The sequence below is a fragment of the Coenobita brevimanus genome, chromosome 84, assembly GCF_032717465.1.
Source record: "Coenobita brevimanus isolate Jiangsu-jjx chromosome 84, ASM3271746v2, whole genome shotgun sequence".
Lineage (NCBI taxonomy): Eukaryota > Metazoa > Arthropoda > Malacostraca > Decapoda > Coenobitidae > Coenobita > Coenobita brevimanus.
In genome coordinates this window covers 26,783,601-26,855,689 of record NC_137037.1, presented here as the reverse complement: position 1 = coordinate 26,855,689, position 72,089 = coordinate 26,783,601, and the positions used below count along the sequence as shown (strand labels likewise).

The window sequence follows — 72,089 nt, the reverse complement described above, 5'->3', positions numbered from 1 at the left end:
AAGGAAATAAGGTGAGAAAGAACGAAAATCTGCACGTAGTCAAAATTAATAACCCATCCATCCATCATCCAGTCCTACTTTGCCCCATGAGGAGCGCAGGAGCCTGTGGCTAGGCAGTTGGTCCCGACATTTAAGATAAAAGTGACCAGCCTCATTTACCCCTGAGTGGCTTTACATGAGCAATCAACCCCAACCATCCCTTGGATATAAACCTTCAACGGCTCAATCAGATTGGAGCGCAATAATTACGCACTAAACCACCAGGCGCCTAAAATTAATAAACTAAAATTAATCCATCCATCCATCCATCATCCAATCCTACATTGCCCCATGAGGAGCGTAGGAGCCCGGGGCTAGGCAGTTGGTCCCGACATTTAAGATGAGAGTGACCAGCCTCACTCATCCCTGGGTGGCATTACATGAGCAATCAACCCCAACCATCCCTTGGATATAAACCATCACGGGCTGAATTCGATTGGAGCGCAATAATTACCCAGTAAACCACCAGGCGCCAAAATTTGGATGTATGGTTACCACCCAGCGTAGTAAATGGTTTCCTGGTGTACAGGAAACCATTTGGCTTGTCACTCAGTGTAAAGTCAGCCACGGGCAGAAGGAAGAGGAAAGAATGAAGGAAAGGAACAGAAGAGGATGGAAGGAAAGAAGGATGGAGGAGAGGAAAGGGCAGACACCCGACAGCAGCACTACATCGAGTGAGTGGAGGGTGAGCGCCTCCACCTACCACAAAAAAAAAATAAATAAAAATAAAATGTTTTGACCCTACCTGACACAGTTTGTCTAAATCTGGCATCTCTCCATCTTGGCTGCTGAGTAGTAACAAGAGATTAACATCAGAATATGGTGCTCGTCATGAAGAAGTGCTGTGGAAAGGAAATAAAGACATACCATTGCCATACTCGGAGAGTGAGCTTCGTAAAAATGCAGGAAGAGACAAAATTCTGGCCCAAATTCGGAAAAAAAAAGAAAAAAGTAGCGAATTCAGCTCTCCCGTCCGACTACAGTTGGCCATCAACAGAGCTACAAAGGGATTAGGAATCTTAGGAATCTTTCTTCTTCTTCTTCTTCTTTTTATTATTATTATTATTATTATTAGTAGTAGTAGTAGTAGTAGCAGTAGTAATAGTAACCCCAGGCTCATCTGAACGTGAATCGGGTGGACTGCATGCTGAAGCTTCCCTCCTCCTGCAGTTCACCATCCTTCTGTAAGAGAGGACACTGAGAGGCGTTTGTATCCAGGCAGTGGAGATGACCGGCTATATTGGTGCCACGACATGAAGAATACGAGTAAACGCGCTGTATCACAACGCAGTGGGGTCGGGTGGAAATGACTGGTTGAAACCGGTACTGAATCTCTTTGAGCATAGTCCGTTCTCTTTCCCACAACGCTAAGTTGTTGCACTGTGCAACAAGGGCAACCTGCACCTTCCCACCACCAGGGAACAAACAACTGATAACCGCAAAGATACTAGAATACTGCACTCTTCACTTTTACTTGGCCCAGATTTTCGTTCATTCGTACCGTGTTTAGGTAGTTAAGTGGTAGAAAGAGACAATGCTACGGCTTTACACACTTCCCATAGCACTTGTTCGTAACTAGCACCATATTCGAGTGATAATCTATTGTAGTAGTTTAGCAGTCAAGACGAGGAGATGTCAGGTATTATCCTTAAGTTCATTAATTTTATTTTGTCACAGATTTTCATCCCTTTGCAACTTATTTCCTATTGCTCAGTGTTAGAATTGGGTAATGCTACAGGCCTTCAGCCTTTCCAAAGCACTTCCTCATGACAAGCACCATATCTTGGTGCTGCTCCCTTGCTACACCCAAGTTACAGAGCATAGCTTGCATATTAGTTACAGTAATGTATGAATTTAGTTCCAACCTGATAAAGATCCCTAACCCCTTCCAGCTCAGTTAATGACCAAGTGCAGTCAGACTGGAAAGGTCGATTTCGCTAGTAACCAAGGTGACTAAGGCCTGTCCCACAACAAAGGTTAATTGATTTCACGCAACCACGACTTAGCATTCAAGTTGTGAGTGGCCCAGTTCTGTCACATGAGTACGAAGCGGGTACTGACTGACCCCTGCGTTGTATCACTGGGCAACAAGGCAGCCTCCAACATCCCATGGCCAAAGGTAATACTGTAGCTGATTAGCACAATAGTGGCGGAATATGGGAGTCAGCTTGTTTGCATCTCACTACCACAACTTGAATATTAGTTCGTGTTTACGTGTCATTCGATAAGCCTTAGTTATGAAGTAAGAATGTTCCCTGGTTACTGTAGTTCACTCAATTCAACTTGGCTTAGATTCTCATCCTTTTGCAGTATATTTAACGTAGCTCAGTGGCAGGAAAAAAAAAAAAACAATGCTACAGCTGTACATCCTTTCCACAACACTTTCTCGTGACTCTCACCATAGTCTAGTGATAATCTATTGTTGCAACTTATTATCCTTGGTGGAGAGATGGTAATTTTAGATCAGGTTGAAACGAACAGGGTATATCCATAACAACCTTACATTCTGACTGCACTTGCTCAACAACTAAGTTGAGAACGGGTTACAATCTTTGCCTGGAGAGAGAGAGAGAGAGAGAGAGAGAGAGCGTGTGTGTGTGTACCGAGCATGATCAGATTACCTGTTCAGAAAGTTATTATTTTTCCGATATGCTATCTCCAGACGAACTGATACAACAGGAAACTGTTCAGAAGTCTCTCTCTCTCTCTCTCTCTCTCTCTCTCTCTCTCTCTCTCTCTCTCTTACACACACACACACACACACACACACACACACACACACACACACACACACAGGCAAAGATCGTAACCTGTTCTCAACTTAGTTGAAGACCAAGTGCAGTTAGAATGGAAGCTCGTTACGGCTATACCCTGTTCACTTTAACTTGATCTAAAATTGCCATCTCTCCACCAAGAGTGCTGAGTCATCTCGCTTCACTCTGTATCTGACAGGGATTAATTAGCACATTACACTGACTGCACAATAACCACACTGATCGGCAAAGTAACTTGTAGTAGTGAGATCGCAAGATCAAACCTTCCCCCCACCAAGAACGCATATTACGGTTTACCCAAATCACCTCCTGTCATTAATATTGTCGGGGATTTGGTTTACATATCATACTTACTGGACAAGAACCACACCGGTCGAAAGAGTAACTGGATGTGGTGAGAACGCAAGATCTAAGTCTCCGCCCGATTGCCAAGGGTATGATGAGATACTACAACACATAAGAGCTTCAACACGGCGAACTGAGTATTATTTAAATGTTCTGGTTAGAGAGGGACGCCTTCATGTGGTGGCACTGGTATGACCAAGCGGCTCCTCTGTCTAGCTATTCAAGTATTCCTCATCTACTTCCCTATCCCTAGAAAGGAGGATGGTGGACCGCTGGATAAGGGTAACATTAGCCTGCAGTTTTCAAGGTTCACATTTCAGATGAACCTGAAGCTACTGCTGTTGCTGCTACTACTACTACTACTTATCATCATCATCATTATCATCTAATCCTGTGTTGCCCCATGAGGAGCGTAGGAGCCCGTGGCTAGGCAAGTTGGTCCTGACTAGATGAGAGTGATCAGCCTCACTCATTCCTGAGTGGCATTACGTGAGCAATAAACCACAACAATCCTTTTGATATAAACCTGCACCGGATCAATCAAATTCGAGCGCCTTAATTACCCACTAAACCACCAGGCGCCATAATTTGGTTATATGGTTACCATCCAGTGTAGTAAATGGTTTCCTGGTGTACAGGAAATAATAATAACAGTAATAATAATAATAATAATAATAATAATAATAATAATAATAATACCACCTCTTCTACATTATCAAATGGAACTGGAGAAGGACGCCTTCAGGTGGTGGCAGTGATTCACTTGAGAGGCTCCACTGCCTTGAAATACAAACATCACTCAAATACTTTCCACGAAAAGGGCGATGGTGTATTGCAAGAGATGGACATCTGTCTGCAGTCCACTGGATTGACATTCAGATGAGCCTGGGCCTACAGCAACAACAACAATAACAACAATCTGGCAACGTATCTTTCTTTCTTTTACGTTACTCTTGCAACCTCCAAACGATTTTATTCACCTTAGGAGAGACTTTCAAGTTGGAAGGTTAGACGCAATTGTTTCTCAAGTGAATGATATCGTCTAGAGAGAGAGAGAGAGAGAGAGAGAGTACAGCTACTTAGTTTAGCAGTCCCATTACTATTCATTTATGCTAAAAGAACAACGGTACACAATGTATATATGGAAAAGGACGAAGGGCTCAGGGTTGTCGAGTACACAAAATTATTTACTAATTACGAAATACTACTGCTATTAAGTGACTAGTAGTAGTAGTAGAAGAAGAAGTAGTAGTAATAGTAGTAGTAGTAGTAGTTTTGTTGTTGTTGTTGTTGTTGTTGTTGTTTAGTAGTTGTATCAGATGTAGGCAACACCAACTCATGTACAAAGAATGACAAAGGACGGACGGTTGTAGAAAACACGTGCTTAACACCTTCTCTCTGGTGGTTTATGTTTACCTGCGTCGTAGGACAGAGGATACGATGGCGAGATAAGATCCTAATATATGCTGGACTTTGGTGCAACAAGCAAATAGCCAAGGAGTCAAAATGGAGAAAGCTGAGAGAGACCTTTTTCATAAACTGGACTCACTCAGGTTGATGATTAAGATGATGATGATGATGATCATGATGATCATGATGATGGCGTAAGACCAGGTGAATCACAGCAACGTAATCATATCTTATACTTGTTGGAGGAAACTTTGAAAGAAAGCTTCATTACACTCAAACCACTAATCCTACAACACACATTTTTCACGGGTGTTGCTCTCATGGCAAGCGTATCTTGTTATTGTTGTTCTTGGAGAAAATTTTAAAATTAACCTTCATATTCCTCAAACCCCTCAACCTAAAGCATCCATATACACATTGTAAACCCTGGCGGACCCTCTCCAGCACCACCACAATTTCAGTTTATTCCACCCGTTTCCTTGTCCCCAACGCCCATTTCATTTGATTGTTGGAGGGGATTTTTAAATAAACCTTTACTACGGAGGATCTGTAGGGCAGGGGAGAGCCTTCTTGCTGTTCACTCATTTTCTATGACACGTAAATAATGAAGTGGTACTTACCCTATTTTGGTGCTCACATCTTTTTTATTCTCAGATTATCATCTCGCACACAATGTCAGAAACATATTTTAAACACTTAGCACATGATTATCTGTTTTGACATGAGCTTCACACTACAACCAATATGGCACAATGGCACGTAAAAAAAATACAGGAACCATGGAATCACACTCAATGGCTAGTGGTAGAAGCAGTTGCAACCCAGGCTCATCTAAATGTGTACCGATGGACAGCAGGCCAGACTTACTTCTCTTCCACGGCCCACCCTCCTCCTTTCGGAGAACATGAAGGAGAATGAAGAACGTTTGTATAACCAGGCAGCTCCACCGCCCGGTTACTCTGGTGCTACTACATTAAGGCGGTCCTCTCTAGCACACACTCAATGACAAGGAATTCTACTGAACAACTTTGTAATGACCTACAGTACCTAGCGTGTGTGGCACCCCCAGACACGACGTTTTGTACCTCATGTTAATAATTACTGGATTAGAGAATGAGAGATTGACTAGGAAAGTGTATATGGGTGAGTTGGAGGGGAAACGCAGGCGAAAGAATTCCAGTGTAACGCAGTGGTGTCTCGTGGGCTGGTCTGTTCTCGACCGGTATCAGCTACTTGACTACACGCCTTATGCATTTTAGTTCACATTATACAGTGTCAGGAAAAGATCCTGCTATGACTTTTCATCCTTTCCATAGCACTTCTTCCTGACTGGTAAAATATTCTAGGTTTAATCTCTTGCTACATCTCAGGATTCAAGATGGAGACGTGACAATTTTAGGCGAAGTAAAAGTGAAAAGAATACTGTATATAGTCGGTTTACTCGAATCTGACAACTCCCTAATCCCATTCAGCTCAGTTGATGGCCAGGTTTGACAGATTGGAGGATTGATTTAGCTGTTCTCTTTTTCTCTAACTTGGCCAAAAATTGTGATCTCTCTATCTTGAATACTGAGGTGCAGCAATACATTAACACTAGAAAATGATGCCTGTCAAGAAGTGCTATGAAAAGGATGTAGAGCCGTAGCACTGTCTTTTTCGGAGACCGAGCTACGTGAAATAAGCTGCAAAAGGACCAAAATCTGGGCCAAGTTAAGGTAAAATGGGAACAGTAAACAGAAACATTCATTCGTACATCATAGCTTAAGTTCATCAAATTTCATGTATTTCACGTCGTAAGAGTAGCCCTGTTCCGTCAGATGAAAACAAACCAACTGTTGTGCAACGCAGTCTTGCCTCTGGTGATCACGACTGGTTTATACCGGTACTGAATCTCCTTGAGCACAATGCCACCCTGTATCGCTGTGCAACACGGAACACCTGCATCACACGGCCCAGGGGGTGAATACGTGATAAAGCACAAAGATAACCGAAGTCTATACTCTGTTCACATAAAGTAGGTGTACAATTGCCATCTTTGATCGAACTCTATTCACATTAACTTAACGTAAAAATTGTTATCTATCCATCGTGAAAGCTGAGCTGAACTCTTTTCATCTTAACTACACCACGTTGTTCATCTAAGCTTGGCCCAGATTTTCGTCCTTTCGCAGCTTATTTCACGTAAATCACTGGTAGAAAAAGACATAGCTACAGCTCTAAATACTTTCCCTAATGCTTCTTCGTGGCCAGCACCAAACTCTAGTGTCAAAATATTGTTACAATCGGAGGATTTTACACGAAGAGATGGAAATTTCCGGCCAAGTTAGAATAAATGGGTATAACCATAAAACTTCTATCTCTCCATCTTTAATGTCGAATCTTGACAACAGATTAGAACTAAAATATGATGCTAGTCACGAGAAAATGCTGTAGAAAAAATGTAAGGCCGTAGTAATATCTTTTTTCTGCCACAGAACCATATGATATACGTTGGAAAAGGACGAAAAAATGAGCCAAATTAAGGTGAAAGGACTGTGATATAAAACACTCCACTCCTAACATATTAACACAGTAACACTGTGATATATAACACTCCATTCCTAACACATTAACACAATACCACTGTGATATACAGTATAACACTCCATTCCAAACACATTAATACAATAACACTGTGATATATAATACTCCATTCCTAACTCACCAGCACTCCAACTCTGTGACATATAACACCCTATTCCTAACACACTAACACTCTCATATACAACACCATATTCCTAACACACTAACACTCTCATATACAACACCATATTCCTAACACACTAACACTAAAACACTGTGATATATAACACCCTATTCCTAACACACTAACACTTACGTCTTATGGTCTAACACGACCCTGTATAAGCCTTCACGTGATGGCCTGACGAAACTGTTTGGCTTTGATGTCTGGTTATACAAAGGACCCTCAGCGCCCTCCCTAGCCTCGAAATGAAGGATGCTGGACTGCAGGAGGAAAGAACAAATCTAGCCTGCTGTCAGCCGAGTTCACGCCATTATCAGCCTGCAATTGCAGCTACTATCAATCCAGTCAGCTGCTCTTGACGCAATGGCCTTAAGAGCCGTGTACTGCGGTCTGATATGTAAAGAAATTTATGATATAACAGGTGTCTGCTGGTATTGTGGTTAGAACGCTCAAGTCGGAGGGGCGGCCGTGCACAGATGATCCCCAAGAAATGACTGAGGGATGGATACACAATAACAATGACTACAGAAACAACAATAATTGCAATAATAAGATCCCTAAAAGAGACTGGAGGACGGAAACGCTCTTTTCGTTTCGTTTATAAAAGATCCAACATCCTTGTATGCGTCACCTAATGGCGGCTCTCCACGCTGCTCGATCTCTGGAAGCCTCCCTGTTCAGTCCCTGAGATAACACTCCATGATCTCGTCCCGGGAATTTTTCGGTCTGCCTTTCGCAACCTTATCCCCAGACGTTAATACTTCTCACTCTCTGCACCCAACTGTCATTCCGCATCCTCTACACATGCCCAGACCATCTCAATCTACCTCTCCTCACCACAACACATATACAGTACATTCCAGTCCCAACCTTCCTCTTAACTCTTCCACCGTAACCCTGGCCCCACCCACCCCCGAGCCTCGCATTCAAGGACGCACTGCTTATCCACCCAATCATTGTCATGTCTGTACTTTCGAGCCTGCGAATATCCTTTTCCATTACTGCCCTGGTCTCACTACCATACAGCATTACCCTTCTAACATGCTGCACGCAAAGGTCCCTTAGTACGGAAGGAGAGCCCTTTCAATATCAGGAGAGGCAACAGTTCCCTGAACTACTTCCAACCACTGCTCACTAGCCAAAACTAGCCCCAGCTTCAGCACATAACATGTCTCCCAAGTAACAAAGCTCCTCCAAACTCTTAAGTGACCACCACTACATCTCTTATGCACCCACTGATCACAAACACTGCACAAGAAAAACTAATAATAGTAATAATAATAATAATAATAATAATAATAATAATAATAATAATATAGTGGTAATACGCATGAATGAGGTGGACGGTGCACAGAGAAGGAACGTCGTGACTAAGAATACTAAAAAGACAAGTGAAGAGACTAGGGATGAGACACTGACCAGGGGTGTGTATGCGAGTGAGAAGGACAAGGAGACCGATGATGAGCTAAAGGGGACAGAGTGGAGATGAGGATGGTGAGTTGGAGGAAGGGCAGACTGACGGCAGAGGACATGGTGACATGAAGGCAATGAGAACAATTTGACTGTGGCATTTACAAAAGGGATTAAGGAGTCTGGATATAGAACTGTAGATAAAAAGATATAGAGATAGACAGAGACAAACAGAGAAGACAGATAGCTAGACAGATAACAACAGACAAACGGACAGATAGATATACTGCAGATAGACAGACAAATAGACAGACGGACAGACAGGGACAAATCCATAGAGACAGACAGGCAGACAAAGATAAAACGATAAATAGACTGAAAGACAGATAAACAGAGACAGAACAAAACAAGACGATTATATATCAAGGTCGGGCCTCCTCGTCTCGACCTGTGTCTGTGTAACTATTACCACACTCCATCCCCTTCCTTCTTCTTATCTGTATTGCATAATCCTCTCTCTCTCTCTCTCTCTCTCTCTCTCTCTCTCACCACACCCACCCACCCACCCACACACACTCTCTCTCTCTCTCTCTCTCTCTCTCTCTCTCTCTCTCTCTCTCTCTCTCTTTCTCTCTGTCTCTCTCTCACCACACCCACCCACCCACCCACCCACACACACACACACACACACACACACACACACACACTCTCTCTCTCTCTCTCTCTCTCTCTCTCTCTCTCTCTCACCACACCCACCCACCCACCCACCCACACACACACACACATCTATCTATCTATCTATATCTATACCGTATATTTAATAAAATCTTTCCCTCACCCTTCCGCCCCTCTCTCTCGTCCCCCACCCCCCCTCCCTCCAAGGTATGAGAGAAGTAGAAAAGGAAGGCGACACAGAATTTCTTGTCAGTCCCAAGCCTCGTGTTATCCTCGCTACCACAGTTACTACCATCTACAACCACAACTACCGCTATGGCTGTAAGTACCGCTGGATATACCACGCACCTCTTCTTTTGTGACTTTATTGTGTGCGTTATACCCCGACATCCTCTATGTCATAACTACCACAACTACAATCATCTACAACCATTATGGCTGAATTATTAATAAACAGTCGTATTTAATGCTAAGTAGCTTTGTAGATTTCATAACATCCCTTCCTTAGTGATTTATTCTGTGCATCATACCTCAATTGCCTCTTTACCACAACTACCACAATCCACTGACACAGCTGCCACAATTTACTACCATCATTACTGTAAATGGCTTTGAAGATTTCGTAGCACTTCTTGACCGACTTCTTAAAAGTCATTGGTATGTTACTGGTATAAAAAATAACAATATCAAACCAGCTTATAGTAACATGCAATATTATGAAAGGTTGTACTACACTCTTTTGGTTTGGAATATTTCGTAACATTCCTTCCTTAGCGGTTCATTCTACATATTACATCTAAAAAATCACTTGTATGTTATTAATGCAAGCAATAATCAACATATACGAGAATGTTTGGGTGTAACATAAAAAATAATAAGAAGGAAGAGGTGTTATGAGCTTTCTTGGAGTTTAAAGCAGACCTATCGTTCACTAATTTAACCGGAACACGTACTGTATTGTTTTTATCTTCCTACCTATACTCGTTTCACTTAAACTTGGCGCAAACCTACCACCTCCCCAGAGTCAATGCTGAGGTGTAACATTAAATTAATTAGATTATGATGTCAGTCACGAAGATGTGCTATGAGAACTATGCAGGGACGCGGATTTTTTTTTTCTTTTTTTAATTACTGAGCTACGAAAATAAGCTACTAAAGAACAAAACAAAGAAGAATATCCAAGTTATCATGAAACAGAACATCCCTGCTGTATGCTGCCAGACCTACGGGGAAAAAAGCTATCCCAGATCTAACAAAAAAGACAACACATCCGATTAAAACAAACACTGATAAAACTCTATGCGACTACCACATTTCACGCGGCTTGGCTCTCCTCCAAATACATAGGGCATGAAAAGAAGTTTCTGGGGATCTTCTACGGTAACCTAAGACAACACCTGTAATTGTCCTGGAGGCTCTAAGGAGCTGCAAAAGACTAATTTCAAATCGGTCACACTGTATGTGAAATCAGTCAGTTACTCAGTGACTTTTTTTTTTTTTTTTAGATTTGCCCCTGGGATGGTCCGGCAAAAAACTTATACATACAATTTGATACAACTTAAGGGAGACCCCGTGTATTAAAGTATTGCTCTGTTCGCCACCACAACTGCCACTATTATCATTATCGCCACCACCATCACAACTACCTGCCACAGCCACCACAACTACCACCTTCACCAGCAGTTGTGATGGCTCAATTTGTTCAGCAGGTGTCTGGGGATATACTCGACACACCTGAGATCACACTGGACTTCATTAGGTCTACTGTACCTGCTGTATTTGCTCACTTCTTTCTGCCAAACACTTCAGTTTGGTGTCATTTCTACACTTTTCGAATTCGCTTCAAACATGGTACAGTTATTTTTCCTCAGGCAAATGTCCTCAAACACCCACAGAGTCACAAATGCTAGCAGTATCATGTATCTAATGTACTGGTTAACGGACTTCTATTTTTTTTTTTCTTTTAAGTAAGCAATTTATTTTGGTGATAGGCCTAAATATGTTGAATTATTCTATGATACAGTTAATTTGACAAACCAAAGAAAATATTGGACATATAAGTTTTCAAAGTTGCACAAAGAGGTTCATGGCAGCGATCTCAAGTGGCCGTGACGTCATACACCAGCTAAGCCGGGAGACAAAACTTTTGTGATTGTGGTTCTGCTGATTAGTCAAGCTTTGCTTCGTCATGACCAACTCAGCAAATAACCACCTTTGGTGCATAGTTCCACTGTGCAAGAAGACAAGTCGAATCACACCAGAAAAAGATTCATTTCTATTCCAAGCTACAGGTAAGGCGTCGGGAATACCCCATCACAGAGGGCAACTCCTACTGTTGTGAAGCTGTGCGAGGAAATACCGAATCAGCGGTCACTTACCGAATCGGCACTTTTATCTATCTATCTATCTATAGCCCGACGCCCTAATCCCGCAAAAGGGTGGCCGCAGACAAAACGCCTCCAAGTCACTCTGTCACCCACCATTTGACTACCCTCCCGCCAACTCACCCCCCCCTCCCTCATATACCTCTCAACTCCATCCCTCCACCTCATCCTCGGTCTACCTCTCCCTTTCCCTCCCTCCACCTCACCTACATACACCCTCTTAGTCAGTCTTTCATTCTCCATTCTCTCCACATGTCCAAACCACCTCACTGTATTTCTCCTAATCTTCTCAACCACATCCACATCTACCCCACAACGTTCCTTCACTTCTTCATTCGTCAACCTGTCCCTCCATGTCACTCCACATGCTCCTCTCAAGTAACTGATTTCCACTGCTCTCACTCTTGACTTGTTCCCCTCTTGCAAGGTCCACGCCTCGCTTCCATACGTCAGAGTAGGGATCACAATACTATCATGCAGTGACTTCTTAACTTCCATACTCACCTCCCTATTTCTCATCACTGCTTTCAGTGTACCAACAACCTTCCTTCCCTGCTGTACCCTTTCACGTACTTCATCCCCCAAAGTTCCATCCTTACTCATCACACTACCCAAGTACTTAAATGCACTCACATTCTCCATATCCTCACCATCCAACCTCACTGCACACTCTGTGATTTCATTCCTCTCAAACACCATAACTTTACTTTTGTTTACATTAACTTTCAGCTTCCTCCTCCTACACACTGTCCCAAATTCATTCACCAAACCTTGCAACTCCCATTCATCTTCACTCAACAATACAGTACTGTATCATCAGCAAACAGCAACACCGGAAGCTTCCAAATCTCACCCTCATTCATTAGGGCCAGCCCCACATCCACTGCCCTACCTTGCACCTCCTTTACAACCCCATCCATATATATATTAAACAGCCATGGAGACATCACACACCCCTGTTTCAGTCCCACATTGAGATCAAAGAACTCACTCAGCTCACCATCCACTCGCACCGTAGCCCTAGCTCCCTCGTACATACTCTTTACAGCACTCAACAATTTCCCCTCCACTCCATATATTCTTAATACCTTCCACATACCTTGCCTTTTAAATGGATAAATATTATCACTTGTAGGTTCATGCACACTGAAATCAGGTCAAAATTTTGTGCCTGATATGACTATTAATAAAAAATCAGGTTTCAGAACCTTAACTTCCTAAAGTTAGCATATATTCACCCTTCAGGTCGTCCGTACGTACTGACAAATTTCCATTTAACATAAATACTGATTTAAAGCACAAGGAAATGTATCTGCATCAATATTAAATCTATATTAAAACAGAAGTCTACCAAGCGAGTTGTCAAGCTAGAGATGAAACACTTCTGCTAACTTGAGCAAATTATTGCTCTGAATCCTGAATTTTTACTAGTAGTCAAATTAATCACAAATTTTTGAACGGATTTCAGATAATCAGATGCATATGAACTTATATGCTGATGAAAATTAAAACAACCTAACATATATACCTTAACCTAACCTGACAGTCACTTGCCAACCTAACCTGACAGTCACTTGTCAAACAAAACCAATCGTAACTTTGGCTTATGCCATTGGTAGTGATGTAAAAAAAATTATTCTCCCGATCAGACTAGCTGTTCCTAAAAGGATGTTCAAACATCACTAGTAGATAAGACCAAGAAATCAGATAACCAAATATTCCACAGAGGTCTAGCTGTCTACGGTCAGGCCTATCTGGGATGAAAAAAACAATGAAATATTTCGGTCTTTGTGACATCTTCCCAATGTATTACTGCCCGATTTCAGGGCTATATGCCCCTGGAGTCAGGACCTAGCAATACTTATACTGATTCAGTTCATAAATCACTTCATTACGACGACTTTATTAAAGCTGTCCTACAGGTACCCTGCTTGCAAGGTTCTCCGGCAATACTAGTCTTTCTCACACCAACAAATCTCTTCACTAAAGCAAACGCAGCATACTTCATCTTTATGAGAACTATCATGCTGTCTTACATAATTAGCAGGATAATAACAAGTGAATATCACAGAAATCTTACTTGTACTTGAGTGTGATTCCTAGACATCGTTGTGAGTGGCGATCAGTTGTGGTCCTGGTATGGGTTGCGGTGTCACAGCGAGGGTGCATGTTTCGCGCGAGGTACGATAATCTCCAACTTTGACTTTTTTTTCCATAAATGTTAAATCGGAGAGAAAAATTAATGACATTCCGATGATTACGAGTGACCATTTTATTACTTTATGTAACTTGTACACAACCATCAGCCAGTTCATTCTCAGCCGTTATAGACATCGAGTTGCCGATGGCCTTATGGGTGAAATGTGAAGATCATTCTTCACCCATAAGGTCACCAGTAATTGAGGCTCCATAACAACTAAGAACTGGATCCACGCTGATATTGCATTTCTTACTCAGAATTAGTCCAGGAATAATTCCCTTGAGTTTGACACACGTTTCACTGGGCACTCTGTACACATACACACACACACACACATACAATACATACTGTACAGTATATATATATATATATATATATATATATATATATATATATATATATATATATATATATATATATATATATATATATATATATATATATATATATATATATATATATATATATATATATATATATATATATATATATATATATCATCATCATCATCAACCGTTTGAGTATCCACTGCAGGACCGGCCTATCCCGACCGAAGTCAGGACGATACAGCCAATGTATCTCTACCAAGTGGCTTAGGCTGTCTGGTAGAGATTGTATGTAGGGTGAGAAGTGCTTGTACGTGTTATTGTAGTGTTGGAGTGGCTTTGGATATGTGTGTAGTCTGTGAACCAAGTGTAATCGGCCCGCACAAGCCGAGTGGGTGCAAGCATACATTACAGTATGCGACACTGGTTCAACCACAGCACCCCTTGTGTCCGCCAATGCAGTACGTGGTAGGGTGAACACTCCCAAAGAATGTTACCCTATATATATATATATATATATATATATATATATATATATATATATATATATATATATATATATATATATATATATATATATATATATATATATATATATATATATATATATATATATATATATATATATATATACCGATATATATATATTGAAATACCCACGTGGCGGGGTGAGCCCGACATCACCAGGTCCACCACCCCAGGAGGAGGACATAGGGAGGTAACCCCCACCCCACTAGGAGGGAATGGGGAGGTACACCTGCATTCCGCACAACAGGGACATATATCCCCTGTGACCTGACGCCCCTCTTCCATGCAGCCGGACCACCAGGCAGTACTCAGATCGAATCCGTTACTCTCCAACGGAGAGAGCACTCTCAAGAATTGGGGTGGGACTTGCCCTAGGAAAATCTCGAGTAGGCCCATGGACACAGAGTCCACCGGATCTGCCTTCAAAAGAGGACTAGTCGCAGCCAGCGCTTACAAGCCTACGCAGTGGCACAGTAGTATCCACCGGATCTACTGCAGGAGGAGCGTCCATTGGATCTCCTCCTTCTGCCACCCACCTCTGGGAGCCGGCATGTCAGACCGTCAGATCGATGACCTTCGCTTGTGCTCCCCAAGAGGGTGGTGGGCCCCGTGGTTGTATCCACCAGATCTGCCACAGGGGAAGAGACCACTGGTCATCCCCCAGCTGCACTATCCCCAGATGGCAGGAGGGCAACAGAGTCCACTTGACCTGCTGCAGAAGCCAGAAGGCCCAACGGGACTTCTTCTCCGGTCGTTCCCAGGACGAGTGGTCCCCTGGTAGTATCCCCCAGATCTGCCACCTGAGGGAGTATCGGCCAGATCTCCCTCGACTGTTAAAACTGTCAAAGCCCCCCTTTATGTCACTTGCAGGTGAAGGCAAAGTCTTGTAGTAGTTTTCTGACAATATATTAATCACCGTCTTGAATCAATATACAGCGATACCGGACAAACTCCGTGTCCATCCCCAGACCCGTACAGACAGCTACTGATTGCCGGCTCTCATCCAGCTAGGGCTGTAGTCCCGATCACAGAGGCATGCATCACTCAAGGTAGACACAATAATCCGCTCATCATAGACATAACACTGGGCGTTGAAGCCCTACTTGGATCCTACTTACAACTACTTACAACTACTTATATACTATATTTACATACTATATAATATTTACAAAAAGGTTACAAACAATTTTCCCCCTCATCAAAAAGTGTGTCTCCTGACACAGTGGTGAGACAGTAAATCATAATATGGTAAGAATATAAGTGGTCTGAGTATACAGTCAACCGGGACTACATAGGAGTACAATAATAAATGAGATATTACTACATAATTCACAAAGCTGGATGTAAGAAAGGATTAATATATTTACAGTACATGGCCATGTTGGAAAAATAGCATAAACATATAGGTTTGGTCAATTTACAAACATATATATGTAATCACAAAATGAGTTTTACTCAGAACTACCATTATCCAGATCTTTTGGTTGTCGCACTAACCTTGTTGCTACATGGATTTCATGCAACCTTTTGTCCATTCACTTGAGACAACAACACAGGATACAAACAATTGCATTAAAACCTAGAAAACATAAGACAACCAGAGGAAATACAAAGACTGGATGTGACCAGGATCGGTTAAAAGCTGAAGAGAACTGGTTCATAATAAAATCAGATTTGTTTAATAGGTCAACATACGTAGGTTCTCAGATGTGATAGAAAGATTGTCTGTTGGTAGATGAAAGGTAGTATTAATAGGTTTGAAGATGTCATACTTGTGGGAGCGAAGTGCGAAGTGATAATGTGTGGCATGGGCTATTATAGACTCAGACTTTACTGGATACTGTACAGTAATCAGGGGCCTTATATAAACCAATTGCGGATAGTGAACGGACAGGGGTCCCTGGACAAATAAGACTGACAGGAGTTGAAACACTAAAGAAGAAATAGCAGATGTGATTTAGACGAGCATGGTGTACCTGGCCTTTGGGAGCCGAAACAAAGGTACAGACAGGTTGTACTGAGAAGTTACGGACTAAGGCAGATTCGCAAGGAGCATTGCTGCCAGGAAAAATTGTTAGGAGGTACGCAGCACAAACACGAGAGTTGGGTGTGAGAAGGGCACATCTACCGAGGTCACTTGAGGAGAGGAAGGCAATATAGAGATGATCATGGGAGAGAAGAAAGTACTCTGAAGAGACAGAGGCTTGTACCAGAGAGTTATTGTACCAGAAGGGAAAAGGAATGATGTGAAAGAGATCGAGTATGATGGAAGAACGAAGAGGAATATGAACAATTATATCTTTAGTAAGAAATGTGGCTTCTAGTATTGGGTAGTAGTGTTCTAAAGAGGAACATGGAATCACAGGAGACAAGCCGAATGTTGAGTGAGCCCATTCCAAAGCAGAACGAAGGTCAGAGAGAGATATTAAATCTAGGGTCACACGACTATCAACAGCATTGACTATAATACGAATTACACTAGAAACTTGGGAGTTCAAAAGTCCCTTTTGAAACCAGAAAGTTCACAGTTAGTCGCTACACCAAATAATCCACTGAGGATTTCTCCTCCAAGGTCAAAAAGTCCACCTTTGCACTCGTGAGCGACCCACAGGCGTTTGGTGAGGGAAGGAATCTTGAAGATGGTTGAACTGATAACGAATATAATCTAATTTCCAGCAGATGGGTAGGTAGAGTGTGTACAAAAATGTGTCACTGGGATGTCGATTTTTAATTTCTGACAAGAGTCCCTGCAGGTCGTCTAGCTGACGTGCAAGGTCAGGCAGGGGGATGGCCACGGTGACCAGCTGCTCTAGGTCGTAGCGCAATGAGACGATGTCTTTGACCATCATTACCTCACCTCCTGCCTCAAGCAAGGCCCCGGGCCGTACGGCACCATTGTACTCACCCGATCCAGACCCAACCAGAGTCAGCACTGTCAGCACCTAGACCCACAGCATCTTTCCTATAAAATGAGGTGATCTTAGAGGTGATGTTGATACAGATGGTAACGACAGTGGGAGACAGAGACTTAGTGGCAGAACGCAACTTGGCACGATAGTCATTAACAGCAGGGGAAGGCTGAATAGTAGTGTCAGAAGGAAGGTTTAGAGAAGAGGAAGAAGGCTGAGTAGGAGTTTGTTGTGGAGATATGGTCTCTCTTAGTGGCTCCTCCAAGTCTATGCGTTTTGATGCATGTTTGAGATGATCTGCATGCACCCATGTCGTCTCTGCCTTGTGCAGATCTCTTAATTCGAATTTATTACCTTTATGAGATATGACACGGAAGGGACCCAAGAAATTACTGTTTAGTTTTGATTCTCTGTCATGATCTGGGGCAAAAACTAAGTCACCTATTTGAATGGCAACATCTGTGGCAGCGGCATGTTGGTTACGTACCATCTCCTCATTTATAAGGGTCAGATTATCCTGAACATATTTATGAATTTTCTGGAAGTTGGATAGGTTTACTCACACAAAGTTATCGTAGTCGTAGATCGGATCAGGTTTGGATTGCGACAGTGAATAAGGTAGTCTTTTGTCAAAGCCATATATGATGAAGAATGGTGTTTCTCCAATTGACTTACTGACGGATGAATTAAATGAAGCAGCTACCTACGGAATCCACTCATCCCAGGTGGAAGTCTGATCTCCCACTATGTGACGCAGACTCTCCAATATCTTTCTATTCTGGCGCTCTACTAGGCCATTGAGGCTGGATGATGGGCCACTATATTGCATTTCTTAATTCCGTATCAAAGACAAACTTCTTCCAGAACTGAATTATTGAACCCTGACCCGTTATCAGTTAAAATTACTTCTGGTGTTGTGACAGGGCAAATAACTGAATTAATAAAGGCATGTGCTACTGCGTTAGCAGACTTTTCACGCAATGGAACTAAGATAACAAATCTAGAGAAATGATCAACTACCACTAACAGATAAACGAAGCCAGATTCTGTACGAGGCAGCTTCAAAAGATCAAGAGAGACAGTTTGCCAAGGTTTTGATGGTACTGGATACTGCAATATAGGAGCAGGTTGACAGGTTGTCCCCTTGTGACGGACACATGATAAACATGCATCGCAGTGCGCTTCTATATCCTTTCGCATACTGGGCCAATAATATGACAGACGTGCTTGCCGTAAGCTTCTGTCTTTGCCAGGGTGTGATGCATGAGGGGTGTCGTGGATTAAATGGAGTGCAGCAGGAATTAACTCTGTTGGAATGACTAGTTGCTTAACTTCGCAACTGTTACCTTTCAGTACTGAGTTTTTATAGAGCAATTCATTGTTGAGGAAGAAATCGGATACAGGGACTGGTAACTTTGGGAGAGAAGAATCATCGCCTGACTCTAGGAAAAATATGCCCTGTGACCATACGGGGTCCTCACGCTGGAACCTATGTAGTGTGTCATAATTGAACGCTAAGTTTACGTCGCAACCGGTTGAGACTGTGGCAACATGCCGCGAGAGGGCATCGGTTACGACATTGGATTTTCCAGGAACGTATTCAAATGTCGGATTATAGTCAGTCACAGTGACTGCCCAACCTGCAAGTCGACCGGTAAGGTTACGTCCCCGAAACAAGTCACATAAGGGAAGATGGTCTGTTTGGATGTGAACAGGATATCCGTAGATGATTTTGCGGAAATGCTTTAGGGACCAGACCACGGCAAGGGCTTCCCAGTGAGTTACACTGTAATTCTTTTCCGTGGAGTTTAGCACATGGCTAGCATAGGCAATGACACGTTTCTTTCCTTCGGAGTTATATTGCATGAGAATGGCACCTAGGCCTACTCCTGAAGCATCAGTACAGAGAAGAAATGGTTTAGAATAATCAGGGAATGCCAAAACTGGTGACTGTGCTAGAGCAGTTTTCAGTGTTGTGAATGCGGTTGCCTGTTCATCAGCCCACACAAAAGACACATCCTTCTTTAGCAATTTTGTTAATGGCGCAGCTATCTGGGCATACCCTTTAATGAACCTTCTATAATACCCACTGAGATCGAGGAAACTGCGTACAGCGTCGGTGTTGGTTGGAGTTGGGAAATTCGTCACGGCTCTAACCTTGTCATCTGATGTGTAAATTCCGTGAGCGTCAACATGTCCTAGGAATTGGAGTTTCTTACATAAAAAGTCACACTTTGATAGTTTGATCTTAAGTCCAGCTTGTTTGCGTCTAGTGAATACTTCGGCCAATTTTTCTAAGTGTTCCTCCACCGAGTGACTAGCGATTATGACATCACCTAGATAAGCAAAAACTGAGTGACCTATCATGCCGGCGAAAACTGTATGAATTAGTCGCATGAAAGCTGAAGGTGCATTTCTCAAACCGAATGGAAGTCTACGGAATTGGTAATGACCGGATGGAGTACTGAAGGCAGTGATAGGACGAGATGATTCTTCCATCTCGACCTGCCAATATCCACTTAAAAGATCTAGGGAGGAAAAACACAATTGTTTTTGCCTGAGGATTCCAGCCAATTAGTGAGTACAGGAAATGGAAATCTGTCCGGGACAGTCAGTGCATTCACGCATCTGTAATCTCTGACTGGTCGTAACTCACCACCTTTCTTTGGAACCAGAAATAGTGGGCTGTTCCACGGGCTATTAGAGTGTTCAATGACCTCATTATCCAACATGTCCTGAATAAGACGATCGGCTTGTTGACGTTGGCTATGTGGTAAACGGTAGGCAGGTATATATACTGACTAAGCACTTGGCTGTAATGTAATATTATACTTTACCAAATTTGCCTTGCCCATATTCTCACCGGGTAGGGCTACTACTTCGCGATAGTCTCGTAAGAGATTAATTAATTGATGTCAGTGTTCCGGGAAATCACTTTGTTTCACATGAGATTCAAGATTAGATGGAATATTGGTGGACATAGCAACTGAGCACACATCGGCAACAGGGTATGGGAAATCCTGGCACACATGTACAGCCACTGGGTATACCAAGAAATCGCCAATCTGTGTTCCCATTCGTAAGGTGTAAGCGGCGTTTGTTGTGTTTGCAATATACAAGTAGCAAAAACCATCCTCCAGCACCATACACAATGCTGACTCATAAGCAAAGCCATTCATACAACATGTCTCAGGTAAGGTTAGTACATCCACTCCTGCTTTCGCACCCACAACACGAACAGAGACTTTGGTAAACTTGTGCGGCAACAAAATTGTGCACTGATTTGTTACTGCACGTCTTATCTCTGCGTGTTGTAAAACATCAATCACACTATCTGAGGTAGTTAAATGAGACGTGTCTGAGTCGGCGAGTGTACCACTGTCAGAGGGGTTGATACGATCTATAATTGAATGCTCAGAGGATGTCGTACTAAATGGTAGTGTACTTGGCTGTTCAGGTAACGGCGTGTGTATTTGGTTACTCTTGACTACTGTTGGAATCATGGGAGACTTAATAATTGAGTCAGTTTGGGAAAGTACCGGACGTGGATATTCCATACTAGATATTGGGAAACCATTGACATATACACAACAAGAAGCAGGGAGGAGAGCAATTGCTTCTTGGGCCATTGTCGAAAAGTTAATGAGAGTGTCCGCTGGATACTTAAGATCATTAGTGACATGAAACTCTAAGTCAAAAGGTCTTAAGGCTTTATCAAGTTATACTTCTAGTGTGATCTTTCCTTTGACCTGAAATTCTGAGCCATCCACACCGCATAGGCGAACGTCAGGTGGTTCAAGGAGCCCAACTCATTTAGTTATTTTCCTGATGTTGTTTAAAGAGGTATCTGAGATTAGATTTACCATAGATCCGCTGTCCATAAAGAAAGATCTTTGTACCCCTTCGCTCCATCCTAGAATGACTAAGCCTGAAGATGTTATAGGTCCTACCTGACGAATGGGGAGTTGATTTTCTGTTGCCTTATTTTCAGACACCGGCGGATCTTCCGCTGTTATGTTACATTTCTCCAATCCAAGTGCTCGTCTTCCCCCAATTGACGGCTCTTAAGGTAACGACACTCGTCCGTGGAGTGAGTTGTGCTATTCTTATGGTACTTGCAAGTTAGATGTCGGGACCGTGAAGGTGCGCGCGGGCGTTTCTGTGAGCGAAAACGTCTTTCTTTGCATGCACAGCTAGACTCTCAATGACCTACATTACCGCAGTGCCAGCACACAATTTAGGATTGTTTGCTTCATCGCAGAGTTGAATTGTCACAACCGCTAGAAGGTGAACGATAGTGTGAGTGAGACCGATTACTAGGTTTGGTTCTTGTAGTTGGCCGCAAACGAGAGGAATCAGATGAAGTGATGCTGGTGTGTAGTACTCTCACAGTACCACCTGCAGAGGGATAGGGTGAACTGTAAGAATCGACCTGGCGAGTGAAGTCTTTTCCTGACCTTTCAACGATTGTCTTACTAATATCCATTTTTGTCTCCTGGGTTAAAGCCAACTTGTAGTGCTATTTGTTTTTGGAAGTCCGAGAGCCAGTTGAGAAATCTAAAGTAATCGAACAAGTCTGCAAAATTATTTAATGTAATCATGATCTCCCCATTGTGTTGTGTTACCCATCAAGTACCACGGAATAATTGGTGCAACTCTGAACTCATCGCCCTCATAGTAGCGGCTGCCTCAATTACTTTTGCATGTTGGGGAGGTACCTTCATGTCCTCCTGCATTTGCTTGAGGAGATTAGTTAATCCTATAAGGGATGCATAATTGGAATGTTGGCAACAATATTGAATAAGCCGTTGGCGAAACGCTTCAAACGTTTGGCAATCTTCGAAGTGCCCTGCACGAATAGTGGCTCCTATTAATGATCTGCCCTGATGGAGCCGACTGAGAAGATATGAAACTTTCAAGGGTTCAGTTACGATCTGGCGATTATGAATGTCGTTTTCGACCTCTCTGAGGAAATCGTAAATCGAAACAGTACTATCCTCTCCTGTAAATTTGGGTCTATTCACATCATCCAAATATATGGATTGGGGAGGTGGAGGATTCTGATTCGCCATCGTAAGAAGAGGGTGAGACCGCGAAGGTGAGGAAGTAGGCACCGTAGTGAACTGAGACGGTGTGTGGGAAGGTAGTGTCGTGGCGGTAGTGGTGTGTGTATGTGTAGTAGTAGGGAGGGATAGAGACTGGAGAAGACTGAGTGGTTTCAGGGGAATCAGTTGGAGAAGATGATAGAGTATCTGGAGTTAATATATCTGGATTTAGGGTAGGAGTAACAGGTTTAGTAGAAACAGGTAGGGAACTTACGGTTGGTTTGGTATAAGATCTGCCACTACGAAGGTTTACATTATAACTACATACAGCATTATCTGTTACTGTCAGATTCAATAGGTGAGAGATCTACCCTTTTAAAAAGGGACATTAACAGAGTTGGAAGTAAGCAAATGAAACTAAATGAACAAATGGATGAATAACTGAGAGAATAAATAAATTAAAATATTTGTACTCTGTAAAGAAATGATTTATGTACAGTGAGTATGAGTGAAAATGAATGCGTTATTTACAGCTGAGTATGAGTGGGACAAAATGGAATGAAGTAGGAGTGAACGAAAAATTCTGACTGAATGAAAAATGAGGGACGAAAATGCAATGAATGCATGAGAGTAAATGGTAAAAATATCACGATCTATAGAGACAGCTTGGCTTCTCTGTAGAACGGGATTAATCAATGTGATGGAATGAGGAATTGCATGAAAATGCAGGTAGGAAATACTTGTAGTAAGATGTGGTCAGTCCCAAGGCTGTAGAAAAAGTGAGGCTCTCGTCTCCTCGTGATTGGGTGGAAGTGTCCGTGATGTCACTGGGTGGCGGCTTTCCACTGGGCGGAACGAGAAGCTGATAGGAGCAGGAGACTGACGTAGCTTGGTGTGACTGGCCACGCTCTCTGGGTGACATCGGTGTGCATGGTGGGTGGGGAAAACAATGACGTAAAGGCGTCGGGCATCGGTTGGGGGCTGCTTCCTGGAGTAGGGTCTGGGGTGGAGTTTGTGAGGGCTGAAACTAACCGTTACAGCAGGCCGGACAGGAACACAGGCAGTCAGGCAAAGGCAGGTTGTAGGTTGATAGGAGCAGAAGCCTTACGTGGCTCACTGGCTGTAGTGGCGTGGTGATAGGTGGGATGTTGATGTGGAGGAAATTCCCAAAATTACATCAAAACTGCCAGATCGATTCCACACCAAGACTGCAAACAGGGCTGGAGGCTAGGGTGGAGATAGACTGTGTCGTCGTGGGAAGAACAGTAGCGACAGTAGCGTGGGAAGACAGACACAGCTAAGCCGGCCCACAGAAGACGTAATTCACTATTATCCCACTCGCTTTCCACCAAATGTTAAAACTGTCAATGCCCCCCTTTACGTCACTTGCAGGTGAAGGCAAAGTCTTGTAGTAGTTTTCTGACAATATATTAATCACCGTCTTGAATCAATATACAACGATATCGGACAAACTCCGTGTCCATCCCCAGACCCGTACAGACAGCTACTGATTGCCGGCTCTCATCCGGCTAGGGCAGTGGTCCCGATCACAGAGGCATGAATCACTCAAGGTAGGCACAATAATCCGCTCATCATAGACATAACACTGGGGGCTGATGCCCTACTTGGATCCTGCTTGCAACCTCCCAGGGAGAGAACCTATGCAGTGTCCTCTGGACCTGTCAGGCAGAAGGAGTGTCCCCTGGACCTCCTTCCTACACCCCGGCATGGAGTTTCGGCGGGGACCGTCAGGCCCACCAGGCTGGGGAACAGGCCACTGGTCGTTCTTCCTTCGCGACCCAGGAGGTTCCCTACGAGGGCTACGTCTCTTGCTCAGCCCGCCCCTCCTGTAGCTGGGCGAGATGCCTCTCCTGCTTCCCCTCCTCCACCGAGAGTAGAGACTGTTCCCCCATAGGATCCCCACCAGATAGTACCTTGGACGAGAAGTCCCCGAGGCCAGGTGTTCTGTTGGTGCAATACTGCCCCCGATGCCCACAGCCGCTGACGGATTCCCCCAGAGCGAGTGGTTGCAGTCTACCCCTGACGGCATCCTCTTCCAGGCGAGGCTGCAGCCCCCAGGCAATGGCAGGCACCTCACAGAGCCACCCTCGACGCCCCCAGCAGCTGCTGAACTCCCCCAGTGCAGGCAGCCACAGCCAACTCCTGATTGCCTCCTCCTTCAGGTGAGACCACAGCCCCAGGGCAGCGACGAGTGCCCCATGGCCAACTCCAGGCCCAGACCAGCCCAGGCCCACCCCCAGGACTCCCACCTCTGCTAAGGGCAGGCACCATCCCACCTCCACTAAGGGCAGGCGCCATGCTGAGCACCTCTTAGTCCTGTTGAGCCCTAGCCCAGAGGGCCTCCACACTCCCATGGCCCCCACCAGGAAAGGACTGCCCATCACTATTCCCTTCAGCTCGACCCAGACTCCAGACCACGCCGCCCGAGACTCGCTCCGGGAGCACACCCCAGACGGCCCTCCTCCCACACCTGGCTGCCACCTCCAGCTGCCTGCGTAGTGGCCCTAGGCACGCCCCTCGCACCCACCGACGACCAGTTACACTGTGAGTTACAGTGGTACAGACCCTGTGTATACACCCCTCCCCCCTACCTAGAGTACCGCACTTGTGCCAAACACCTTCCCATTGTGATCGCCCCCTTAGTGTATGCCCTGGTGTGCCCCTCCCCCCTTCTGGTGAGAAGTTCCCCTGTTGCCCCATAAGTGACACCCTCCACGCCCCTGTACAATACCCCGATCCCCCTCGTGTGCCTTGCGCCCTCTAGGCCTTACGAGCGATATACAGTGCCTCAATACAGTGGAAATAATATACTGTTGTAGTATACCCCACTGTAGCAAACCACTGCTGGGTTGTCAAGCATGTTGTTCCCTCACTGTGCAATACATACCCGACCTGACTCTATGTTCCAATCTAGTATTTAGTGTTATATTGTGTTTGTACCACATAGGTGTGTTATATCGTGATATACAGTGCCTGGTGTTATATCGCGCTCATATCACGCGCGTGTATTGTAAGGTGACATACCGTGTCCCACGTTGTATTGCGTTCATATCACGTGTGTGTACTGTACTGTGATATACCGTGTTGTAGGTTGTATTGTGTTTATGCCCCTGTGTGTTTTATATTGTGATATAACTAGTGTCGTGTGTCATATTGTATTCAGGCCTCCCTGTGTGTATTGTATCGTGATATATAGTGTAAGTGTGCTTTATATTGTACTGTGTCATAACATTATAGTGTACTTGTATTTTATACAGGATTGTCCATGTACTTGTGTGTGAACTGTTGTACTATGTCTGGAAATATACGTGTAGATCTGGTTAGCCTGTTTTCGAGCCCTATACTCTTGTCTGTATACTCTAGCCCGGTCAAGAATAAAGAAACCAAGGTCCACGCCGTATGTAAACCCAAGAAGTTGGGCGCAGAATGCGCTGCATAACAGCTACCTATCTATCTATCTATCTATCAATCTCTCTCTCTCTCTCTCTCTCTCTCTCTCTCTCTCTCTCTCTCTCTACCTACCTACCTACCTACCTAATTATCTATCTATCTATCTATATATATATTATACATACAGATTGATTCCCTCCATTTTCAGGTTGCGATGGAAAAGGCATCAAGAGGAAATAAGGATGGAGGTAGGGTCCATAGAATACTAAAACACTAGAGTTTTCCCGATCATGAAATGGATAATTATTTTCCACCATCTACACATCTATCTTTCCTCCTTTCTCAGGATGCGATGGAAAGGAAGACAGGAGGAGGAGGAGGAGGTAAGAAAGGAGGAAAAGTTCTTCTGATCGACCCGTCGCTGGTGTTCAGGCCGGAGGAGGCAATCAAGAAATCCGGCTGGAACTTTCGTAACTTTGAGACCGATTTGACCAACAAGTGGATAGACACGGTAAAGCAGACCTACCTCAACATGCACACCCATCAATGCGTGGAATATGTGCAGAAGAAGGTAATTAAATGAATGCCTAGTGAAAACACAAGGACTATTTATTATTGTTTCAGTAGGACCATTCTTTTGTTAAGTCCAAAGCTCCCCCTAGAGTAACATGCACAACCACTAGTGTGTGTGTGTGTGTGTGTGTGTGTGTGTGTGTGTGTGTGTGTGTAATTCACCGAGTGGGTCAGGATCACTGACCGCTTTTACCCTCCCAGAACAGAGCTTGAACTCATATAGTCCAGTCTAAGGGAAAAGCTGTGACCTTCACACTCGCACACACCCATCCCTTTGCTCAAGGGGGACAGTAACCACCAACGTCGTCAGTGAAACTTTTTGCAGCCTGAGCGAGGCACGAACTCCCGTCTATTAAATGGCAGGCGAGAACGTTACCACTGAGCCACCGAACGGTGTATGCGTGTGTGTAGTACGTACAGAAATAAGTGGGCAGAGGAGTACGTTTAGAGTACGGATCTCTACCCTCTCCCTCTCTCCTCTCTCCCATCTCCTTTCCCACCCTTCCCCCTCTCTCCTGTCTTTCTTTCCCATCCGCTCACCTTCCTTTCACTCTGCTCTCTGTCTCTCTCTTCCCTTTCCCTCTTCCCTCCTGTCTTTTCCTCTCCTTTTCTCTCTCTCTCTTTTCTTCTCTTTCCCTCCTTCAGCAATCCCCACTCCCTGTTCCCCTTTCCCCCACAGCACAAGGAATGGGGCCATTTCAGCAAGTTCAAATCCACCATCATGGACGCATTGGTAATGCTGAACGACCTTGTGGATGAAAGTGATCCCGATGTTCAAGCACCAAATATCATCCACGCCTTCCAAACAGCCGAAAGACTACGAGAGGCACACCCGGAGAAGGACTGGCTGCATCTTACAGGCCTTATCCACGACTTAGGCAAGGTAGGATCATGTTCTGTGACGCCTGGTGGTCAAGTGGGTTAAGGTGCTCCAGTTGGATGAGGTCCACAAAAGTTTGCACCTGAGGCATGGTTGGGGGTGTACTGGTCACATAATTTCACTCTGAAGCGAATCACGTTTGGCATCCTTGCATTAAGTGTTAGGAATAAGTAGCCTACCCACATGCCCCTACACTCCTGATGGGTGTAAAAGTACTGGATGATGAATAGTGAATGAAAGAATGTAATCTAACGTTTAAGCTTGAAAAAAAATATCAAATACACAATCAGACTGTTCCTTGTTTCGGCCTGGGGTCCAACTCACATCTTTAAGACAGCAAACAACTTCTCTCTTCACATGATCACCATCTCTATCCCTGCCAGTTGAATGGCGTTCCACGGGACGCCGCACTGGTCTGCTGCTGGGGACATCATCATCATCATCACCATCATCATCATCATCACCATCATATCCGATCTTTTGCCCTCTCATGAGAACCCCCGAATGGGAAATGGCCACGGCAAACGACTTCAGTCTACTTTATCCTGACATACCCCTGTCTCAGTGTCAGACACCTCTCTCCCTCTTCCTTCTCTCTCATCCATACACACAGTTCAGTGAATTGAACTATTTCCTGCCACAGCCTGAAATCAATGTCCAGTCTTTTCTGACAGCAAACAACTTCTCTAACGGTTCCAAACAACTTCCTTAACCTTTTGACCATCGCTTCTATTCCAGGTGATGGCATTCTACGGGGAACCCCAGTGGTCTACAGTTGGGGACACCTTTGTGGTTGGGTGTGCATTCCCGTCATCCATTGTCTACCGTGACTCTACCTTCCACAACAATCCAGACCTTAAAAACCCTAAGTTCAAGTAAGGCAGGGAAAGGAAGAGATAAAAATGAATATGGAGAGACCTAGACTGACGTAGACAAATAGACGGACAAGTGGATGGATAAATAGACAGATTATTAGATATACAGCATTTCTAAACAACCCAGACCTCATTAATCCCTAGTTCAAATATGGCATGAAGACTGTTACTCTGGTATACTGTAATGTTATATAATATGTATATATAAATAGATACATTGAGAGAGAGAGAGAGAGAGAGAGAGAGAGAGAGAGAGAGAGAGAGAGAGAGAGAGAGAGAGAGAGAGATCAGTTGACAGTTGTTGAACAGATATATACCTCTAGACAAGTGCTCTGGGACTAAACTTGCATCCTCTCAAACAACATACCATTTCCCTAACATCCAGCTCTCCTAATTCCAGCACCAAGTATGGACACTTCCCTAACACTCACCTGTCATACTTCCAGCACCAAGTATGGAATGTATGAACCCAACTGCGGTCTGAGGAATGTGTTCATCTCCTGGGGTCACGACGAGTACATGTACCAAGTCTTGAAGCACAACAAATGTACACTGCCAGAGGAGGCTATGTACATTATTAGGTTAGTATGGTACAAGGTGGTGGTGGTGGGTGGTGACCAGATGCCTGGTGCTCTAGTGGGGGACACTTCAACAGATTTTGGCTCAAAAAGGGTTTAAGCTCATGAGTCGTAGATCATCACACATTATTCAGCCTACAGAATCCTAGCACCACCTCGGAGGCCTAACCGTCTGCAAATATTTGTTGGTGTTTATCTTTACAAATGCACTTCATAAGCTATCTACAGTATATATTTATCCATCATCCAGTCCTTCCACCAGGAGAGTATGGGCCAGGGATTAGATACTCAGTCCTACATTAAATGTGAAGGTGACCAACTTCATTTTCCCCCCGAGTTGCATTATGTGAGCAATAAACCCCAACCATCTCTTCAGAGAAAAACTTTACAGGCCACATCTGACAGGAGTGTCTTGACCCACTGGACTATCAGGCATTAACTGGTTACCACCCAACACAGTAAATGGTTTCCTGGGTTGCAAGAAATAATTTGGTTTGTCAGTGTGTACAGTTACTCAAGGGTAGCACAATATCAAGTGAGTGGATGATGACTGTCCCCATCCACCACAGCACTTCGCATACACTTGCAAGGAACAGTCAGTCCAACAACTTTCAAGATAAAAAAAGAGGGGTTTGCCAAACCCTTATCATGCTCTCCTTAGACAATTATTCCAGTTAGCTTGATCCCTCGTCAGTTCCACATCCTCACTACCTTCCATACATCTCCCCCCCACACACAGATTTACCATACCTGTCCACCTGCTTCTTGGCCTACCACACTTCCTCCAACTTTCAGCCTCAGTCACACATACTCTTTTCAATACACTATCTGGTGAAGGAAAATGACAGATATACACGCGTCCCTCAACTACTTCCCTATCTCCTGAGAAGAGGATGATGGACTTTAGGAGATAGGTAACTTAAGCTTACAGTACACTTGGTTCACATTTCTGATAAGTCTAGGACAGCAGGATTTACCACAGTATGCATCTACTTGTTTTATTTCACATAAGCACTCTCTCTCTCCAACCCTGTTATCAGCTAACTTGCTTGCTCCACATCTTTCACAAATCACATTATTCTTGACCTTTATTCACTCTCTACACGTCACCCACATTCTTCAATAATCCCATTTCCATTGCTCGTACTCCTGAGTTCTACCCTCCAGATTCACTTACACGCCTCAATTCCCATGTGTAATGGGGACATCTCAGTCTGCTTTTTCAGTGTCCAGCCTTCATTACTTTGTACTTCCAATATTTTCAAGCTTTTGTGTGAGCTTTTTTTATGCTTATTGACTGCAAGGTTGATTAGTAGTTCCAAGAAGCAGCTAAAGTATCTTGCTACTCACATCAGCAGACTGAGCAATCCCCACAACTCACAAGACTCGAGAGTGTAATATATGGATGTTTCATTTTTCTCTCACTCCTTCTCAGGTTCCACTCCTTCTACCCATGGCACACTTGTAAGGATTACATGCACCTCTGTGACAACCGTGACTTGGAGAAATTGCCGTGGATCAGAGAGTTCAAGTGAGTTGTCTTAATTCATAATTCAGCTCATCCATCTTATGTATACCCTTGTCAATTTACATTGGCCTAAAAGTGCCATCTCTCCATCTTAAATGATGAACTGTAGTAGTACTATTAGTTACAGCCAAAGTTTCATCTAAAATGTTAACATGGTGGACTGTAGGGCAAAGCTGCCCTCCCTCCGGTAGTCCATTATCCTCTTTTGGGGGATATGGAGGGAGTTGAGGGACATTTGCATAACTGGGCAGCCACCATATGAAGGCATCCCCCTCTACAGTATGACTGAATATCCTGCTGAGTTGTAACAACAGATTATTACCAGCATTTGGTGCTATAGTTCTTTCACCATAGCTTCGCCTAGATTTTTGTCCTTTTACTGACTATTTCAGTTACCTCAAAGACAGAATAAGGTAATATTATGGCTCTATATCCTTCCAAAAGCGCTCTTTCATGGTCAGCATTGTAAACTACTGTTAATCTCTTGTTGCAATTGAGTATTCAAGACTCACTATGCAAGATGGCAAGATGGCAGTTCTAGGCCAAGTTAGAGCATAATGGGTACAGTTCATCCACAACACTCATAGGATTTCAAACTTATTGTCAACTGAAATCATCTGGTATTCTCTGGGGTAGAATACTATCATTACCCAGTTATTAATGGTGACAGTATTAACACCCTCAGACATTTACAACTCATTCGTAGCTGAATAAAGTTGTCTGGCATTAGCTGGAACAGTATGCAAGACTTGCTCCAACCATGAAAGGATTAACGTGGCTAAAGATTTCCATCTCTCCACGTACAATGTCAAATATAAAAACAGATTAACTCTATCCCTCCAGCCATCTGTAAATGCATGGATCTTGAATTTGGCACTCTTGTGTAGTCCTATTGGAAAGGACAATTTCGCAGGTTTCCAGCCTTTAGTTCTTTCTTCTCTGCATTAAAAAAAAATACTCTATTTACCTTGGCTTCATTATGGAAATGACTGACAATGATAAGAGATGATGATGATGATGATGATGATGATGATGACTAAATGTTTTATTAAGTGATTGACTGACTGACTGTTTGATGATGAAAATACTGATTATTCATTATATAAACTAAATTGTCTAAATACTGCCAAATATATCTGTGTAGTCAACGGCTTCCCAATGCCTCTTCAGAACCCAGTGTATTTGACTCCATATCCACACAGCTGACTAACCTTAACCTCACTCTTAGCAATGATACTACCGTTTTGGGTGATTTTAATGTACATAATGTAGAATGGTTATTGCACGCTACAAGGACTGACAATACACTTCTAGAATGCAAGCTGCTTGCAGAACTGTTTAATCTCACGCAGTTGGTAAGGCATGCAACCAGAATACCAGATAATCCTGCCCATAATGCCTATCTCTTAAATCTATTTGTGGCAAATAATCCAGATCAATACAGAAGTACAGTGAACTCTCATGTAACGCATGAATATTGTCTTAGGAAGGTCCCGCTTTATGAGATTCTTGCATTATTGAGCCATATGTTTACATGTTAAAGGGTTTCATGGTACCCAAGCCAGCCTCAAGTTCACCTTTTGGGGCAATTTTCCGGGATTTTTCCCAGGACATTTACCTACATAATCATGACTTAATTATGTATAAACACTGGAGGATTCCTCACCTTGAACTGAAGAGGTTGTGGTCTTCCCTGGGGGAGGGGAGTGGGGTTCCAAGGCAGGTCAGGACTCCTACTGGTCCCCAGCATGGTCCTTTTGCAGTGCTGGCTCCATGGAGTCCTCATCTGAGGAAGTAGATAAATCCTGTACATCCAGAATCCTCTGCTGCAACTCTTCTGCCTTCTGCACAAACCCTTCAAACTCAAGAAAACCCATAGACACAGCATCTTTCTCTAGCTCAAGCTGCTCTGGCCTCTGTCAAGGATGATAGTATTGGGTTAGTAGAGTCTAGTGAAAGTGTTGTATTTTCTCTTGCCTTAGGTCTTCATACAGTCCCACTGCATGCAACACAGTTTCCTGGATATCAGCTTTCCGAACTTGACCCACTTCGTACACCATGATGTCTTTCTTGAGTGCCTCTGCACCAGCCAAGATGTTATTCATGTGACCCATGGTCATAACTGGTGCTGTGGTTCATGCTTCAGCCTGCTCCTCCACCTCACCAAGTTCCCTGTCAAGCTCTTCAATGCACTGATGGCGTCCTCTGGTGACATGTTGTCCTTCACAACCTCGACCAAATCCTCCTTTTGCACCACCTCATAGACTGGCATGGCTCTGCACGCTTGTACTGCTTCCTGCCGCACAGCTTGTAGTGACTGCATCTCACCACCTCTAGTGGTACATAACTCAGGTGCCAGCTTGCACCAAGCGTGATATATTGTTGCAAGAGACCCTCAGTCCCATGCCTTAAGAATGTTTCTGACAACATTCCTCATATTGTACTTTTTCCACAATTAACCCGCAGCATCCCGTCGACGTTCTTTAACGTCCACACGTTTTGTCACTGCCAATCCCATTGACGTACATAAACGCAAATCAATTGCAAGGTCCCTAATTTGCACAATTTTCAATTTTCACTAGTGATTTTTGGTACGTATACACGTGACACCTTCCTCTACAAGATGCCAGGCAGAGACAATGCCTTACCCAGCATGACCTCCTCCCCCCCCCCTGCATGCCATTGTCTCAGCAATTCACCTGTTATCAGTGATCTGGCCAGTAAAGCCATGTCATGCCACGGTACGAAATTCAGGGCCAGAGTGATTCCCCAATCAATGACAATGTGGAGGACAAACTTTACATAGCATTAGAGGAAGAAACAGTCAGAAATGATGATCAAGTAATGTGGCAAAAAAAGGTCAGGTATGGTGATGAGTTAGTGAGTGAAACAATGCTTATAATGCCTATATTACTGCTTGAAAACCAATATACTCTCGTACTACATATAAATTCGTACCAAGTAAATAAATAAATACCGTTTATGAGTGGTGTGAAATAGTTATCCTCCCATAGAACTCGTTTTCTTTGGTGCCAGCCTGTTAGAAAACTCAGTAAGGTAAGGAGGTACTCCTACCTGTATCGAGTATTTTAAACCTCAGGTGAGCGATTTCTCTATGAATTTTCGATGTTTCTCACCAAAAGCGGATGTTTGAGCCAAAAAAAAAAAAATTCCAAAAATGGTCGGGATTGGGGGGAGTCAGTGGTGGAAAAGTGGTCGGGATGGGGTGGGTTAAAAGGCGATGCTGTGAAGGGTAAGGCTGAGGCAAACGAGAACAGTTCAACGGTTCAACTGGGTCAGACTGAGGTGAAAGGGAAGGAGCTGGCTAGGGATCAGCTGGGTCATCCAAAACCTCCTCATCAGACGCCTTCAAATCCTCATCACCATCAAGCACTTCCTCTTGGAGCAGATATTCCTCCTCATAACTGTCTGTGGCCTCTCTCAGATATTCTAAAATGATTGTTTCATAATGGTACTTCAAAGAAGCTCTCACTTCCTGGTCTGGGGGTTGCAGAAGAGAAGTCATATTAGGTGGTAAAAACACTACCTAAACACTTTCATGCAAATCCTTCAGGTAGGCTGGGTGCCCTGGTGCGATTAGAGCACCAACAGGATTTTAAATGTTATGCCCAACTCCTCACACCTCCTCCTTGCACCAGGAATAAAATATTTCTTGTACCACCTATTCAGTATATCCCTAGTCATTCACCCTGTCTTTGAATTCTCCCAATAAACCCCAGACTCATTCCTGTGTTTTAACTGCTTAAAGCACCTAGGCTTTTTTACATTACTTACAATAAACGTCCTCATCTTACAGCCTGCAACATTGCAGGACAAGAGTAGAATGGTGCTAACCTTATCACCTTTCCTACCCCTGCCTTGCCTGTGTTCTTTCAAGATATGCATAGTCCTTGGCATCCTCTTGTATCGGAGACTTGTCTCATCTGTGCAATAAGTTTGTGTTATGCGGGATGTTTTTAGTCCGACTCCTTGTCCTAAAAACGCCCGTGACTGAGCGGGTTCCTCTTTCTGGACCGGAAATAATGCACTCACAAAGGAACAGGGCATAAAAACTAGGCAGTACACCTTAACACATCTATTGTCTTACCCAATACACTGTTACAATATAAGCACAAAGAGTTACAGGACATGATGGAGACAGGTTTACAGAGTTAGCTTCTCAATATATTGTATCACACACAGCACAGGCAGAGAGTGGAGATCTTCAGTTATACATCGATGGTGATTTACAATTTCTCGATACCCGTATTATGTCCATAGGCAGAACTAGCATTTAATAGTCTAAACCAGATGCACTAGGGGTAAAGAGGGCCAGGGATCGAGAGAGTAAATATTACTATAACTTGTCAGAGCGTGAGTCGTGACACTCGGGATAGTTACTTAGTCGCGGAGACACTGTTCACAGGTTTTTGGTTTTTCCTCGCACCCCACTGTGTCCGTAGGTCTCTGTGCCTGTGTTTACTAGTCTTTTCTATTCAGCCTGGGTATTTGTCTCACTGTGTGTCACTTATATTATTCTGGCCTTACTCTTTCACTGTCACTGTTCACTCCCATCTCTGTGGTTTTTCAAGACACACGAGATGCGTTAAAGTCACTACTTGCCCTTGTTTCCTGGGCTTAACAGAGGAGGCGCCCGGGTGTGGGAGGGGGCTCTACTGGGGAGCCCTCCTGCAGGAGACAGTGCACCACCCACAGGGGTGTCACTGACCCAGCCTTCTTTGTCAGAGGGGTGCAGGGTGGCTCTCCCGTCTGGGGGCCTTGACCAGAGAGGCCCTCGTGCTGGAGCCTCGTCGGTGGGGTGCAGGGAGGCCCTCCGACCTGGGGGCCTCGACCTGAAGGGCGGCCCTCGGGGCTGGGGTCGAACAGCTGCAGGAGGCGGGCCTGTCGCCTCTTACCCCGGGCAGAGAGCTGTGGGAGAGTGAAGCCCAAGCGGCTGGACTCTGGGGCCCGCCAATCTGGTCTGGGAGCCCGGGTACTGCGATCGCCTGGAGGAAGGGGCGCCGTCAAGGGCAGACTGCGGCACCTCTTTTGTCTGGCGTCCGTCAGGGACCGGAACCGAGCAGGGGTAGGCAGCAGGACCGACACAGGGCCGCACCACCACTCCGGCAACACCTCCGGGGAACCACACCTGGAGGGAGTAAGTAAAGGGCATCCCATGCAGCCGAGAGGTGAAAGGCTGGTCACGCAAGGGACCTCCTTCTCCGGGAGGACCCCAGAAATCACAGATGAAGGGCGTACAGTGGCCGTTCCTTCCCCCACACGTACAGTGGCCGTTGTGGCGGTTCCGCAATTCCTAAGGTCCACAGCTGAAGGGCGTACAGTGGCCGCTCCTTCCCCCTCATGTACAGTGGCCGTTGTGGTGGTGCTGCTTCTGAAGGAGGAAGAGGCAGATGAGGGGCGTACAGTGGCCGCTCCCTCCCCGGCACGTACAGTGGCCATTACCGCGGGTCTGCCTGCCCAACGGGAAGTAACTGAAGGGTGTACAGTGGCCGCTCCTTCCCCGGCACGTACAGTGGCCATTACCGTGGTGTTACTCCCGTAGGAGGAGGAGGTAGTGGATGAGGGGCATACAGTGGCCGCTCCCTCCCCGACATGTACAGTGGCCGTTATCACGGTTCCACTCCTTCCTTTGCCAGTCAGAGTGCGCTCAATAGCTAACACTCCGAGGCTGTCTCCAGATGTGGCTGTAGCTGAAGGGCGTACAGTGGCCGCTCCTTCCCCCACACGTACAGTGGCCGTTGTGGTGGCGCTACAGGGGGAAACAAGTGAGGGGCATACAGTGGCCACTCCCTCTCCGGCACGTACAGTGGCCATTACCGCAGTGTTGTCTGGGACTGAATCTAGCTCAGTCTCACCCCGAACCTGGTGAAGACTGCCCCGCCCGCAGGGTCGTGTCATTTTCCTGCGTGGTCGCTGTTGGACCGGTTGGGTGGAAGAGTGACTTAGGACAGGGGAGCCACGGCGCTCTTCTCGCTCCGGGTCAGTCTTCCAATGACCTGGCCTGCCGTGGTGTCCTCCTGGGGTGGTGGTGAAGCAGTGGCTCGGTGGTAGGGTGGGGGGTGGCGCTCTTGGGGTGGTGGTGAGGTGGTGGCTCGGTGGTAGGGTGGGGGGTGGCACTCTTGGGGTGGTGGTGAGGTGGTGGCTCGGTGGTAGGGTGGGGGTTGGCGGGGTGGTCGGTCCGGCGGCGGCGGAGGTGTGTATTTCACCACCTTCCGTGGTCAAAAAGTCACAGCCCCATGACTGGAGGTGGTATGTGCTGGTGGTGGATGTCTGGTGGGCCGGATAGCGGGAAAGGCATCCTGATCTTGTGGTCATGGTAGTGGGAATTGGTGTTGTTGGTGAAGGTGGGGAGGCACGTGGTGGCGTGGGCTTCCCGTCATGGTTGTGGGCGGTTGTTGTTGGTGGTGTGGGGTGTCGTGTGTATTGGGCAAGGTCGATGGGTAATGGGTGGCCAGGAGTGGATGAGAGGGTGGAATGGGTGGCAGGTGGGGTTGGTGCACGTGGGGGGTTGGTGGGTGATGTGTTGCGTGGGGTGGTGCACGGTGGGGTGCGGGTGGGGTGGGGTGGGAGTTCTGGTGGTACGGTGGTGGTGGTTGTTTCCGCGGTGGTGATGGTGGGCGTTGGTGCTGGGTGGTGGCGCGGTGTTGGTGGTGGGCGTAGCGGGCAGTGATTGGGAGTGGTGGGTTGGAGGAGGTGGGGTAGCCGTAGGAGATGTAGGCGGAGGTGAGGTTGGTGAAGGATCAGAATCAGAGGAAGGTGGTGGTGGGTCAGGTGAAGGTGAAGTGGGGGATTGGGTTCGTGGGTATGGTGAGGTTGAGGGTGGGGTGAGGGAGGTGAGCGAGAAAAGAGAGGCGGGTGAGAGTGAGGAGGAGGAGGGTGTGATAGGGAAGGCGGATGAGTTGGCTGTGTTGGCAGGGAAGATGAGTGGTGAGGAAGTGATGGTGGTGGGTGGTGTGGGGTGGTAGGTGGAAGGAAGTAGATAGGAGGAGGTGGTTTTGGGAAGTAGGTTAGGGGAAGATGAGGTAAGGGTTCTAGGAGGCCTGTGGTGGGGGAGGCAGGCTTTGTGTTGGGGAGGAATAGGAAGGGGGGAGGCGATAGTGGTGGAGAAAGTGGTGTGTGAAGTGGGAAGGTTAGGAATAGGGGTAGGAATAGGGGAAGGCAAAATAGAAGAGATAGTGAGAGGAGAGGAAAAGGAAACATGACGTTTCCCCCTGTCATAGACTGAGGGAGATGTGAGGTGGCCCCCGTCATTACGGTGGGATGCGGGGGCAGTGGGGGGGCGCCTTCTGTGCCTTCCTCATTTTATTTTCCTTCTTTGGTGGGGAGGCTTGTAGGCGCTCTTGTGTTGTCTTGCTGCGCCGGGCAGCTTTTAGCTGCTCACAGATGTCATGGATTGGGCACTCAGGGCAGCAAGGAGAAAATTCCCATGGGTTTACGGTGATGAGATCTGTGGGGAATTCCTTGATTTCGCCGATGCGTTGGGGGGTGAAGTGGATGGCTAGAAAGCATCTTATTAAGTTGATTTCTTTATCCAGGTCTCCCGTCGGTTCATGTATTATAAAATGTTCTTTAATGAAACTGGGGAGGATCCTGAAGAGTTTGTGGAATATAAGTTGTTCCCGGGTTTTTGCGTCTGTGTCCGGGTACGCAGCGGTGACGAGCTGCTTAGCCTGGATGAATGTGTCATCGAGGCTTCCATCGTATGTGAGGGCATCTAGTTGCGATAAGGCTACAACTGTGCCCAGAGATGGCGTCACTGCCTGTTTCACAATTTGTTTGAATTGATCCCATTTTAATCTCGGGACGATTTTCGGAGCTAGAGTAGCGATTATGTTGCACAGGTTGGGTAGTGTGACACCTAGTTTCTCTCTGTCAGTGTCAAACCCAATGTCTAGGAGGGGTTTTACCATATCCAAGTAAACATCAATGTCATATTGTTCAGGATTGAACTTTGGCAATTGGATGTGAGGTTTGGCTGCCACTGTGCAAGTTTCCCCTTTATGTTCCTCCATGCTTTACTCTGATCCAGAACCACCGCTGGCCGCTAGTGTGATGCGGGATGTTTTTAGTCTGACTCCTTGCCCTAAAAACACCCGCAACTGAGCAGAGTCCTCTTTCCGGACCGGAAATAAAGCACCCACAAAGGAACAGGGCATAAAACTAGGCAGTACACCTTAACACATCTATTGTCTTAATCCAATACACTGTTACAATATAAGCACAAAGAGTTACAGGATATGATAGAGACAAGTTTACAGAGTTAGCTTCTCAATATACTGTATCACACACAGCACAGGCAGAGAGTGGAGATCTTCAATTATACATTGATGATGAGTTACAATTTCTTGATACCCGTATTATGTCCATAGGCAGAACTAGCATTTAATAGTCTAAACCAGATGAGCTAGGGGTAAAGAGGGCCAGGGGTCAAGAGAGTGAATATTACTATAACTTGTCAGAGCGTGGGTCACGACACTTGGGATAGTTACTTAGTCGCAGAGACACTGTTCACAGGTTTTAGGTTTTTCCTCACGCCCCACTGTTTCCGTAGGTCTCTGTGCCCATGTTTACTAGTCTTTCTATTCTGCCTGGATATTTGTCTCACTGTGTGTCACTTATATTATTCTGGCCTTACTCTTTCATTGTCACTGTTCACTCCCGTCTCTGTGGTTTTTCAAGACACACGAGATGCGTTACAGTCACTACTTGCCTTTGTTTCCTGGGCTCAACAGAGGAGGCGCCCGGGCATGGGAGGGGGCTCTACTGGGGAGCCCTCCTGCAGGAGACAGTGCACCACCTGCAGGGGTGTCACTGCCCGGGCCTTCTTCGTCAGGGGGGTGCAGAGAGGCTCTCCCGTCTGGGGCCTCGACCTGAGAGACCCTCGTGCTGGAGCCTCATCAGTGGGGTGCAGGGAGGCCGTCCGACCTGGGGGCCTCGACCTGAAGGGCGGCCCTCGGGGCTAGGGCCGAACAGCTGCAGGAGGTGGGCCTGTTGCCTCTTACTCTGGGCAGAGAGCCATGGGGGAGTGGAGCCCAAGTGGCTTGGTTCTGGGGCCTGCCGGTCCGGTCTGGGAGCCCGGGTACTGCGATCGCCTGGAGGGAGGGGCGCCATCAGGGGCAGACTGCGGCACCTCTTCTGTCTGGCATCCATCAGGGACTGGGACCGACAAGGGATAGGCGGCAGGACCGACACAGGGCCGCACCACCACTCCGGCAACACCTCCGGGAAACCATACCCGGAGGGAGTAAGTAAAAGGCATCCCACACAGCCGAGAGGTGAAAGGCTGGCCACGCAAGGGACCTCCTTCTCCGGGAGGACCCCAGGAATCACAGATGAAGGGCGTACAGTGGCCGGTCCTTCCCCAACACGTACAGTGGCCGTTGTGACGGTTCCGCAATTCCTAAGGTCCATAGCTGAAGGGCATACAGTGGCTGCTCCTTCCCCCACACGTACAGTGGCCGTTGTGGCAGTGCTGCTCCCAACGGAGGAAGAGGCAGATGAGGGGCATACAGTGGCTGCTCCCTCCCCGGCACGTACAGTGGTCATTACCGCGGCCCTGCCTGCCCAATGGGAAGTAACTGAAGGGCGTACAGTGGTCTTTCCTTCCCCGGCACATACAGTGGCCATTACCGCGGTGTTACTCCCGTAGGAGGAGGAGGTAGTGGATGAGGGGCGTACAGTGGCCGCTCCCTCCCCGACACATACAGTGGCCGTTACCACGGTTCCACTCCTCCTTCCTTTGTCAGTTGGAGTGCGCTCAATAGCTAACACTCCGAGGCCGTCTCCAGATGTGGCTGTAGCTGAAGGGCGTACAGTGGCCGCTCCTTCCCCCACATGTACAGTGGCCATTGTGGCGGCGCTACAGGGGGAAACAATTGAGGGGCATACGGTGGCCGCTCCCTCCCCGGCACATACAGTGGCCATTACCGCGGTGTTGTCTGGGACTGAATCTGGCTCAGTCCCACCCCAAACATGGTGAAGGCTGCCCTGCCCACAGGATTGTGTCATTTTCCTGCGTGGTCACTGTCGGACCAGTTGGGTGGAAGAGGGACTTAGGACAGGGGAGCCCCGGCGCTCTTCTCGCTCCTGGTCAGTCTCCCAATGACCCGGCCTGCCGTGGTGTCCTCCTGGGGTGGTGGTGAGGCGGTGGCTTGGTGGTAGGGTGGGGGGCGGCGCTCTTGGGGTGGTAGTGAGGTGGTGGCTTGGTGGTAGGGTGGGGGATGGTGAAGTGGTCGGTCCAGCGGCAGTGGAGGTGTGTATTTCAGTTTGCTCAGCAATGTAACCCCCATCACTGATGATGGGACATCTATGAACATCTCTGCTCCTCTGGCATCTGCTGACACTTGTTCTCCTGCCACCTGTACTTTTTTCAAATCCTTCCTTTTCCGAAACTTGGATAACCGACCACTTAACGCCTAAATCTACCTGGGGATTGGAACACCTTACAGCAAGGTATAGCATACAGGTGGCAGACATTCCTCCGTATGTTGATGGAGTCGACTGGAACACCTTCCGTCTTCTTTTGGTACAAGTACATGACCAGGAACCTCTCCATAATAACAAGCACTGGATGAGACACTGGAATTCTCTGGTCCATTGGAGATCCCACATAGGCCCACACAGTCTTCATAATGGCGGCCTTCTTTCCCAGGGTTGTATGAATAGTTGACTTGTTGACTTGACATACCTTGGTGATGACACAGTTATGCTCTCCTCTCTCCTTCAGCTTGATGACATCAAGCTTCTGCTCCTGGGTTATCTTTCGACGTCTTGCTGGGTCACGGTGCAGCAGCATGGTTAGGCTGGGTCAGGTGGCAAAAAAAAAAAGAGCAAAGATAACCTACTGCATGTATGGAGCCAGAGCGTGGGAAAAGGGTAAGCTCGAGTGGGGCAGGAATGTTCAGTTGACCGTGACGACACCCACACAGACACGTGACAGCCATATGTCATTGGCTGATGCAACCTGAACTATGACTATCGCTGCCCACGTTATGTCAGTTCCCACTGCGTTATGACCAATTTTTTTCATGTAATGACTTTAAACCATAATTTGTGGCCTCAGGCAACATAATCCTTATCATCTCAGCGTAGTACAGTTTTTGAAAAATGGACAGATGTTTTAACCTGCGTTATACCTGTCATTTTTGCATTTGGCAATGTCCTGGCCTCAAAAATTGCCTTTTGTGTTGTCAGACGTTCAAGCACTCATATTGCGGGTTAAGTGAGAACTGACCGCACTGTCACCACTTGGCTCCTGCGACCACAATCTCATCAAAGCCTAATTAGTCAATTCCCCCAAACCTCCCTGTTCTGAACCTGTAAGGGTGACCCGATGGTACTTTGATAGGGCAGACTGAGATGGATTCAGAAATTATCTTGCTGACATTCGATGGCAGTCTTTCTTTTCTAGTGATAACAATTCTGCTCGGTCCCACATTAATGGCTAAGTACAAGCTGGTAAGGAATTGTTCATACAAAGTCAAAAGTTCACTAAAAGATCAGATTCCCCAAAATGGTTTGATGGCAATTGTGCCAGAGCAACGTCCCTAATGTCATTTCCATACAACTCTTACTTAAAATCAAAATCATTTGAATCACTCATTCAATTTAAAATTGCTAGAAACCATGCAAAAATAGTAATAAATCTCGCTAAGCCAAACGTACTTCGCAACCAAGCACCCAAACTACTAAACAGTCCTAGTGACAATAGAATATTCTGGTCAACTCTCAGGTCTTTCAATAATAACTTTACTTTGTCATCATCCATTCCCCCACAAAAATTTTCAGCTGGTAACATTACAAATGATCCGCGTGGTAAAGCGAATATCCTTGCCAGTACATTTGCCAGAAATTCTGTGTTAGAGGATTCAGCAAGAACATCCCAGTACCAGAACTTGACTCTCCCGAAACTGCTCCTCTTAAAATACGGACTGGATACACAAAATCTATCCTAGACAATCTACCAACCAACAAAGCTCCAGGCCCAGATGGCATTCCTCCAATTGTTTTGAAATTAAACTCCCCAGAACTTGCTTATGTTCTAGCCAAATTATTCTGACTATGCATTGTACATCTTCATTCCCTATTTCTTGGAAAGAAGAAAATACCCAGCCAATTCAGAAGGAAGGAAATTCCTCTGCCCTCTCTGATTACTGACCAGCAGCTATCACATCTTCTCTTGGTAAAGTACTTAAAATTGTAATTAACCCGAGGCATCCCATCGACGTATGGGCACGTCGCAGTGTTTTGTCACAGCTAGTCCCGTCAAAGTACTGATACGTTGCGCAAGTGCAAGGTTCATAATTTGCACGATTTTCAATTTTCGCGCATGATTTTTGGTACGTATATGTGGGACACCTTCCTCTATTCCTCTACAACAGCGGTTCCCAACCTGGGAGCCATGGCCCCCGAGGTGTTGCTTACTTTGCTTCATCCTTATCTTTTAGGGGACCCAGACAATTTTATTCCTGCAAATCCTTTGGTAACTCCGGCTCATATTCAGCCGGAGTGGTATTTTTTATTTGCTTATGCGATTTTGCGATCTATGGGGCCCATGGGACATTAACTGGGGGGCCATGGGCCTTGTTGGTAATATAAGATATTATAAGGTATTTGGTCTGGGTAAAACCTGACAGAAATCAAGTATGAAATATACCTTACTGTGCTAGTTTAGCCTTAAGTAAATTGGGGTCATTACCGTTTTCTGCACAATATCAAATATTAAAAATATATAAATATACGATCTGAGTTATATAGGGGCCATGGAGCTTCTCATAATTTTCTCGGGGGGCCACGGGACCAAAAAGGTTGGGAACCACTGCTCTACAAGATGCCAGGCAGGGACAATGCCTTACACCTCATAACCTCCCCTTCCCTGCACGCTATTGTCTCAGCAATTCACCTCTTTCCAGTGACCTGGCCAATAAAGACGTTCAGGTCCAGAGTGATTCCCCAATCGATGACATTGTGGAGGACAAAGTTTACATAGCATTAGAGGAAGAAACAGTCAGAAATGATGATCAGGTAATGTTGCCAAAAAAGGTCAGGTATGTTGATGAGTTAGTGAGTGAAACAATGCTTATAATGCCTATATTACTGCTTGAAAACCACTATACTCTCGTACTACATATAAATCGTACCAAATAAATAAATAAATACGGTTTATGAGTGGTGTGGAATAGTTACCCTCCCATAGAACTCGTTTTCTTTGGAACCAGCCTGATAGAAAACCCAGTGTGGTAAGGAGATACTGCTACCTGTATCGAGTATTTTAAACCTCAGGTGATCAATTTCTCTCTGAATTTTCCATGTTTCTCACCAAAAATGGAGGTTTAAGCCAAAATTTTTTTTTCCAAAATTGCTCGGGATTGGGGGGTGTCGGAGGTGCGAAATAGCTCGGGACGTGATGGGTTAAAAAGCACATACATAAACATCTTGAATCCAGTAAATAATTAATGACAGACAGTACGGTTTTCACCACAGAAGATCCAACACTGATATGCTTAATCTTCCGAGGCATACCATCCATTAATGATCTGACCAACATGGAGAAACTCATGCAGTAGCCCTTGATTTTTCTGAAGCTTCTGACAGAGAGGGGCACCATTACCACCTGTCCAAACTCCCTGACTATGGACTAACACCTTCTTTTCCTCTGATTTCCTCACAACTATAAGATTAACCCCTAAAACACGGCCATGGACAGACGACCCCCCCCAGGTGGCGGGGTTGGATCGCGGTCTGAGTACCCGTCAAAAATATTAGCCAAAAATCAGAGATTAACCCTAGAACATTATACTTAGTACGGCAGATAGTACTTACATTCAGCTTTCTCCAGAGACAGGTGTTGAGCCTTCGTGGACTACCCAAGGACTTGTGGAGACTTACAAAGTTGAGTAGCAAAATCTTCACTTTCACACCTCCAGCAACCCGGTTTCCCCTCTACCACAGCCTCATTCTGTCACAGTAAACTTTACACTACAACGTACAGGTAGTTTGGAATCTGTATTTGTACAATAAGCACTGAAAATAAGGCTAAAATCAACGAAGCGTACGGCCGACATGCAGCGCGGCGGCGGTCTTCCCGTCACTCAACCAACATTTCCATTTTCACAGCTAAAAACACGTATACTACATTATTTTCAATCATAGTACTTCCCAAAAGATCACCGCGGCGCGCTTTTATTCTGCCTTACGCCCGTCACTTTATTCTCGTTCCTGTTGGCCACTCGCACTGACTCGGAAGAGCTAGAACTCGCCATAATGTCACTTTGAAAGCCTGCAGTAAACTGACACTAAACAGGGGCAAACTGCGCGAAAAAAAGCTAGTGTGACAACTGGGGAAACAAGCGTTTCCTATTAGCATAAACTGCTTGTGAGAGGAGAGCGCAGATTTACAGTTCTGAGCAGTCAGAGCGCTGCCATATATCACAGCCAGGCTGGCCGGGCCGTGGGGGGGGGAGGGGGGAAAAACGCGATACTTGGCAACAACAGAGGTCAGTAGTACAAAGGTCCAGTATGCTAATTGTAGCTAAGGCATGGTGGTACTGATAGACAATACCAGCTGGAACATCCTTGCCCGTGTTTATTCAAAATTAACTCGAATTGAAAACGCAACAATCTGCCGTTATGTCCTTTTTGGCGATAGTCACAAAAGTGACAATCCACGTTTAAAGGCTTAAAAGTCTATCTATCTATCTATTGCCAAATGCCTTAATCCTGTAAAGGGTGGCCATAAACAAATCGCCTCCATGTCACCTTGTCCCCCACCATTTCATTGCCCTGCTCCCAGCTCACACACCCCTCTCTCATATACCTCTCCATTCCATCTCTCCATCTCATCCTTGTCCTTCCTCTCCCTTTCCCCCTCTCCACCTCTCCACCTCACTCACATGCACTCTCTTCATCAGTCTCTCACTCTCCATCCTCTCCACATGGCCAAACCACCTCCTAACGCTTCCTATCACAGCCACATGCACACCACAACTCTTCTTCACTTCCTCATTTGTCAGTCTGTATCTCCATGTGACTCCACATGCTCCACTCAAATAACTCATTTCCATTGCCCTCACTCTTGACTTCTGTTCCTCCAACAGGGTCCAAGCTTCACTTCCATACGTTACAGTTGGTATCACAATACTGTCATGTAGTAGCTTTGTCACTTCCATGCTCACTTCCCTATTTCTAATTACTGCTTTCAAGGAACCAGCAACATTTCTTCCTTGTTGTACCGTTTCAAGCACTTCACCCTTTAAACTACCATCCTTACTCATCACACTACCCAAATACTTACATGCACTCATATTTTCCATTTCCTCCTCATCCAACCTCACAGTACATTTCACTGACTTCACTTCTCTCAAAGACCATAACTTTACTCTTCCCCACGTTCCCCTTTAGATTCCGTTTCTTACTCACTCTCCCAAACTCATTCACGAAACCTTGCAGCTCCTCTTAGTCTTCACTTAACAACTCAGTATCATCTGCAAATAACAGTGCAGGGAGTTTGCAAACACTGCCCTCTCTCACTAGGGCCGCTCAAACATCCACTGCCCTACGTTGTACCTCTTTTATAACCCCATCTTTATAATGTACAGACTGAACAACCATGGAGACATGACACATCCTTGTTTCTATCCAACCTTCAAATAGAACTGCAGCCTTGGCACCCCATTATATACCCTTCACTGCCTTCAATAAGTTCATATCTACTCCATATATTCTTTTAATACTTTCCACAGTCCTTGTGTATCCACCCTGTCATATGCTTTCTCCAAATCCATGAAGGCCGCACAGAACTTCTTTCCCCTCTCTTGAAACTTTTCCACTACAGACCTAAGAATGAATTATCTGATCTACACAACCTCTTCTGTTCCTAAAACCCCCCTGTTCTTCTGCAACTTATTCTTCTGTTATTTCCCTAACTCTGTGAATAAGTATCCTACCATAAACTTTTCCTATTACACTAAGAAGACAAATGCCCCTATGATTACCACACATTTGTTTTTCCCCTTTTCTTTTGTACAGGGGAATAATTATACCTGACTTCCAATCCTCCGGGACTCTACCTTCCTCCCATGCCAATCTGCACATCTTCCACATCCATTCTACTACTGTCTCTTTCCTATGCTTCAGCATTTCACCACACACTCCATCAATTCTTTGGGGCTTTCCCCATCTTAACTTTCTTCATTGCTTCCACAACTTCCATCCTACCGATTTCTTCCTGTCTTTTCACATCCCTCCTTCTCCCAGCCATTCCCCAGCCACTTATAATTGCTTACTTTCATTCCCTGTGTTCAACAATTCCTTAACTGTTCTCTCCATCTGCCCACTTTTTCTCCCTTCTCCACTAATAACCTACCATATTTATCTTTCACTCACCAGCTAACTTCTTTGGCACCTTGTCTACCACTCTTTACCTCTTTTCAGAACATTTTCTTACATTCCATCCACTTTACACTCAAGTTCCTTCCAAATTCCTCATCCACTCTCTTCTTGCTCTCTCTTACTATTTTTTTTTCACTTCTCTCTTCCTCTCTACGTATAACTCTCTTTTCTGTCTCTCAACTTCTTCCACGCCCCTGTTTCCCATCCACTCACTATATGCTTTCTCCTTTTTTGCCACAGCCAATCTCACATCAACATCCCACCATGCTGTTCCCTGCACCCTCTTTCGTCTTCTCTTCACCCAACACACCACTTCACATGCTCCACACATTTCATCATTGAATATCTTGCACTAACCTTCCACGTCCCCCATCTGCTCCAATCATATTTACCCAATCGCTCCTCCACTTCCCTCTTATATTCTGCCTTGTTTCACTCCTCTTGTAACACTTCCACCCTCTTTGTATGAACTACTTCTTCCTGTCCTTCCCTCCTCCTATTTCTACAGTTCATTTAGACTTTGATTCTGACCACTACCAAGTGGTGGTCAGAAAGTACTCTCCCCCAACCTCTGTATACTCTTACATCCATTACACACCTCATCCTTTCATCCACACATACAATCAATCATTGCCTTCTTTTCATTCAGTTCACCACCCACCCTTCTCATCACTCGCCATGTGTACCTATGGATCATTTTGTGAAGGTATTAGCTATCACCAACCCCCTCCCGGCACAAAAAAGGCAGATGATGTATATTCCAGTTTCCACTCAGTTAATGCAGGTGTGCCACAAGGATCAGTTCTGGCTACAACCCTATTCCTAATTCATATGAATGATCTCTTATCTGTCACCCACAAACCCATCCACTCATATGCAGATGACAACACTTCACAGTTCATTCGCATTTAAACACCCATCCACAAAGTTTAACCCCTCCAGGGCTTTGGGACCAGAATTTTATGTGCACCCCAGGGCGGAGCTGGGGCCATTTTCTGAAGTTTCAAAAATTGATTTTTTTCTTGCCATACTGAAGAGAAAGTTCAGACGCACCTAACAGTGCAAATCCCAGCTTCCTAGACCCATTTTGTGGCTTGCAATGGAGCGTGAATGGGAACAGAAATATTAGCAACCCATATTTGCTGCCGAGAGGTGCTGCCGCACTTCAACATCGCACGTGTTGCTATCATTTTTTTTTTACCCCCCAAAGAATGTGAATGGTGCTGAAATGTTGCACATATAGTAGATATGATGATATCGAATGATTTCAGTACATAATATGCTAGGATTGGCTCGAAAAAAATATATATATAAGAATATTTTTTCACATTTTTGATATAAAATGTTTATGGTAGTGTCGAGTAATTTTTTATGTTATCGTTGTGCCCATCCTTGGAAAAGGGAGGGAAAGGGTTGAATTTTTAGTCCTAAAAGAGAATATTGCCCGTCTCCTGAGGCTAGGCTCTCCCACGGGAGATGAAAGTGGAAGGGCAGATCCGATCAGCAATAGGAAATTGAGTCACAACTTGCCGTTCCCACATCACGTGCATGGCTAGTAATAGAATCGTAATGCAGTTTCAAAACTACGAATAAAGCTAATTATTACGAATACAGAGACAAAGCAGAAATAAATATGCTTACAGACGGGGGAAAACGTATTTTTTTCCGTAATAACACGTTCACCTTTCTCTATCACTTTACATTGTTATTTTCGTAATATATGTTGCTGCCTGTCTGTCATGAGTGGGGGAAAGTATGATATTTTCTGCCTGGATAAGGAAAAAGGGTAGAGCTGGATGTTTTCCAACACTTTACATCTTCAGAATTGCGAGACGACCTGCCATTTGCACCTCGCACGAGCTGAGTTGCAGAAAGGGAAGGAAGTTCTTTTCACCCATGAAAGCATCACGTGAGCACAGAAAACAATCCTTTTATGCTTGTAAAAGGCAAAGAATATGTAAAATGACTGAAAACAGTGCAACAAACCTGAGCAAATAGGTAATGATACCAAACTTAAATGAATTTTCCTTTTATTTTCATGTATTTTTTGTTTATGCCTGTGTTTACTTATAATCATAAACAGGGTGGTTCTGTGTGTTTTGTAAGGGAAGAAAAAGATGATATTTTCTGTCTGGCTAGAGATTTTTTTTTTTCTTTACGCAAAGAAGAAAGAAACAAAGGCTGAGCCCACAAAACAAACCTCCCACAAAAAAAAAAAAACAATACAAAAGAGAGCCAAATTCAAGATCCATTCATTTCGAGATGCCTGGACACACTGCGTTTGAAAGACTGGAGATCATAGGAAGTAGGAAATACAGACAGAGAGAGACAGTTCCAGAGCTGACCTACCGCATAAATGAAGGACTGGGAGTAACGGTTAACTCGTGCATTAGGGAGTTGGGCAGAAAAGGGATGAGAGTTTGTTGCTAGACGGGTGCTACATGCCCTTTGCAGAGGTGGAGGGACGCAAGCAGACAGTTCAGAGGAGCAGTGACCTTGAAGTAGCGATAGAAAAGAGATAAAGATACGACAGTGCAGTGAAGAGACAGAGGATGAAGGAAGCCAGTAAGAGGAGGAGAGTTGATGAGATGAATAGCCTTTGACTTCATCCAATTGAGAAGAGCCGTATGTGGGGAGCCTCCCCACATATGAGAGTTGTACTGCAAAAAGGGGCGAATAAAACCCGTGTATAAAGTCAACAACTGTGCAGGGGTAAAGAAGGGATGGAGTCAGCTTAGCACACACAGTCACTGGGAAGCAGATTTTACAAGAGATGCAATTTGATCTTTCCAAGATAAGTCACTTGTGAATGAAACCTCAAGCATGTTCAAGGATCATGCAGGACTGAGCTGGATATTATTAAACATTAGTGGGTACTCCTGTAGAAGATTTTGACGGGTTGATAGATGTAAAAACTGAGTCTTTGATGCATTCAAAACAATAAGATTATTTTTACCCCAGTCAGAGATACGAGCCAAGTCAGACATTAGGTGTGCCATAGCTTCATCCCTTGTTTGCTGAAGTAACTGCTGAAATGGACATTGTGGAAACGAATGGAAGGGTGAAGAGTGGAATCATCAGTGTACGAGTGGATAGGATTATATGTACAGCTTAGAAGATCATTGATAGATGAAAGGAAGAGAATTGGTGATAGGACAGAGCCCTGAGGAACACCACTGTTGATAGATCTAGGAGAAGAACGATGGCCGCCTACAAAAGCAGCTATAGAATGACCAGAAAGGAAGCTATGGATAAAGGCACAGATAGAAGGATAGAAACCGTAAGAGGGCAGTTTGGAAATTAAAGATTTATGCCAGACTCGATCGAAAGCCTTTGAGATTTCAAGTGCAATGGCAAAGCTTTTGCCAAAGTCCCGAAAGGAGGATAACCTGGAGTCTGAAAGGTAGGTGGGAAGATCGTCAGTGGAGCGTCCCTTGAGGAACCCATACTGATGATCAGAAAGAAGGTTTTGATAGGAAAGCTGCTTAATTTTTTTTTTTTTTTTGTTAAGAATAGACTCAAAAACTTTTGAGACACCGGATGTTAAAGCAATTGGACAATAGTTAGAGGGTTCGGAATGTCACCCTTCTTTGGGACTGGCTGAATGAGAGCAAACTTCCAGCAAGAAGGAAAGGTACAAGTTGAAAGGCAAAAGTGTTTACCTAGGCAGAGCATAAACACAGAGGACAACAGGAGGGACTCCATGAGGCCCATATGCCTTATTAGTATTGAGGCCATTGATGGCAGAAAATACATCAGCTGAAGAAATTTTAATGTCAGCCAAGAGAAAGTCAGAGTGGGGAAGTGATGAAGGAACAGCACCGGAATTGTTTAAGGTGGAATTGGACGAGAAAGTCTGAGCGAAGAGATCTACTTTATCAGTAGAAGAAATAGCTACAGAGCCATCAGAGTAGAAAAGAGGAGGGAAGGATGATGAGGTAAAGTTGCTAGAAAGGTTTTTGGCAAGATGCCAGAAGGAGCGGGAAGAATTCGATTTGGAGAGTTGAGAGCATTTAGTATGGATGAAATTACTTTTAGCAGAGCGAAGAAAAGACTAAGCACGACTCTGGGCAGAAACAGAAAAAATATGTGAGTCAGAGGTGGGTTGGCTCCGGTACCTTTTACAGACTCTCTCCTTGTTGTGGACAGCATTAGAACAATCATGATTAAACCAAGGCTTTCTTGCATTAGTCAAAGGATATGAGAAAGGAATGTATTCTTCCATGCCCGAGACAATAACCTCTGTAATGCGCAAGGCACACCTCAGATGGCTGCCGGCCGTGGAAGCAATAATCATTCCAGGGAAAATCAAAGAAGTACCTCCTGAGGGCCTCCCAATCTACAGCTCCAAAGTGCCACAGACAACGTTTCTTTGGAGGGCCCACAGGCCGTGCCTGAGCAATAGGACAGGTTAAGGTAATAAGGTTGTGATCGGAGTAGCCCAACAGAGAGAAAAGATTAACAGTGTAAGCAGAAGGATTAGTCGTAAGGAAGAGGTCAAGTATGTTGGAGCTCTCTCCAAGGCAGTCAGGGATACGAGTAGGGTGCTGTACAAGCTGCTCTAGGTCATTAAGGATAGAAAAGATGTAGGCTTGTTCACCAGGTGGATCAGTGAAAGGAGAGGAGAGCCAAAGGTGTAACCAAATGGGTGTCCACTTGTCACAGCAGCAGGCGGCAAACTGACAGTGACAAATGAGGTGTGAGAGCGTGAATGTCATTCTCATGTCCCAGATGTTGGTTCCTTCCCGAAAGTTTTCACAGTTTTCTACAAGTCGCACTGCATCGAATGATCCAAACCAGTACAACAAACCTGAGCAAATATGTAAAGATACCAGGACAAAAATGTATTTTTTTATTATCATGTCTTTTTTGTTTGTGCCTGTATTAATTCATAATCGTACACAGGTGGTTGTGTGTGTTCTGCAAGAGAGGACAAAGATTATATTTTCTGCCTGGGTCGAGATAATGGGTACAGTTGTCCTTGTTTAGGCATGAACAGCAGCAAAAAAATAAAAAATCCACTCAACACAGCAGGAGGCTCTGAAATGCTTGATGAGGTGTATGGGAGTGTAGTGTAGGTCAGTCTGAAGACGTTCAGAACGTTCGTTCACTTCTCAAATATTTTTGCATTTTTTTTTATAGGACATGTTCAAATGACGCCTGCGGCCATTTATCGGCTAAACATTATTCGACACTGGCAGCCATTGAGGAGTTAATATCTCTAACTCAGAACTGAGTACAGCCATCTCCATAAATCAGGTCTCATCTAGAATCAGTGAATGGGGACAAAATAACCTTGTCTCATTTAATGCTAGTAAAACCAAATATATAAAGTTTACTAATAGGCACATATTGCCAGATCCTTAAATTACGTTCAATACTACTATTATTCCTGTCTCCAGAAGTATTGAATTTCTCGGTGTTTCACTTAATGCCCTCAGCTAGACTTCTCATGTCAGATCACTTGCCAAAACCACCGCAAAGAAACTTGGATTATTGTACAGAGTTTGTAGCTCCTTCACTGACGAGCAGTTGGCTATAGCATATAACAGCCATGTAGTCTCTCAGCTGGAATATTGCTCACCCTTGTGGAGTGGATGTGGGGAGATTGCACTCAAGCAACTAGACAAAATTCATAACAAAGCTGTTAGAATTATTAACAATCCTGCTATTGCAAATAAACTACCTCTTCTACAGGTAAGAAGGAATGTTACCTCCCTTACAATATTTCACAGATACTTTTATGGTAAATGCTCAGACAAAGTTGCATCCATTACGCCACCTCTCCATGCCTTCCCCTGTGCTACACAGGGTATTACTCATGACTGGACTGTCACACTGTCATATTGCAAAGCTTATGCCTATCATAAATCTTTTATTCCCCGAACTGCACCTCTCTGAAACTCGCTTCCCCAGAGTTGTTTCCCCCTAAACTTCAACCTACAGCTGTTCAAGCCCAACTGTTGCACATTGTTTATAAATGGAGGATGCCAGTAATCTGGTGTATGGATTTTTTTTTTTTATATGTTTTTCCTTCCTCTGTTGTTATTAAAATATCTATCTATCTACATATATATATATATATATATATATATATATATATATATATATATATATATATATATATATATATATTTGTCTGTCTATCTATTCATCTGTATCTATATCTATAACTATCTGTCTATCCATCTATCTATCTATCTATATCTCTATCTCTCTCTCTATATATCTATCTATATATATATATATATATATATATATATATATATATATATATATATATATACAGTATATGATGATGATCACGATATCTGCTTGACTGAATGATTCACTGATTAATTAACTGATTGAATGACTGATTGAATGACTGACATGATGATTATGTAGATGACTGACATTACCAACAATGATGATGATGATGATCATGATAATGACAATGGAGATGATAATGATAAAATTTATTATAACCTACACAAACCTCCTTCTCTCTCCCTGCAGCAAATTTGACCTATACACCAAGAAGGAGAAGGTTCCCGACATCGAGTCCCTTAAGCCCTACTACCAGTCACTCATTGACAAGTACTGCCCTGGTGTACTAAGCTGGTAATGCCTCTATGCGGTTAAGAACATGAATTTATAGCTTGACCACACTTTTGCCATCATTGCTTTATCCTCATCTGTGCTGGGGATGCCTTCATGGGGTACATGTAGCACCGATATGACCAGACAGTTCTGCCTGGTTATTCGAATGTCCCTCAGTTCCCTCCCTGTTCCTTCAACGGGGGATGAACTGTAGGAGAATGAATAACGACAAAAAAAAAAAAAAAAAAAAAAAGGAGGGAGACTTATGATGAGGCGGAGGAATGGGGTGAAGTATATGAATGAGTGACATGAAATGGAGGGAGAGCAGTTTGACGACAGAGGACAGGGTGATGTGGAGGCGACTTGTGTGTAGCCACCTCCCTTTAAGATTAAGGAGTCTGGCTATATAGAGAATAAATAGATATCCTTTAAAGGTTAGTAAATAAAATAATTGGGTAAAGGTACAAACTGTTTGCTGTAATAATTGATAATGTATCTGTATATTTTAATTAATAAAGCATTTTAAACCTAGCTGTGATGATTGTCCAACCAATAACTGCCCAATCAAAGATTGTATCAGGCTAGGGCTAGGCAACCCAGTCTAGTCATTTGGGGCATGAGTGACCAGGTACTTGCTCCTTCTCCCCTCCAGTGGCATTAGGCTAGGTGAGCAATATACCACAACCATCACTCAGAATTAGGTGTTAATAGGCCATATCTCCATCTCTCCTCTTAATCTTCTTTCTCTGTTTTCCACCTTTTACCTCTCTTCTCTATCTTCTGTCTCTCTTCTCTATATCGTGTCTCTCATTTCCATCCGCTACCTCTCCTCTCAGACTTATCTCTTCTCCATTTTTTTCTCTCTCTTCTTTATCATCTATGGCTTCTCCATCTTCTATCACTCTTTTCTATCATCTATCTCTTCTCCATGTTCTATCTCTCTTCATCAGCCTCTATATTTTATATATATATATTTTTTTATGCATGCAAGAAAGAACCAAAGGCCATGAGCCCAGAAATTGTTCCAAGAGAGAAAAAAAAAAAAAAATCAGAGAGCTAAATTCAAGGTCCGTACATTTCGAGATGCTTGGACACTTTGCGTTTGCAAGACTGGAGATCATAGACAGTGGGAAACACAGAGAGTGGAAGACAGTTCCAGAGTGTCCCTGCTGCATATATGAAGGACTTGGAATAATGGTTAATTCTTGCATTAAAGAGTTGGACAGAGAATGGAAGAGAGTTTGATGCCCGTCGTAGTGGTGGAGGGATGCAAGCAGACAGTTCAGAGGAGCAGTGACCATTGAAACGGAGACAGAAAAGAGACCAAGATGCAACAGAACAGCGAAGAGACGTTGAAGGGAGCCAGTAAGAGGGGGAGAGTAAGTATGATGAAAAGCATTTGACTCCACCTTGCTGAGAGAAGCTGTAAGCCTTCCCACACATAAGGGTTGTACACAACACAGGGTAGAATCAAACCCGTGTATAGAGTCAGCAACTGTGCAGGGGTAAAGAAGGCATGGAGTCGGTTAATAAACCTACAGTAATCTCTTGGAAGCATATTTTATAAGAGAGATAATATGTTCTTTCCAAGACAAATCCCAAGAAAATGAAACCCCAAGAATATTTAAAGATGAAGCAGGATTAAGCTGAATATAATTTAATCTGAATATAATTAAAAATTAGAGGGTACTCCTGTGGAAGATGTCGTCGGGTTGATAGATGTAAGAACTGAGTTTTTGATGCATCAAAACAAGATTACTTTTACCCTAATCAGAGATAAGAGCCATGTCAGATTTTAAGTGTGCCATTGTCTCATCCCTTGTTTGTTGAGATAACTGCTGAGATGGACGCTGCAGGAAATGAATTGAAAGGTGAAGGGTGGAATCATCAGCATATGAGGGTTAAAGGTACAGCTTAGAAGGTCACTGATGAATAAAGGGAAGAGAGTTGGTGATAGGAAGGAACCCTGCGGAACACCCTTATTGACAGCTCTTGGTTTAGAACAGTGGCCGTCTACAACAGCAGCTATAGAACGACCAGAAAGGAAGCTAGAGATAAAAGCACAGATAAAAGGATAGAAACCATTAGAGGGAAGTTTGGAATTAAAGACTTCTATGCCAGACTTGACCGAAAGCCTTAGACATGTCATGTGCAATGGCAAAGCTTTCACCAAAGTCCCGAAAGAGGACGACCATGAGTCTGAAAGATAGGTGAAAAGATCGCCAATGGAGCGTCCCTGGCGGATCCCATACTGGTGATGAAAAATAAGGTTGTGATAGGAAAGATGTTTTTAAAATGTTCTGTTAAGAATAGACTCGAAAACTTTTGAGAAACAGGATGTTAAAGCAATTGGGCGATAATTGGAGGGCTGGGAATGGTCACCCTTCTTTGGGACAGGCTGAGTGAAGACAAACTTCCCCCAAGAAGGAAAGGTACAAGATGACAAAGGCGAAAGAGTTTACCTAGGCAGCATGTAATCACAGAAGCTCTCCACATCCTCTTTCCCTCTCTTTCTCTCTTCACTATACGCTCTTCACTTTCACTTCTAGATCACATCACCTTGAATGCTGAACTGTAATATGAGACAACCACAAAGATCATTTACCTTAGTTTAGCAAGGATTTTGCCCTTATGCAGGTTACTTCTTGTAACTCAATGGCAGAAAAAACAAAGCTATAGCTCTACATCCTTTCCACAGCACTTCCTATGTGACTACCGCCATATTCTACTGAACCACAAGAAATAAGCTAAAGAAGATCACAATCTCTGCCAAGTTACAGAGGAAAAACTGACTTCATTTACTTCCATCGTTGTGGCCCCAAACTCATCTTAACATTAAGCTGGTAGACTACAGACTGAATCTGCCCTTCTTCTAAAGTCCATCCTATACCTCATATTAAGAACAATTTTTTTTTTCACATAACCTTACATCATGATGGACCCATCCTCTTACCTGACCTGACCAGCTGATCAAACAATCAGGTCAGGTAAGGGGATGATGTGAAAGGGGTAAACCAGCTCTGCTGTTGGGCCCTGCTGCGGATGTCACTGATTGCACTGCGTAGTTGACCCTCGTGCGGTGTAGTGCGGTGAGGATCTGTTTCTTCTCCCCTTTGGGTCTAAGATGTGAATGAATGTGTTTGAATGGATGAGTAAATTGGGAGTGTGTCGTCCCGTCTCGGCTACCTCCCTTTCCTTGGGGGAAACAGCCTAGGTATATAGACAGATAGATAGATAACCTTACATCGCCACAGTTGTCAAGGAAGTGTTAACGAGCATTTGACTGTGATTATAAGGTACTGTGCGTTCCACCTGTCATCATCCAATTCTTTCTGCCCCATCAAGAACGCAGGGGGCCCATGTCTAGGCTACTTGGTCCAGACATTTAACATGAGGGTGATCGGGCTCACTTGCCTCTGGGTGACAATATGTGAGCAGTAACCGCCAACCATCCTTAATGTGTTAACTCTTTCAAGTACCATCTGGCTGGAGTGCCTTAACCCACTAGACCACCAGACATCGCTGGGTTATATAGTTACCATCAAGCAGGACGAACAGTTTCCGGGATTACAGGAAACCTTTAGACTTATCGCTCAGTGCATAGCAACCTGATGGCAGCACCACATCAAGCACGTGGATGGTGGGTGCCCACACCTACCAGCCACAAACTTTACAGTAAGACATGACATAAAAACCTTTCTCTGTTATTCTCCTTCATTAAACATTACACTACATAAAAGTACAATATATACAAGCACGATTATAATACTGTTCACCATTCCCAGTGCTGCGAATACAATTACTGCCCTACTTCTGAGATTTTGAGTTGCAAATTTTCGGCGATACAAACTTTATTCGAAAAGCATTTGCATTATTTATTTATTTTTTCAATGACACCTACAAAAATAACAAGAATCATATTCAGTTTCTGTGTTCTGCAATGATTTGTATATACATGGTACTGCAGTGTTTCCTGTATATATGTATATATATATTTTTTTTATAAAACTTAGGTTGTACTACAGCTAATTTTAGGTACAAAATAATGAGTACAAGTCTCAACTGTTACTGAACTACAAAAATTGATGACAAAGGCTAATCATGAGATAGATCAAATTCAAATATAAGGTCTACAGTAACTGAAACTGAGAAAATGCTCAGAATAGGACCCATTTTGATACTGTATTGTCCATTCAAAATCAGCCACAGAATAAACTCCAGAAATGTCCAAATAAACCTTGTGGGATATCATATATTTCGCCCTGAGTAGCAGTGAATTTTGATTTATAAATTTTTGAAGATACAACCCAACAAAGTTTGTACATAGGGAAGCAAGTGTAGAAGGAATTTTTATCAAACAACAGCAGTCAGCATTCATAATGCATTAAGGATGCAATCCAAAATGATAACAACTATTTTCACACATCTCGTAATTGGAGATGGCAGGTAAATTAAATAATTTATGCTTGGAGACAGCAAGAATAAACTAAAAAAAAAAAATCATACTTGAAGATAGTTAAAATAAACTAAATAAATCATATCAAGTGATAGCAAGAGCAAAGTAAATGAAGCATAATGGGAGAGGGGAAAAAAAAAAAAAAGTAAATACAGCATACCTGAGGACAGCAAGAATCGTTTTATTTTGTGTATAAAGGCTCCAACATGCCTGGATGCATTGGGTTTGGTCATCAAATGGCGGCTCTCCATGCTTCTCGATCTCAGGCAGCTTCCCTATTCAGTCCCTTATCCCTGAGGTACTGTAACACTCAGTGATCTCGTCCCAGGTCTTTTTCGGCCTACGTCTCGCATCACTACCGCTAACGTTAACACTTCTCACTTTCTGTATCCAACTGTCGTCCTCCATCCTCTCCTCATGCCCAAACATTCTCAATCTACCTCTCATCATCACAATTCCAATACACTTCAGTCCCATCCTACCTCTTAACTCTTCCATTGTACACCTAGTTCCCCCAGGCCTCACACTTCTGGACGCACTGGACATCCACCTAATCATTGTCATTTCTGTACATTTAGGCTAAGCTTGCGATTATCCTCCTCCTTTACTGCCCAGGTCTCACTACCATACAGCATTACACTCCCAACACATACTGCATACAAAGATCTCTTAGCACAGAGGGAGAGCCCACTCATTGTCAGGAGACGCAACAGCTCCATGAACTTCCTCGAACCACTCCACACTTTATCCACAGAGCTAGCTCTAGCGCCACCTCCAGCACATAACATGTCTCTCAAATAATACACCTCTTCAACACATTCGAGAGACTTACCAGCGAGATCAATCCATTAATGCCTGACATCTCCAGATGTTCTCCCCGACACACCACACACATGAAGTCAGCATTATCTCGCAGTCTACCTCTAATACCACTACATCTCTTACGCACCCACTTATCAAAAACACTGCACAAGATGGAATTACTTCCCACGGCCTTGTGGCAAACCGCACATGGCTACTCTCCTTCTTCTTTGATAGCAGTGCCACCAACCCTATATACCATCACTTTTATCTGCATTTACTTTCAAGCCCTTGTGCCCAATACCATCTTTCCACTTTCTAAATCTTTTCTCCACCTCCCTTTCAGTCTCTGCAATCAACACCAAATCACAGGGATACAACATCTCCCAAGAGGACCATTTCTGAAGTGACGTGAGACGACTTCAAGCACCATGATAATCAACAACGGACCTGGAGCGGTGGCATCTTTGTCATGGGTCCACTCCCCAGAGGCTGTCAAGCGGAGGACAAGGACAGCATGGGGGCCAAACCATCATAAATCTCCCCGGCCCCTCACGGGGCCCGAGAACCTGGGAGTGGCTTCAGTCGCTGGGGCAAGTACCACGTCTCCTAACAGAGCACACACAACAACTCGTTTTTTTCCACACTGAGAAATGACTCTCCGGTGGTCATTTCTCGAAGACGTCTTCTAGCCAGAGACATTGAGAGCAATACAGGACCCATTAACAAATGCATACGTCCAACATGCTCAAAACCCATCACTTCGAACTGACAGACAAAGGGTTCATTTCAGTGCAATTCTTGCAAGACCTGGATCCATTTCACCTGCACAGCACTTGCAGTCAGAGAACATCACGCAGACACATGGACCTGCTCCTCATGATTCTTCCCCCCACCCTCTAATCCCACCACCAACCCCTCTCCTACCTGCTCTACGCCTCCCCAGCCTAACCAACCGATCCTTCCCACACCATCCAATCTCCCAACCCCTCCCATTCCACCCCAACCCTTATCTCTATCACAACCTTCTCCTACCCTTTCCCTTCCACTCACACCCCCAGCTACCCTTCGTTGCTGCAGCACCCAACACATATCATGCAAACATTATTATCATCATCATCACTGTCTAATCCTGTGTTGCCCCACAAGAAACGTAAGAGCCCGGTGAATACCCTCACTCATCCCTGGATGGCATTACTTGAGCAATACACCCCAACCACCCCTTGGATATAAACCTACACAGGTTCAATCCGACTGGAGTACCCTAATTTCCCACTAAACCACCAGACGCCATAACTTGGCTATTAAGGTTAACACCCAGCGTGGTAAATGGTTTCATGTGCACAGGAAACGAATTGGGTTGTCACTCAGTGTAAAGCCACCCGTAAACTGACGGAGGACGAAAGAATGAGGGAAAAAAAAAGACAGAAGACGGAGGAAGGAAAAAAGGAAGGGAGAAAGGAAATGCCAGTCACCTGAGAGCAGCACTACATCGAGTGAGTGGATGGTGAGCACCCCCACCTACAACTAATAAAATGTTCTTACAATATATATAAATGGCATAAACACTAAAAAACAAGAAGTCACACAATTCATCAAACAACAAAACATATACATTGCCATCTTACAAGAAACAGAACTACGAAAAACACAAAAAACTCCTACATTTCATAATTTCACGATCATCAGACAAGACCTGGCCAAATGCGGTGGAAGTGGACTCATCATCCTGGTGACCCAATTCATCAACTTTTCAGATACTGGTGCACACACAAAATCACTTCTCTCCCCATGACACCACAAGAGAAATACAGTCAATTAAAATACTCAATGGCAACAAATCATGCATAACAATCGTCAATACACACATTCCCCCTCAATCATACCCCACAAAACCACACAATTACTCTCCTCAAATAGCCCACATCACTAACATACCCATCATTATCCTGGGTAGTGATTTCAATCCCAAGGCATCTGCCTGGCATGTCAATAACCATGACATAGACAGAGGGCTGGTACTACAATCCCAAACAGGTAATCTTTTCATCCTCAACAATCTCCATCAACATACTCATATCCCACACCAAGCCCTCTCCTTTCCATCATCTCGACATCAACTTTTGCTCCCAAAATCTCGCCCCCACAACATCCTGGAGAGTGGTCAAAACCTTCGACTCTGACCAACTCACATTCATCATTACTACCAGCCAGATTCACCCCAGCTGGCCACAGACACGCATACACTAATTATCAAAGAGCCAACTGGGAGGCCTTCACTACTGAAACAGAACAACACTCTGATACATTTAACTGTACAGTTCACCCATCACAGACATCAACACCGCTGTGCACACTTTCAGCACCGGTACAATTATTCAAATGCAGACATAAGACATATCACTAGAGGCAACAGAAAGAGACACAATCCCAACTTCACACCAGAAATTCAAGGCCTCATCAGTCAACGTGACACGGCACAACACTCCCCAACACCCCATACACAAGACACCATACAACAAATACAAGAACTCAACACTCAAGTAAACAAATATCAGAGCAGCAAACACTCAACTGGAACAATTATTTCCAATCACTTGATCACAAAACAAACACCACCAAACTCTACAAAACACTAGACAGTATCACACTTTCCAATAGCAACACTACACAATCATACACTGCCATCACAACGACAGACACCATACCCTCAAAAAACAACAAGCCGGTCAGTCATCAAACACCAAAAACTTCACAAATGGCGTTCCCTAAGGATCTGTTTTGTTCCCTACTCTCTTTAACCTATATATGCATGACATACCTACACCCCACACACCACAAATACACATAGCTTTCTATGAGGACAACATAACAGATACATGTACAGTCAGGGAAAATTCAGCATTACCACTGTTCGGAGCATTGGTGGTCGACGTATAGTCACAAAGCAGCAGCCAGACCCCACTTCTCTGGTAACTGTGAGTGGGAGGGAGGGTGGCCGGGAGTGGGAGGGCTTGGAGAGTTGCTATTTTGTTTTGTTTTGTTATATTCGCCCTGCACTATAATGGAGCACGGGCAAACTAAGAGCCCGTCAGAGTATATGCAGGAATAAAGCTCCCAGACGGGAGCATAGCTCGACAGACAAGACGACTGGCAAAACTAGCAGAAGGCGGCAAAGGCAGGGGAAGGTGCGGTGATGGGTGGTGAGGAAGTTTGCCCGATGGTAAACGAGGCAGGGCGGGGCCGACGGTGGATGAGGCCAGGCTGCACGATGGTCTAAACGAGGGCAGGGCGGGACGAAAGCCGGGTAGACAAAGCGGCGCCGATGGAGGAGGCGCCGACGAGCTCAGACAGAAACGCCCCGACACTGCCCTCAGCCCCCTTGCCCATGGTGGAAAGGGCAAAACGACTCGCCCAGCTCTCCAGCAGCAGCAGATGGAAGCGTAGAGGGGAGGCCCAGTCCAGGTGGACGTAAGGGCACAACCTCGGTCAAGATAGTGGCGGAGGTAGGGTTGACGGCCAGCTATAGGGCGGTGGAGCCTAAACCTCCTGGTGGGCTAACCGGGGCACTCCCTCAGGTGGAGAGGACAGGCCCGTCCCTCAGCTGGTACAGCTGCTGTGGAGAGCTGGTCCCGCTGGGAACAGCGGTGGAGGTGTTGCCTCCGCGAGAGGTGGGCTGCGAGTGAGAGTTGCTAGTGTCACAGTCTGATGACATGTTTACTGGTAAACGTATACTTCTGTGTCTTCGTTGTGTAATGCTCGGTAGGAATGATAGTTACAGAGACCAATCTTATAATTAGGACTTCTCTTGTCATTCTATCTAAAGGAAAATGAAAAACCTGTTAATCGCTTATATACACACCAAAACGCAAACTACTGCCACTACTATTATTATTATTATTATTATTATTATTATTATTACACACTACCCTAGACTCAAAGTTCGAGATCAATAATTACCAGAATATCGCTGGAAATGTTTGCAGGTGGATGTTTACAGTGTGATGACAAAGGATAAACAAATAAACAAATACATAAGAATTTACATACAGACAGAAAGATAGATAGATACGTAGATAGGTAATATAGAGGTTTTGTTTTCGAGTCAACACATAATATAAGTTATATCGTTATGAATATCTCCTGGGGAAACGTCTCATGTTAAAGTCGAGAAGGAATGAAAGCATTCAAACCTCTGTCCGAACCCAGCAAACTTTCATAACTTTCCTGACAACACCAACTCTACAGACATTTACGTAATCTTTTTCATAAAATGCTAATATTATATTGTTACTAAAGTACCGGTAATTCAAACACACCGTCCAAGTCATACATTGCTGACCCACTGTACACGTGATTCCCAATCCATCACCAAACTCTCTGCCCCCAATCCCCCGCCTCCCCCTCCTTCACACTCACAGTTATCAGACATGAGGTCTGGCTGCCTTTTCATATTCACCTGTCACACCAGTGCTTCGGGAGGTGGGTAATGCGGAACTTTCCCCGACTGTACACACCAAAATGCAAACATAGCTGCACACATCCTCCAACCTTACCTCAACACACCACACGAATGGTTCACCACAAAGACTCAAAATAGCCCCAGCCAAATCTACACCCTTCTCACAAACTGGATAGCAGAACACAGTAACATTCCACACCTCACCATAAACAACACTCCCCTACCACTCACACACACACACACACACACACACACACACACACACACACACACACACACACACACACACCAAAAACCCTTGGTGTAACATACAACACATCGATGTCATTTAAACAACATATCACAAACCTTAAAGATAAATTAACACCAAGACTCAACGCCTTAAGGTCACTTGCTCATTCAACATTTGGACACAACAAAGAAACCACCACCACAGTATACAAACAATATGTACGTTCAGTGATGAATTATGCAAGCCCTACTTGGGCTTCTAACCTCACTAAAACATACTACAACACTCTACAGACCATACAGAACAAGGTCCTAAAAATAATCACAGGCTACACAGCTGCTACACCCACAGACCACCTACACCAGGAAACCAAAGTCCTCAAAGTTAGGGATCATCTAGACATGAGAGGCACACAAAGTCTTGATGCAGCCACAACAAGCCCATACCATCCACTGGACTACATGGCAGCACATCCACACACACCAAGGGACATCAAAACAACACCCAACATGATATGATACACAAATACTGTCATATTCCCCCTCCCCCCATCGTCTGCCTCAAACCAGCTTCCAGAGCATATCCATGCTCAAATCTCTCGCCGCCCCATTCAGTCACTTAAAGACAACACACAGCTGCATGTACGGCCTCCTGATATCCAACCTTCTGAATCCTACCTTCCTCGTGAGGAGAGGGTTCACCTGGCCATGCTGAGATGTGGGCATCATCCAGCCCTCTTGAGTTATCAGAAAAGGATGCATGACTCCGTCACTGACGCCTGTCCAGGATGCAGCACAGCACCCCATACATACTATTAAGTGCATTATGGAAGACTGCATTGTACACAATCGAGATGCGCCAACAACACAACATACACTCCTAGAGAGCTCCATGGAAAAGCCCATTCTCGGCCGTTGCCTGCTTTAGGGACTCAGGGCTGTTAGGCTAGACTGCCCAGGAAATAACAACAACTACTACTACTACATACAGCAAGCAAACACGCTCATCAGTCACTTTTCATCATCCATCTAAACCGCCATCGTGACCACCGACGTGTTATCCAACACACGAGACAGTTCCCTACAGACCCAGATTTTGCACCCTTCACTTACAGCCAGACGAAGCACATCATTAGCAACTTTAAGCACTCATCTGTCTGTGTCCAAGACAACATAAGCAACATACACCACAAACACCTTGCACCACAAAGCATACAAGCACTCACCAACATTCCAAACTACAGCTACTCGCACAAAATAACACAGTACCCAACATCTGGATGCATGGCACTATCATCACTATCCTCAAACCCAACAAAGACCCCACATTACCTTCATCACACGGCCTCATCACACTCCTCTGCACACCCTCCAAAGTCACTGAACGACTGTTACTACAATTAGTAACACCTCACATCCCCCAGCCGCATTACAACATGGTGTTAGGCCGCTACACTCTACAAACACTCTTCTTACCTGCCTTACACAGAGTTTTTCATGGCATGAATTCAGCTGGATCACCACACAGAACACTCCTAGTCACACTAGACATTAACAAAGCTTTTGATGCCATCCCCCTCCACAACCTCACAAACAAAATGTTCAACACAAAAATGGATAATAACACAAAAAGATGACTGGCAAACTATTTAGCAGGCTGATGTGCACATGTAACATTTGCTGGTCAGTCAATGAATATCACAAACTTCACTAATGGCATCCCTCAAGGATCTGTCTTGTCTCCTACACTTTTGAAATTATACATGTATGACATACCCACATCAAACATATTACAAATACACATGCTTCCTATGCAGATGACGTAACACATATACACACCAAAACACAAACACAGCCGCACACACCCTCCGGCCTTACCTCAGCACACTACGCGAATGGTTCACCATTAACAGACCCACAATAGCCCCAGCCAAATCTACAGTGGCCCTTCTTACAAACTGGACATCAGAACATTAGTCAAACTCCACAGCTCACCATAAACAACACTCCCCTACCATACACACAAACACACACGAAATCCTTGGTGTAACACACAATACATCAATGCCATTTAAGCAACACATCACAAACATTAAAAACAAGTTAACACCAAGACTCAATGCTGTAAGGTCATTTGCCAATACAATATTTGGATACAAAAAAGAAACCACCACGACAGTATACAAACAATACGTACGTTCAGTGATGAATTATGCACGCCCTGCTTGGGCTTCTAACCTCACTGAAACGCACTACAATACTCGGCAGTCACACAGAACAAGGCCTTAAAAATAATCACAGGCTGTACAGCTACTACACCTACAGACCACCTACACCAAGAAACCATAGTCCTCAAAGTCAAGGATCACCTAGACATGAGAGGCGCACAAATTCTTGCCGCAGCCTGCACAAACCCACACCATCCACAGCACTATATGGCAGCGCATTCACACACATCAATGAACATCAAAATAACACCCAGCACAGGATATCATATACGAATACTGTCATCTCTCCCCCTCTACCCACCTCAAACCAGCTTCCAGAAGCATATCCATGCTCAAATCACTCACCGCTCCACTCAGTCACTCAAAAGACAACATACAGTTTCATGCACGGCCTCCTGAAATCCACTCTTCTAAATCCTACCTCCCTTGTGAAGAAAGGATCCACCTGGCCAGGCTGGGATGTGGGCATCATCTAGCCCTCTTGAGTTATCAGGAGAGGCTGGATAACTCCGTCGCTGAAGCCTGTCCATTATGCAACAACATCCCATTCTATTAAGCACATTATGGAAGACTGCATTGCACACAATCACCTGCACCAACAAAAAACATACACTCCCTGAGAGCTCTTTGGGAAAGCCCAGTCTCTGCCATGGCCTTCCTTAGGGACTCGGGGCTGTTCGGTCAGACAGCCTAGGAAACAACTGCTACTACAACAAGAAGGGACTCAAGACTGACCGCTGATGCACAGCAACATTCATGGAAATCTCATCACTCATATCTCCATTCACTCTTACCTGGGGCAAGCGCCTATATTTGGAGATGACAAGAATAAAGTATATAAAGCATACTTGGAGACATTGAGAGTAAAGTGTATCTGGCAACAGCAAAAACAGTGAACAAATCAACCACTGGGGTGACAGAGCTAAATAAGAAACTGATGTTACAAACACCTTCCTTCACTCTTATGTAAAAAATATAAGTGGCAAAGCACAGAATTTGAATGATTAATAAAAAGCCAAGTTATTTAAAATTTATGCACTGAATAAATAAAAAAAAAATATTAGACTAAAAAAGTTACTACACTGTATACTAGGCAACTGAATAGCTGAAATTAATGTAGTAATTGTTACAAAAGAAATCTATATTGGAAAAGTAACTGCTATTTTTAAAAATTATTATACGTAAAAATTACTGTATACAATACAGTCAGGTCTTGCTATATGACAGAGTTGCGTCAATTGAAAAAGTATCGGCTAAAACTAAACTGTATAGTGACATCGATATAACATATGTTTGATGGGGTTAAGGAGGGTGCCCTAGACTGCGAAACCTAAAACCAACTTGCCGTTATAAGACTGCCTGTGGCTCCTCTCATTAGCACCACACTTTCGACTAAGGGAGGCATGCTCCCCAGACACAATTTCCAAATCAAAAGTTTCAGCATTTCACACGAAAAAGTCATCACCATCACAACTTGTTATCGCACACTGCACTATTTGCTATGCACTTGCACTGTCATCTGGCAATAGCAATGGTGTTTCAATGGTCTTTTATGCGCAGAATGGAATAAATGGAATAAACGGCTGACGATCACAGCGAATGTAAACAATGGCTCAGACAACTGACTGTTGACTTGCGTGCATCACCGCGTCCACACGAGATTCTCGAAGATGGCCATTGCAATTATCGTTGTAGTGAAATCACGACCAATTTTTTATCTTTTTTCCAAAATATTGCATAACTTTTGAATTATGAAACAACGAAGTCATATAACGAGACTTGGCTGCTCTAGAACTTTATCACAAGAAATTACTTACTGCATATTAGAAAATTAAGAAAAAATACTGTATTTATATACTGAAGAAAGAGGAAAATTCTTGCACTTAAATGATTGTATTAGAAAACTGTCATAAAAATATACTGTATGGATGTTCTATATAAAAAAACAGATTTCATGGCATTAGAAATGTTTCTTCATACACACACACACAAAAAAAAAATGCATCTGAATATCCAGACAAAAATTTTCTGAATGGATGTCTTCCCACCGCAAATGCTGGATACTAGGTATCATCCACAAAAAATAAATTAGTCCATTAAAAAATTATTACAATTAATTAGATGTTAAATGAATGAATGAATGAAAAATGAAATCTGCTTATAAATTCTTCAGGTACTCTATTACTCAGAAAATAAAACTAAAATCAATTTTTAAATTGTGATGTTAAGAAATAGTAACTGGAAAGACATTAGACTGCATGGTGAATGTGGAATTGTGAAATAAGATGCAATGGAGAGAGAGAGAGAGAGAGAGAGAGAGAGAGAGAGAGAGAGAGAGAGAGAGAGAGAGAGAGGGCAAATATAACAGACAGAGCTAGACAGATGAATGGACAAACAGACAGACAGATACCAGACAACAGACAGACAGACAAACAGATATCAGACCATAGATTGATGTTCCCAAGGTGGCACTGTCATTGCTACTTTTAGAAACACTGTCCTCTATGTCAGTGTCCTCCATCATAAGAGTCACGAGGATGTTGAAACGATCCATTACATGTGGACAAACAAGGAGGTGTTGTTACTGGGGAATTTTCTGTGACTCTCTCTCTCTCTCTCTCTCTCTTTATACATCACTTGGGAAGAGTGAATTATTATCAGTAGAAGACCTTTATTAACTCTTCCCACCCCTCTCCCTCTCTCTCTCTCTCTGTATCCTTCACTTGGGAAGAGTGATTTATTATCAGTAGAAGACCTTTATTGACTCTTCCCCCCCCCCTCTCTCTCTCTCTGTATCCATCACCTGGGAAGAGTGAATTATTATTAGTAGATGGCCTTTATTAACTCATCCTCTCTCTCTCTCTCTCTCTCTCTCTCTGTATCCATCACCTGGGAAGAGTGAATTATCATTAGTAGATGGCCTTTATTAACTCATCCTCTCTCTCTCTCTCTCTCTCTCTCTCTGTATCCATCAACTGAGAAGAGTGAATTATCAGTAGAACACCTTTATTTACCCCCCCTACCTGTGTGTCTGTCTGTCTGTCTGTCTCTTTCTCTCTCTCTCTCTCTCTCTCTCTCTCTCTCTCTCTCTCTCTCTATCCATGAACAGGGAAGAGTGAATTATCAGTAGAAGACCTTTATTTACTCCATCCCACCTCTCCCTCTCTCTCTCTCTCTCTCTCTGTATCCATGAACAGGGAAGAGTGAATTATCAGTAGAAGACCTTTATTTACTCCATCCCACCTCTCCCTCTCTCTCTCTCTCTCTCTCTCTCTCTCTGTATCCATGAACAGGGAAGAGTGAATTATCAGTAGAAGACCTTTATTTACTCCATCCCACTCTCACTCTCTCTCTCTCTCGCTCTCTCTCTCTCCGTATTTATCACTCGGGAATATCGAATTATTGTCAGCAGAAGACCTTTATTAACTCCCTCCCCCCCTCTCATTCTCTCTGCATCCATCATTTGAGATGAGTGAAATATTGTTAGCAGAAAACTTTTATTATCACATCCCCCCTCCCCTTCTCTTGTGTGTACTCAAGTTCAAGAGGATGGGAGTGAAATATATGGAAACCAAGGTAACTATCCCATACATCAGGTCCACTGTCATTTTATAAAGAGTATTAGACAGGGCTAATCCTATAACAATTTGATAATCGTCACTACCAAACTTTTTTCAGTTGATCCTAAGGTAGTTTTTCCCGTACACCGTGCATAGTTAATGAGATAATTTGCATATTGGAATAAAATATCGGAAGTAACGAATACAGATCGTCCATCGTGCTGTGGTGAATTTATGCGGTATGTGAATGAATATTTTGTCCCTTTTAGGCGTAAAAATATTTGTAGTGTAACTTATGTCAATGTTTACCGTTATTAATTACCATAAATTATGCATGTGTAACTCAAATGCTTATTCCGACTAAAAGCAAACACATCCGTGGTACTTTTGTGTTAAATGTGATTCAAAGTACTTCTTATTACAAGGATTATATAATATTCTTGCACAAATGATCAATACAGAGGCAGTAAATACCATTCTTCCATCCATCCATCCAATCCTATGTCGCCCCATGAGAAGCATAGGAACCCGGGGCTAGGCAAGTTGGTCCTGACATTTAAGATGACAGTAACCAGCCTCACTCATCCCTGAGTGGCATTACGTGGGCAATAAAATCCAACCACCCCTTAGATGTAAACCTGCACCGGCTCAATCCAGTTGGATCGCCTTAAATACCCACTACACCACCTGGCGCCATAATCTGGTTGTATGTTTATCACCCACCATAGTAAATGGTTTCCCGGTGTACAGGAAACCAATTGGCATGTCATTCAGTTTAGGGCCACCCGTAGACAGAGTAAAGCTTGAGAGACTTCTACCTGCAAGGTATGAAGGGGCACTGACCATCCACTCACTCAAAACAGTGATACCATCAGGTGATGCTGTACTACGTAACAAGTCAAGAAACCATTTACTTCAACACGGTAACTGTCAGTATGGACAGTCAGCCCAGTAACTGAGAGGTTCCCTTCAGTAAAGAGGGAAAAAAGTAAATAAATAAGGATAAGGAGGAGGGGGAAGACTGAAACTGATTCCAAAGATATCTCAGTTTTGACTATTTGGTCACTTGTATTCCAGAAGGAACCTTCTCAGTTCCTGTCTCAAAAGTGCTTGGTAGTAGTACCAGTGGAGAGCTGTCATCACATGAACAGACCTAAACAGGCAACAGTGCATCAGTCCTAACCTTACAAAGATTCCTGATCCTTGGCAGCTCAGTTGTAAGGCTAGTATAGTCAAACTAGAGGGCTGATTGGACTAATGACCAAGGACATTCATTCTCACTTCATGACTAAGGCTCATCAAATACCAAGCTACTACAACTTCCTAAACAACTGATGAGAATGGCCCAGTTCTGTCAGATGACAACAAGTCGGCATAATAAGCTCAGTGGCCATACATACAAACATGAACCCATCTCATGACTGTCCCTTTTATAGGCAGAGTTTCAGTAATATACCTAAACACTAACCCTACCCATACCTCTCAGCTGCACTACAGACTTCAACTTCTGACAGTCTTCCCTTCCTAAATCTAACTTGGCTATAATGCATCCAAGTTTATCACTTCAGCCATAAATACCAGATGCTATTGTAATAAGCTAATATGGCCATAAGAGTGATAAAATACAAATAATATTGGCAAGGGAGGGGGATATCACATAATGCTGTACTCTCAAAAAAACTACTAACATAAATGTCAAAGATTTTAGTGTGTTACTAATAGGTTAAACGGGTTAGAAGTGTCTGTGTATGCAATAAATTACAGGTACATGTTACAGTGAGGCATGAAGTACATATATACAGTACATTTATATGAGATACACGAGTACACGTCTTCCACGTTATGTAATTCAAAAAGATATACAGTAATCCCTCATTTTTCCGGACATAAAAGAGCCAAAGGCATGTCCGAGTAATGGCAGCAGACGGACAATGAACATTATTCCCCTATGATACCCAGATCCTACCTGTTTCCAACCTCCAACCTATACCTAACCTGTTTGTGCAGTACCTATGCTTAATTTGGCAGCATTTTCCGTCCTTCATGAATATTTACAAATAAAAAACCACAAAGGAATATCCAAAGTAATGCTAAACACCAAGAAAACCATGCAGAAAAAAAACACTGAAAAGCAAAAATCATCCTACATATACACTACTGTATGTAGCCTACAGCACCCCTCCTTATTTTGGCAATGTTTTCCGGTCATTCTGCAATATTTCGACATCAAAACATACACAGGATTATCCAAAATTATTTTCAATACCAAAAAAAAAAAAAACATGGAAAAAAACACTGACCCCCTCCCCCCAAAAAAAAATAAAAACACCCTACCTATAGACTACTGTATGTACAGTGCCGCTCCTAATTTTGGCACTGTTTTCAGGTCAATTTGCCATATTTAGACATCAAAACACACATAGGAATATCCAAAGTAATGCCAAACACCATGAAAATCATGAAAAAAAAAATGAAAACCAAAAAGCACCCGACCTACATACTTTTGTATGTACAGTACCCCTCCTAGTTTTGCACAGTTTTCAGGTCAATCTACCATATTTAGACACGAAAACACACATAGGAATGCCCAAAGTAATGCTAAACACCATGAAAACCATGGAAAAAAACATTAAAAACCAAAAAAACACCCAACTGATAATCTACTGTATGTACAGTACCCCGCCTAAATATTGCACTGTTTTCTGGTCAGTCTGCCATACTGA

At 44.1% G+C, this 72,089-nt stretch overlaps 1 protein-coding gene across 1 annotated transcript; it reads left to right on the top strand.

Moving 5' to 3' along the window:
• The first annotated feature begins 26,554 nt into the window (after positions 1–26,554).
• On the top strand, positions 26,555–53,653 carry LOC145410106 (inositol oxygenase-like). The gene is made up of 6 exons (XM_080280308.1): positions 26,555–26,773; positions 27,455–27,658; positions 28,394–28,530; positions 28,977–29,111; positions 30,544–30,639; positions 53,545–53,653. Exons 1-6 carry the CDS (start codon positions 26,555–26,557, stop codon positions 53,651–53,653), a joined length of 900 nt encoding a protein of 299 aa, XP_080136434.1.
• The last annotated feature ends 18,436 nt before the right edge of the window (positions 53,654–72,089 follow it).

Excerpts from the sequence above, each read along its gene's own strand:
- LOC145410106 (XM_080280308.1), top strand. The coding sequence starts at position 26,555 with ATGGAAAGGAAGACAGGAGGAGGAGGAGGAGGTAAGAAAGGAGGAAAA. Across the intron at positions 28,531-28,976 it reads CTTAAAAACCCTAAGTTCAA|CACCAAGTATGGAATGTATG; the intron begins GTAAGGCAGGGA and ends TCATACTTCCAG. Across the intron at positions 30,640-53,544 it reads CCGTGGATCAGAGAGTTCAA|CAAATTTGACCTATACACCA; the intron begins GTGAGTTGTCTT and ends CTCTCCCTGCAG.